The 72,089-nt window shown below is 47.1% G+C and overlaps 3 protein-coding genes across 3 annotated transcripts; all 3 read right to left on the bottom strand.

Moving 5' to 3' along the window:
- Positions 1-29,554: 29,554 nt before the first annotated feature.
- On the bottom strand, positions 29,555-30,493 carry LOC141073421 (taste receptor type 2 member 40-like). Its single transcript, XM_073560613.1, has one exon. It carries the CDS (start codon positions 30,491-30,493, stop codon positions 29,555-29,557), a length of 939 nt encoding a protein of 312 aa, XP_073416714.1.
- A 2,742-nt stretch (positions 30,494-33,235) lies between these two features.
- LOC141073420 (taste receptor type 2 member 8-like) lies at positions 33,236-34,168 on the bottom strand. The gene has a single exon (XM_073560612.1). It carries the CDS (start codon positions 34,166-34,168, stop codon positions 33,236-33,238), a length of 933 nt encoding a protein of 310 aa, XP_073416713.1.
- A 34,217-nt stretch (positions 34,169-68,385) lies between these two features.
- LOC141073419 (taste receptor type 2 member 40-like) lies at positions 68,386-69,288 on the bottom strand. Its single transcript, XM_073560611.1, has one exon. The coding sequence runs from the start codon at positions 69,286-69,288 to the stop codon at positions 68,386-68,388; it is 903 nt and encodes a 300-aa protein (XP_073416712.1).
- Positions 69,289-72,089: the final 2,801 nt, after the last annotated feature.

The following is a 72,089-nucleotide window of genomic DNA, read 5'->3' as shown; positions in this document are numbered from 1 at the left end:
GAAACTCCTAAACCCTTCATCCAATGTTAATGTGGATACCCTCAAATGAAAGCTGAAAGTCTGAACTTCAACTGCAGCTGAATTGTTTTGTTTAAAATTCATTGTGGTAATGTCTAGAACCAAAATTAGAAAGATGTCTCTGTTCAAATATATATGGACCTAACTGTATGTGTTTATGATTGAACACTAGTGTTGAGTGATACCACCTGATACTGAAAAATACTGAAAAATATCGTATCGGAATGGATCGGCCGATCTAAAAAAAGTATCAGGTAATGCCGATTTCGATCCCGGAAGTCCCATTCAAGTCAATGGAACATAAAATCATAGAATCATAGAATGGTAGAGTTGGAAGGGACCTCCTGGGCCATCTGGTCCAACCCCCTGCTCAAAGCAGGATTCGCTAAATCATCCCAGTCAGATGTCTGTCCAGCCTCTGTTTGAAGACTTCCATTGAAGGAGAACTCACCACCTCTCGTGGCAGCCTGTTCCACTCATTGATCACTCTAACTGTCAAAAAGTTGTTTCTAATATCTAATCTGTGTCTCCTCCCATTCAGTTTCATCCCATTGCTTCTAGTCTTTCCTTGTGCAAATGAGAATAAAGTTGATCCTTCTACAATGTGACAGCCCTTGAGATATTTGTAGACAGCTATATAGACAGAAATATCAGAATTAAAAAAAACCCTTTCTTTCCCTGTAGGTTAATTCTACATGAAGAAAAACAACTAATAATAATGTAGAATGTATTGTGGGAGGAGTAGGAGACATTAAAGCCATAGAGGTTTAGCCCAATCAAATGGAATAGCAGGATTTTTTTTTTTTTAAAGACGTTTGTAGTTACAAAGATATTGACTATGTTAAAGTCTTTAATATTTTGTCAGATATGTATGTTTCACTACTTCCATGCTCTTCACCTTCTTTTTTACTTCTCCCAGACTTTCTCCTCCATCATCCTCAGCAGCAGCAGCATCGTGTTCATCAACTTCTTCTTCTTCTTCTTCTTTTTCTTCTTTTTCTTCTTCTTTTTTTTCTTTTTTTTCTTCTTTTTTTTCTTCTTTTTTTTCTTCTTTTTCTTTTTTTTTTTTTACATTCTTCATATTCTTCTTATTCAACTATTATTCTTCTTCATATTTTACTTCTTCATCTTCTTCCTATTCTTCTTCATCATATTCTTATTTGTGTCAGGCCTTCCTGTAGTTGTTATCTATAAAAGTTTGAAGATTACACCTTCCGTTCAGCCTGTCACAAAAGATTTACAACAGGATTTGACCGCGTTCAGTTTGGCCTGCAGCAGCAGGCCTTTTCCAGGGGCACCACGAGGAGGAATGGACTCACCCCCATACACTGCTTAGTCTTCTTCTGCTTACAAATTTGATGATATCATTTGCTCAGATTTTTAGTCTTATGCTTAATGTTCTTCTGCTTTTGTTTTTTATGCTTCTTGGTCTTCTGTCTCTTGTTGTTCTGCATCTTGGTGGTTGTCTTCCTGTTCTTTGTCCTCTTGGTCATCTTCTTCAGGGTCATCTTTTAGGTATTCTTCTGTGTGGTCTTCAGGGTCGTCGTCTTCAGGGTCATTGTCATGGAGATCCAGAGTGAGAATCAAAAAACATTTCCACAAGCTTTGTGATGTACAATGTCTGCAAGATATGTTTTCTGTTGCAATGTGCTAACAAATCCTCCATCCTAGGACATTGTAAACTGTCAGTAGTAGGAATTCCTTCCCCCCCAGGTTTTATCAACCCTGCCACTTCCTCTGGAAGAGCAGGAATGTTAATTAGCTAGACCATCTTCCTCACACCATTTGGCTTCTCTCAGCTGAAAGAGAAAAATGCGGGAAAAAGGTCTTTGTTTGAAATAAAAACTTTAAGAGCCTGCCCTGCGAAAACCGTACCAAGTAGAGATATGAAAATCATATTTCTGCGATCCGAGCAGACCCAGCTCCGCTGTGGTGCCTGTTGCAAAACTCTCGGATGTCCAGAACCTGAGATATGATTTGCGCCCAAATGGACGGTCATATCGCATAGATGTTTGATGTTTTCTTGATAGGCTCATTACGCTGGGAAACATGAAACCACTGATGAGTCCATACCAGCTTCTCCCATAAAGTTATAGCTAATCTAAGTTTTGTAGCCAAAACATAACTCGGATGAGAGAGGAGGGATCAACCCAGAATGCATCTCTCCGTGATGTCACAAAGCAAAGCCTATAAGGCCTTCCCTGGGCAAACCAGCACAGAACAGCTGCAGAGTCCGTGCTGACAAGAACTCAGATGAGCGGAGAAGTGCAGCTCCGCCTCCACCCACCTTAGCCGCATGGTCTGCCTAAGGAACAATATGGAACTGTGAGTGTAATCTCTTTGTTTTCTCCACTTTTATTTTATACCTGTACTGTACATATTTTATGTCTCAATTTTATAGCAACTTTTATCTGTAATCACTGTCCTCTTTCGGAAAATAAATGAAATAATTATTTAGATCTGTCTCTATGCTCTAAGACTCGAACTATACGCCTTTGATAGATAATCGCTACTAATTCAAGGGGTTTGCCACGGACCCTCTTAATTTAACACTGTGAATTAAGTAACCGTGACTGGTGGCAGCGCGTTGTGTACGGCTATTACGGCTTGCTGGCAGTACAGAAGGGTCTTATATTGCTGAATAAGGGTCTGCGGCCACAGCATTGATAATTCCCTTACTGCAGAAGCCTAATTGCCGGTTCACAACAGGCAGCCCGTCCGGCGACCAATTATCCTAGGTGCAGTTCCCTGACTGACCTGAGGGTAAGGGGGGCGCCGGAGAGCTGCGAGTTTCAAGGTGGAACTGAGAAAGTGGGATATACACAAATCCCCGCAGTACTTGGAAGATTGATAGCAGTGGTGGGGCATCCAAATTAAACTCCCCCTGCGGCAAATTGTAGAGCGAGATTAGCTTGCTGGATATTTTTGTCACATGGTGCCAGTGGTGGGATAACTAAGATAAGCCCCACTGCGCCTGTGATAGCCGTGTGCCGGCATTGTGTCACGTCCCTCCGTCCGCTGATACACCGGTGTCAGTGGTGGGATTGTGACATAGTGGTGACACAGGGTCCGCTGTCCGTCGTCTTTTGGTGGCAGCGGGACCCCCGTTAGTCGTCGCCCGTAAGTGGACGAACGGCCGTGGGCTGTTCGTCACATATTGGTGGCAGAGCGGTGGGATAATCCTAGAGCATTAGTGATTTGGTTTGAGCAATCATTCCTCTCACTAAAGACCTGCACGGTTCCTGCGGGAATCCTGCATCATAGGTTTTGGAGAACAGACTCAGTGGTTACTAGTCCTGGGACATTAGTGTGTACTTGCAAGTATCCCCCTCCCGTTTCTTCGTTTTTCTTTTTCTACCTTTTATTTGGCAACCATGGCGGCAAAAGGAGAACCTTGGTACAACCGGCAGAAAAAGGACACCCTTGCTGGGTTATGCACGTACCGAGGCATAGACGCCGCAGGCGGAACCAAAGATCAAATGATCGCGGCTCTAGTGCAGCTGGACAACGACCAGAATCCAGCGAGCGCAGAAGTTGGCCCAAGTTGCCATGGGGCTGCAGCAGAGGCTCCACTCCTGAGCGCTGGCCCCACATTCAACCAGAACGGGGTGGACCCCTATCTGCAAATGGCCTTGGACGAACTCCCCGCCGAAGACAGGGATGGGCGGGTGAGGCTGATCCAGCAATATCGGCAGAAGGCCCAAGCCGAACGTGAGCGCCAAGCTGAGGCTGAGAGAGCCGAGCGCCAGGCGCAGAGGGCCCATGAACTGGAGGTACTCCAGCGGGGTGGGAATGCCCCCACAGCCCGAAGCAGTGAGCCCAGCAGCGTCCAGACTCCTAAACCCCGGCCAGAGCATTTTCCCGTGATGGAAAAGGATGGGGACTTGGACACGTTTCTGCGAGCCTTTGAGAAAGCCTGCAGACAGTACCAGCTGCCCAGAGACCAATGGGCAAGGTACTTGACCCCAGGGCTAAAAGGCAAAGCCCTGGAGGCATTTGCTTCTCTTCCGCCAGAAGCCGATGATGACTATGACGCCATAAAGCAGGCGCTGATCGCCAAATACCGGCTGACACCTGAGGTATACCGAAAGAAGTTCCGGCACCTCCAACGTGGCCCACATGATAGCTACAGTGATGTGGTGCAAGGACTCAGGACCCACTTTGACCAGTGGATCCATGGACTGTCCGTTGAAACCTTTGAGCAGCTATGGGACCTGATGATCAAAGACCAGTTCCTGCATCTCTGCCCAGCTGAGGTCCGACAGTTCATCCTGGACCGCGAACCAACGAACGCGGACAAAGCGGCGCAGATCGCCGACAACCACGAGGCCAACCGGAAGCCCGAGACGCGGAGGCCAGTCACCACCAGCTGGAAAGGGGGTAAGCCAGCAACCAACCCCAATGCCCCAGCTAGCCGTCCCTCCGGAGGCCCTGTCCCTGTTGCCAACAACAGGCCGGCTACTGACAGTCGCCTGTGTCACCACTGCAAGCAGCCTGGTCACTTCTCTTACACCTGTCCGGATAGGCCGAAGAACCCCCCAGCCAAGGCCCCCGGGCCCAACGCCTCTGTTCTTTTGGTGGGAGGTGTGGTTGGGAGGGCTGACGACAACGTTCAACCTGTTCGGGTGGGGGCCCGTCTTGCTACAGGCCTCAAGGACACCGGGGCTGAACGAACCCTCATCCGTCCTGGACTGGTGGCCCCTGAAGAGTTTGTTGAGGGGAAAACCTTGACTGTCACCGGGATTGGAGGCACCCGTTGTCCCTTGCCAGTGGCACAAGTTTTTCTTGATTGGGGTGCCGGGAGCGGGTTGAGGGAGGTGGGAGTGTCTGAAAATTTGCCCACTGATGTTTTATTGGGGACTGACTTGGGGAGGATGGTTGCATACTACGTCCCTGACACCCTTCCCCAATCTGATAATAAGGGTAACGTTAACCCTGATGATGATGTTGATGATGGGAAACTGAATGTGTTACCAGCTAATGCCTTGATGAGTAATGATGCAACTAACAACCATTCTTTCCCAAGGTATGATGCTGATGCTGATGTGAATGTACCAAAGCAAACTGATAACCATTCTTTTCCTAGGAATGATGATGTTGATGTATCTGTGCCGACTGAACCCGTTAACCCTTTCTTTGAAACGGTAGATGTGTCCACAGGTACCGAGGTGCTCAGCCCCGTCACTCTGCGGAGTGAGACGGCTGAGGAACCCCTGGCAGGAGCAAGCAACGGTGCTCAAGAGAATGGGGAGGTGCATGGGGACCATGAGGAAGGTAATGCCATGCAGCTGACCAGTGCCACCGAGGAAGGTAACTGGCCCATAAGTAGCACTGCTCCTAAAGTGTTGGGGGTGGATGGGGAGGGAGAGCCCAGGGCAGCACCGGCTGGTGGGTCTGTAGAAATCCCCAGGGAGACAGCATACATAGCAGCTGTCACACGCAGTCAGAGTGCCCAGATCGCAGGTAACGCACTGTCTTCTGGACCCTCTGCTGCTACAGGAGAGACTGAACCAGAGGTGAACCCAGAGCCAGTTCCAGAGGGTCCCAGTAAAGGAGGTACCCTGACGTCACTTCTGGCAGCCTCCAGCATGGAGTTCCAGGCTGCTCTGCACTCAGATGCCAGCCTGGAGAAATTGAGAGGTCTCGCCGAGACGCCCACCTCCAAGCCTGATAAGGAGAGGGTGTTCTGGGAACGAGGAAGGTTGTACCGGGAGACAGTACCCGGAGATCCTAAAAAGGAGTGGTTGAGGGAAAGACAGCTGGTCGTCCCCTATCAGTTCAGAACCGAGTTGTTGCGGATTGCCCATGAGATTCCACTCGCTGGACACTTGGGGATCAGCAAAACAAAGGCACGGCTGTCTCAACACTTCTATTGGCCCAAGATGGGGACAGATGTAACACACTACTGCCGCTCCTGCGCCACCTGTCAAAAAGTGAGTAAGGCGGGGCCTGCTCTTAAGGCTCCCCTTATTCCTTTGCCGGTGATAGAGGAGCCTTTCCAGAGAATCGCGGTGGACATTGTAGGACCGCTGTCCGTCCCCAGCAGCTCCGGAAAGCGATACATTCTCACCGTGGTAGACTACGCTACCCGGTACCCAGAGGCAGTAGCTCTGTCTTCAACCAGGGCAGATAAGGTGGCTGACGCACTGGTGACCATCTTTTCAAGGGTAGGATTTCCCAGGGAGATGCTTACCGATCAAGGGCCCCAATTCATGTCTCGCCTAATGGAGGCTCTCTGTGAGAAAATGCAGGTGACGCACCTGGTATCGAGTCCGTATCACCCACAGACTAATGGTTTGTGTGAACGCTTCAACGGTACCCTCAAACAGATGCTCCGCATACTGGTTGAGACCCAAGGGCGCGACTGGTAGCGGTACCTCCCACACCTGCTGTTCGCTTACAGAGAAGTTCCGCAGGCCTCGACCGGGTTCTCCCCCTTCGAGCTCCTGTATGGCAGGTGAGTCCGGGGACCCCTTGGGTTGATAAGAGAATCCTGGGAAGATGAGCCAAACCCCACAGAAGTGTCCATCGTGGATTATGTCATGCGCTTCCGTGACAAGATGCAGACCTTGACGCAGTTGGTGCATGACAACATGACGCAGGCTCAGGCTGACCAGAAGCACTGGTACGACCAGAACGCCCGGGAGCGGACCTACCAGGTGGGTCAAAAGGTGTGGGTGTTGGTCCCTGTACCAACGGATAAGCTTCAGGCAGCCTGGGAAGGCCCGTACGTCGTCCACCAACAGCTCAACCCGGTCACCTACGTGGTCACGCTTGACCATGCTCGGGGTAGGCGCAAGGCCTTTCACGTCAACATGCTGAAGGCGCACTACGAACGTGAAGCTTGCGTCCTACCGGTCTGCAATCTGCCAGAGGATGGGGAGGAAGATCCCCTCCTGGACATGCTGGCCCAGGCCAAGGCCGATGGGTCCATTGAGGACATGGAGATAAGTGGTTCGCTCACCGTGTCCCAGCGGTTGCAGTTGATGGCCACCCTGGAACTCTTCCGGCCCGTGTTCACCAACCGTCCTGGGAGGACGGAGTTAGCGGTTCATGAGGTGGACACCGGGAATCATGCCCCATTACGGCGAACACCTTATCGGATCTCTGAAACGGTGCAACAAGTCATGCGCCAAGAGGTCAATGAGATGTTAAGGCTGGGAGTGATTCGACGGTCAAAAGGTGCGTGGGCTTCACCTGTAGTCCTTGTGCCTAAAAAGGATCGAACCACCCGGTTCTGCGTGGACTACAGGGGGCTCAACGCCATCACAACCTCTGATGCCCACCCGATGCCGCGCATCGAGGATCTGCTCGAGCGGTTGACAAACGCCAACTACATATCCATCATGGATTTGAGTCGGGGATACTGGCAGATTCCCCTGAGCCCTGAGGCGCAGGAGAAATCCGCCTTTATCACCCCCTTTGGACTGTACGAGTCCACGGTCATGCCCTTCGGCATGAAGAATGCCCCTGCCACTTTCCAGCGGATGGTCAACCACCTGCTTCGGGGACTGGAGGAGTACGCAGTGGCGTACTTAGACGATATTGCCGTCTTCAGTTCCACCTGGGAGGAACACCTTCAGCACCTCCAGGAGGTGCTCAAGCGTCTTCATAAGGCAGGCCTGACCATCAAGCCGGGGAAGTGCCAGATAGGCATGCACAAGGTCCACTACCTGGGGCACCAGGTAGGCGGGGGTTCCATGAGTCCGGAGCCAGAAAAAGTGGACGCAATCGTGTCCTGGCCCACCCCCAGGACCAAGAAACAGGTGAAGTCCTTCTTGGGCACTGCAGGGTACTATAGGCGGTTTGTACAGGACTATAGCGCCCTTGCCAAACCCTTGACTGACCTCACCAAGCAGAGGCTACCCCAAACAGTCAACTGGACAGATGACTGTGAGGCGGCTTTCCAAGCTTTGAAAGCAGCCCTGTGCAACTCTCCAGTGTTGAGAGCAGTCGACAGCAGTCGCCCATTTCTGGTACAGACCGACGCCAGCGAGTTTGGCCTCGGTGCTGTGCTTAGCCAGGTCGACTCGGGAGACCAAGAACACCCCGTGCTGTACCTAAGCCGGAAACTTTTGCCGAGGGAAGTGGCATACTCGACCATCGAGAAGGAGTGTCTGGCCATGGTGTGGGCACTGCAACGTTTGCAGCCCTACCTGTACGGGTGCGCCTTCACGGTGGTAACTGACCACAACCCTCTGAGCTGGTTGCACACAGTGTCGGGAACCAATGGAAGATTGCTCCGCTGGAGCCTTGCCCTTCAGCAGTATGACTTCACTGTAAAACACAGGAAGGGCAGTGAAAACGGCAATGCCGATGGGTTGTCCCGCCGGGGCGAACCCGCTGAGGTGCGCATGGCCGATTACCGAGAGGTAATGCCTCCTTAGCGCCCTCTTAAGGGGGGAGGTGTGATGTACAATGTCTGCAAGATATGTTTTCTGTTGCAATGTGCTAACAAATCCTCCATCCTAGGACATTGTAAACTGTCAGTAGTAGGAATTCCTTCCCCCCCAGGTTTTATCAACCCTGCCACTTCCTCTGGAAGAGCAGGAATGTTAATTAGCTAGACCATCTTCCTCACACCATTTGGCTTCTCTCAGCTGAAAGAGAAAAATGCGGGAAAAAGGTCTTTGTTTGAAATAAAAACTTTAAGAGCCTGCCCTGCGAAAACCGTACCAAGTAGAGATATGAAAATCATATTTCTGCGATCCGAGCAGACCCAGCTTCGCTGTTGTGCCTGTTGCAAAACTCTCGGATGTCCAGAACCTGAGATATGATTTGCGCCCAAATGGACGGTCATATCGCATAGATGTTTGATGTTTTCTTGATAGGCTCATTACGCTGGGTAACATGATACCACTGATGAGTCCATACCAGCTTCTCCCATAAACTTATAGCTAATCTAAGTTTTGTAGCCAAAACATAACTCGGATGATAGAGGAGGGATCAACCCAGAATGCATCTCTCCGTGATGTCACAAAGCAAAGCCTATAAGGCCTTCCCTGGGCAAACCAGCACAGAACAGCTGCAGAGTCCGTGCTGACAAGAACTCAGATGAGCGGAGAAGTGCAGCTCCGCCTCCACCCACCTTAGCCGCATGGTCTGCCTAAGGAACAATATGGAACTGTGAGTGTAATCTCTTTGTTTTCTCCACTTTTATTTTATACCTGTACTGTACATATTTTATGTCTCAATTTTATAGCAACTTTTATCTGTAATCACTGTCCTCTTTCGGAAAATAAATGAAATAATTATTTAGATCTGTCTCTATGCTCTAAGACTCGAACTATACGCCTTTGATAGATAATCGCTACTAATTCAAGGGGTTTGCCACGGACCCTCTTAATTTAACACTGTGAATTAAGTAACCGTGACTGGTGGCAGCGCGTTGTGTACGGCTATTACGGCTTGCTGGCAGTACAGAAGGGTCTTATATTGCTGAATAAGGGTCTGCGGCCACAGCATTGATAATTCCCTTACTGCAGAAGCCTAATTGCCGGTTCACAACAGGCAGCCCGTCCGGCGACCAATTATCCTAGGTGCAGTTCCCTGACTGACCTGAGGGTAAGGGGGGCGCCGGAGAGCTGCGAGTTCCAAGGTGGAACTGAGAAAGTGGGATATACACAAATCCCCGCAGTACTTGGAAGATTGATAGCAGTGGTGGGGCATCCAAATTAAACTCCCCCTGCGGCAAATTGTAGAGCGAGATTAGCTTGCTGGATATTTTTGTCACATGGTGCCAGTGGTGGGATAACTAAGATAAGCCCCACTGCGCCTGTGATAGCCGTGTGCCGGCATTGTGTCACGTCCCTCCGTCCGCTGATACACCGGTGTCAGTGGTGGGATTGTGACATAGTGGTGACACAGGGTCCGCTGTCCGTCGTCTTTTGGTGGCAGCGGGACCCCCGTTAGTCGTCGCCCGTAAGTGGACGAACGGCCGTGGGCTGTTCGTCACAAGATTGAACTTGGAAAAGTAGCAGAAGTTACAAGAAGGCTGAGGAACTGGCAAGAACCAGCTGACGGTACTGGAACCCGGAGTGGCAGCAGAATGAACAAGAGCCAATGGCACAACCGTGGACCAGCTGACGGTGCTGGAACACGGTTACTAAGCAGGAGGTACCTGTGCTCCAAAGCACTACCAAGGACCAGCAGACGTTGCTGGAACTCGGATACCAAGAAGGAGGCACCTAGGCCAAAGGCACTGCCGAGAACCAGCTGACGGTGCTGGAACCCAGATGGGTAGCAGAAGCTACAATACTCAATGGAACTACCGAGAACCAGCTGACGGTGCTGGAACCCGGAGGGGGCAGCAGAAGGAACAAGAGCCAATGGGACAACCGTGGAACAGCTGACGGTGCTGGAACACGGTTACTAAGCAGGAGGTACCTGTGCTCCAAAGCACTACCAAGGACCAGCAGATGTTGCTGGAACTCGGATACCGACAAGGAGGCACCTAGGCCAAAGGCTCTGCTGGGAACCAGCTGACGTTGCTGGAACCTGGATGGATAGCAGAAGGTACCCATGATTAACAAAGTTTCGCGTCCACGAGCAGGACGCAGTTTCCGAAACCCACAGTCCAACAGGGGGTGCTTGTCCTATTGGCACTACAGAACCAGCCTTTATTACCAGAACCCGCAGCCCACATAGGTAGCACCAAAACTGCAGGCACCATAGACTCGGCAAACCCGACCGCAACATGACAGGACAACGTATCGGTGGCAAAGTGACGTTGACACTACCCGGAAACAGCAGGCGTGCTGGAACCAGGCTGGGCAGGAGGGAGTACCAGTGCCAAAGACACTGCCAAGAACAAGCTGACGGTGCTGGAACCCGGATGGGTAGCAGAAGCTACAAGAGTCAATGGAACTTCCGAGAACCAGCTGACGGTGCTGGAACCCAGAGGGGCAGCAGAAGGAACAAGAGCCAATGGCACAACCGTGGACCAGCTGACGGTGTGGATTGTGCACATGCCACTTCAGAGCAGCGACTGGCGGGGTTGGAGGCCGGAGAAATACTAGAGACAGTAGAGCCAGAGGCCTAAGTGGAGCATGGTGGAAAATCAGTAGTAGTGTGATTTTGGAGGCAGCAGGAGACTTTGCTATCCACACAGCAGGGGAACAGCAGGTGTTACTGAACCCCACAGACACAGGAGCGAGTGTTTGAATCTGTGCGGACAGCACTTCCAAGCTACAACTGGCTGTGTTGTAGCCCAGGATCAATGCTCCGAGCGGGCTGAGGCCTACTTGGAGCGAGGAGAAAATGCGTTGTAGTGTGAGTTTGGAGGCAGCAGCAGACTTTGCCATCCACACAGCAGGGGAACAGCTGGCATTACTGAACCCCACTAACACAGGAGCGAGTGTTTTAATCTGTGCGGACAGCACTTCCAAGCTACAACTAGGTGTGTTGTAGCCCAGGATCAATGCTCCGAGCAGGCTGAGGCCTACTTGGAGCGAGGAGAAAAAGCGTTGTAGTGTGAGTTTGGAGGTAGCTGGAGACTTTGCCGTCCACACAGCAGGGGAACAGCTGGCGTTACTGAACCCCACTAACACAGGAGCGAGTGTTTATGTCAGTGCGGACGGCACTTCCAGGCTACAACTGGCTGTGTTGTAGCCCAGGATCAATGCTCCGAGCAGGCTGAGGCCTACTTGGAGCGAGGAGGAGAAAATATGATGTAGTGTGATTTTGGAGGCAGCAGGAGACTTTGCCTTCCACACAGCAGGGGAACAGCTGGCATTACTGAACCCCACTAACACAGGAGCGAGTGTTTTAATCTGTGCGGACAGCACTTCCAAGCTTCAACTGGCTGTGTTGTAGCCCAGGATCAATGCTCCGAGCAGGCTGAGGCCTACTTGGAGCGAGGAGAAAATACGATGTAGAGTGATTTTGGAGGCAGCAGGAGACTTTGCCATCCGCACAGCAGGGGAACAGCTGGCGTTACTGAACCCCACAGACACAGGAGCGAGTTTTTGAATCTGTGCGGACAGCACTTCCAAGCTACAACTGGCTGTGTTGTAGCCCAGGATCAATGCTCCGAGCAGGCTGAGGCCTACTTGGAGCGAGGAGAAAATAGATGTAGTGTGAGTTTAGAGGCAGCACTAGACTTTGCCGTCTACACAGCAGGGGAACAGCTGGCATTACTGTACCCCACTAACACAGGAGCTAGTGTGTGTTTGTCTCTGCAAAGACGGCACTTCTGAACACCAACTGGCGTTGTTGGAGCCCAGGATGAAGCATGGAGCAGGCTGAGGCCTGATTGTTCTGGCATGTGGAGGCAGCAGGAGACATTGCCGTCTTCTCAGCAGGAGAACAGCTGGCATTACTGAACCCCACTAACACAGGAACTAGTGTGTTTTGCTCTGTGAAGACGGCACTTCTGAACACCAACTAGTGTTGTTGGAGCCCAGGTTGAGGCATGGAGCAGGCTGAGGTCTGATGTTGTTGGCATTTGGAAGCAGCACTAGACTTTGCAGTCTACACAGCAGTTGAACAGCTGGCATTACTGTACCCCACTAACACAGGAGCTAGTGTGTGTTTGTCTCTGCAAAGACGGCACTTCTGAACACCAACTGGCGTTGTTGGAGCCCAGGATGAAGCATGGAGCAGGCTGAGGCCTGATTGTTTTGGCATGTGGAGGCAGCAGGAGACATTTCCATCTACACAGCAGGGGAACAGCTGGCATTACTGAACCCCACTAACACAGGAGCTAGTGTGTGTTTGTCTCTGCGAAGATGGCACTTCTGAACACCAACTGGCGTTATTGGAGCCAGGTTGAGGCACGGAGCAGGCTGAGGTCTGATGTTGTTGGCATGTGGAGGCAGCACTAGACTTTGCCGTCTACACAGCAGGGGAACAGCTGGCATTACTGAACCCCACTAACACTAGAGCTAGTGTATTTTGCTCTGTGAAGACGGAACTTCTGAACACCAACTAGCGTTGTTGGAGCCCAGGTTGAGGCATGGAGCAGGCTGAGGTCTGATGTTGTTGGCATGTGGATGGAGCAGGAGACTTTGCCATCTACACAGCAGGGGAACAGCTGGCATTACTGTACCCCACTAACACATGAGCTAGTGTGTTTTGCTCTGTGAAGATGGCACTTCTGAACACCAACTGGCGTTGTTGGAGCCCAGGATGAAGCATGGAGCAGGCTGAGGCCAACTTGCAGCACATTTTATAGAGGTTGTAGACTACTACTGATTGTAACCGTGCTCCACTTAGGCCTCAGGCTCCACTGTCTCTAGTATTTCCCCTGGCCTCCAACCCGGCCAGTGACAGCTCTGAAGTGGCATCAGCACAATCCACACTTGTTCCTGTGCTACTTGAGCTCAGTCCCGTCAGTTGATCCCCTGATGTGTGTCCGGCAAGGTCTCCTGCTCTGTCCTCATTCACACTACTAGTAATGGGAATGTGGACAGACCAGGAGACCTTGCCGGACACACATCAGGGGATCAACTGACGTGACTGAGCCCCAGAAACTCAGGAACAAATGTGGATTGTGCAGACGCCACTTCAGAGCAGCAACTGGCGGGATTGGCGGCCAGGGGAAATACTAGAGACAGTGGAGCCAGAGGCCTAAGTGGAGCAAGGTTAAAAATCAGTAGTAGTTTGAATGTGGATGGAGCAGGAGACTTTGCAGTCCACACAGCAGGGGAGCAACTGGCATTACTGAACCCCAATAACACAGGAGCTAGTGTTTTTCTCTGTGCAGACGACACATCTGAGCGACAACTGGCTGTGTTGAAGCCTAGGGATTATAGTTCAGGTGGTAGAAACATGAACACAACAGGAGACCTGGATACAGTTGCCAACCAATTGTTTAGTCGGGAAGAGGACAGGCAAACTCTGGGGAGATCCAGGCCTTGTGCATTTTCAGAAAAGTAAGCCGGTCAACGTTATTGGAAGAAAGTCGCGTGCGACGGTCTGTTAGTACACCACCTGCGGCACTAAAGACGCGTTCCGATAATACACTGGCAGCAGGGCAAGCCAGCACCTCCAATGCATACTGGCTAAGCTCTGGCCATGTATCCAGCTTAGAGACCCAAAACTTGAAGGGGGAAGAGCCATCTGGGAGTACAGTCACAGGGCAAGACATGTAGTCTGTCACCATCTGACGGAAACGTTGCCTCCTGCTGACTGGAGCCGTCAGTGATGGTGTAGACAATTGTGGCGAACACACAAAACTTTGCCACATTTGGGCCATAGTGGTCTTGCCTTGTGCTGAAGCGCTGACTCTGCTCCCTCTTTGTGCCGAGTTTCCTCCACTGGCTCGACGCACAGAGGTGCTTTGTAAAGCACTAGCACCACTGCTGTCGGGTGGATGGAAAACATGATGGACTGCACCAGCGTGTCTTGGTACTCCCGCAGGTTACGCTCCCGGTTCAACGTTGGTATGAGGGTTTGCAAGTTGTCCCGGTAGCGAGGATCTAGGAGGGAGTACACCCAATAATCAGCCATATGGAGAATGTGGGCGATGCAGCGGTCTTTTCTCAGGCACTGCAGCATGAAGTCAACCATGTGCTGCAGACTCCCAACTGCCAAGGAACTGCTGTCCACTGCTTGAGGCGTGATCTCTGCCTGCTCTGCATCACCCCACCCTCGCTGTACATACTGACTAGAGCTTTGTGTACCTCCCTTCTCTGGAGAGATGTCTTCCTCCTCCATCGACTCCTCCTCATCCTCCTCACAAAGTGTCCCCTGCCTAGGCCTTTGTGAGGAAGCACATAGCGCAGACTGTCCAGAAGCAGATGGCATTTGGGACTCCTCATCCTCCATCTCTTCCAAAACCTCATCCCTTAGTGCTTGCAGTGTTTTTTTGAAGCAGGCAGATAAGGGGGACAGTCATGCTGACTAGTGCATCATCTGCACTCGCCATCCGCGTGGAATCATCGAAGGCACGCAAAACGAGGCAGATGTCCTTCATAGATGCCCACTCAGTGGTGCTGAAGTGTGACCGGCGCACAGTGCGACTTGTTTGCGCCTGATGCAGCTGGTACTCTATGACTGCTGCCTGCTGCTCACACAACCGCTCCAACATGTAACGTAGAATTCCACCTGGTGGGTAGGTCACATATGATGAAATGTTTTGGAAGGCGTAATCGGCGCTGCAGGGCAGCAAGGCGCGACCTTGCCGTGCTGGAACGCCGCAAGTGAGCGCACTCTATGCGGACCTTGTGCAGCAGTGCATCAAGATCCAGATTGTCCCTCAGAAAGCTCTGCACGACCAAGTTGAGCACATGTGCCAGACATGGGATGTGAGTGAGGTTGCAAAGGCCAAGAGCTGCCACCAGATTTCGGCCATTGTCACACACTACCAAGCCCGGCTGGAGATTCGCTGGCAGAAACCACACGTCGCTCTCCTGCTTGATGGCATTCCAGAGCTCCAGCGCTGTGTGGCTTCGATTCCCCAAAGAAATTAATTTGAGTACGGCCTGTTGAAGTTTGGCCACGGCTGTGCTCATATCGGTCATAACAGGCTCCTGCTGCGCTGTTTCAGAGGAACTTGAGTAGGAGGAGGAGTCAATGTGTACAGACTGGATTCCTGCAATCCGTGGAGTTGGCAGAACAGGTAGAGCGCCACTCTCCAGATCTGTACCCGGCTCCACAACATTGACCCAATGGGCAGTGAGGGAAAGGTATCGTCCCTGTCCATGGTTACTGGTCCGCGCATTGGTGGTCAGGTGGACCTTGCTACTGACGGCGTTTAGTAGCGCATGTTTTATGTTTGCCTCCACATGTTTCTGCAGGGCAGGGATGGCTCGCCTGCTGAAATAAAAGTGGCTGGGCATGGTGTATTGTGGGACTGCCAATGCCATGAAGTCCCGGAAGGTGTCAGTCTCCACCAGCCTGAATGACAGCAATTCAAGTGCCAGTAGTTTGGCAATGCCAGCATTCAGAGCCTGTGCTCAGGGATGGTTTGCCGAGTATGGCCGCCTTTTCTCCCATGCCTGTGCTACCGATGGCTGTCGAGTGGCCTGGGAGTGTGAGGATGACTTGGAACGTGGTGCTGTGGGTGGAATGTCACAGGGTCTCCGGACAACAGTGCCAGAGGTTCTTCCTTGGCGATCCTGTGAGGAAGCCAAACCAGCTGTGTGTGAGCTGGAGGAAGAGGCCCCAACACGAGCTGAAGAGGTGGTAGGTGGTGCTGTACGTTGGCCTACGTCTTCAGTGTGTCTGTGTAACACCACCTCGTGCTTGGTCCGCACATGTTTCCACATATTAGTGGTATTGAGGTTGCTGACATTTTTCCCTCTTTTGACTCTCTGATGACACAGCTTGCATTTGACAAAGCAAATGTCATCTGCAACTGTGTCAAAAAAGGACCACGCACTGCAAGTCTTGGGAGTGCCCGTTTTGCCTTTTGAAAGTGGAATGCTCCTAACGGGTGCCGAAGTGGAGGCTACAGGCAGCCAAGTCTGCCCCCTCCCTCTCCCTCCGGTTTTGGCCGTTCGGGGAATCTCTTCCTCAGAGCTGCTCCCACCACCTTCCTGTTCCTCACGCCATGATGAGTCAAGGACCTCATCATCTACACTCCCCTCTTCAAACACCTGCTTCTCCTGGGTTGTCTCGTCAGCACCGTACGCAACAGAAAGTGGCAATTGTGTCTCGTCATCATCTGATGCGTACTGAGGTATGCTGACCATAGGCACTGGCCCACCCGCCTCTTCAGATTCAGAGGGACAAAGAAGTTGCACATCACTGCATACTCCCTCTTCTTCACATTCTGGAATGCTGCTTGGCTGGCCCCCTCTTTCCAAACCAACAGATTCCGAGAACAGAAGTAGAGACTGTGATGGCTCCTGTCCAGTGCTCTCTGACTGCCTAGGCACTTTGGCAGGTGGTGAAGAGACAGATGGTTGCTCTTCGGTGCTGTGGCCCTGAGAGGATGTGGAAGTAATTGAAGTCGATGCGTTAGCTGCCATCCATCCCACAACGGCTTCAATTTGTTCCTCCCACAGCAGTGGGGTACGGTGAGGTCCTACAAAGCTGCACATAAAGGACTATTGCCTGCTAAAACTGGGGGATGCTGACTCACTGGTGCCAACAGCAGGCACAGAATCCCCACGTCCTCTCCCTGCAGAATCCCCACGTCCTCTCCCTGTAGAATCCCCACGTCCTCTCCCTGCTGAAAATCCACGCCCACGTGCCTTACTCCCTGCTTGGTGAACTTTGTTGTTTTTTTTTTGGGGAAAAATAACTAAAATGATGTGACCAAAGATTTGAAAGTGAGAGTATCACCAACTTTCTGGAGCTATTACAATGTAGGTAGGTAACCTACAATGCAAAAGATGAGGCTCCAAAAAAATTGGGTAATACTAATTTGGCTGCAGCTGAAGGGCACAAGCCAGAAAAAAGGCTCCTCTATCTACTCCTATATAGTGTTTGCAACCAACCAATGTAGATGGATATGGATGGATGCACACTTATAGGAGAAGAAAAAATGAGCTGCAATTAAAGAAAAATATGTGTGAGGCAGTGACGCACGCTGAGCAGCCTACAACCAGACGTAGCTGCAGGACACACTACTTAGCGTGAGCTACACTCACACACAGAAAAAATTAATTAATGGAGATTGGAAAAGACTTAGTGTACATAAAAATCCCCTTAAAACACAATTTTATTAATGATCATAAAAACACACCTTCCCAGTGACGTTGAAAAAATGTCAAAAAATAAACCTAGTATAAGGTGCTGCATAGCCCTACATTAAGGCCTAACTGATACCTTCCTAACCGTGGAGGTTGGCACCCTAATAGTACGATATTGGCGCCCCCACTCAACGAGGACTATCCCTCACTTCCCTAGTGATCCCTAGTATCACAGAGAGGAAAACAATTTCAAGATAGAACAGTAATGAAAAGATCAGAATGCCCTAGGACTTATGCAGACCAAACAAATAATACAACAATAAAACATAACCCACATCATGATATCATGTGACCCACAAAAATAGCAGCTATTCTCACTTGGAGAGATAAACATCCTCAGATACAATCAGCAATAAATGAAAAGGTCACTTATCATGTCTCATGGGGGACCCTCAACGCGTTTCCCCGCCGTAGCGGTTCATCAGGAGGAATAGTCCTATCAAAAATATTGTTGCTGCTTCATGCCTGATACCTTCAATAATAGTGGCACCAGAAGTCTAGGAAACCGGATTTAAATAACCGGTGTGATTGTTTTGCATACCACCCACTATCCGGCAGTCCAATCGGTGTGAAGATGCAAATAACTGAGAGCCAGGTGCGCAGCAAAAAGTATCATATACCTGAGAGCCCGCCGCTGCATTCAAAATTCAAAGCGGAAGAAGGGGTCATTAGCGTGCGTTCCACCGTGGGGCGTATCCAATATGGCGCCCATACTTCCGGTCGCGCAACCCCCTCAACGGGTTGTAGCCTCCGGAACCATCCTGTGCGGGCAGAGCGGAGGGGAATCAAAGATGGCGCCGGCACTTCCGGTCACATGTTTCCCCTTAGCTCCCGGACACGCCCATAGATACCAGCAATGGGCGCATCACCAATGTGGGCCGGACCTTTCGATCACATGCTTCCTCCCTGCTCAATAATGTAAACAAACAGAGCGCATCATATGAAATCGCCAGGAGATCAAGAGTCTGCCCGTAATACAGTGTCCCACAGATTTATCGCAGTAAGGATGACCCCAATAAATCTAGTAGTACCAATGTCCTCATATTCGGCATAATGCTGCACATCAGAAATTCAAGAAATGTAGAAAAATAAAAGTGCATATTGCTATGCGATAAATCAAATCAACCATCCAATGTGGTCCATGCCATACAGGCATCATCCAATATGCCATACATATAGAACCCCTTATCATAACCCCCATAACAGAAAAAGGGGGCAAGTTCAACCAACCAGAGACTCAAAAGATCATAAAAAACAGGCATATGAGATGCATTCATTCATCCCATTAGGGAAAACCGATTGCAGTCTGAACATCCATTCACACTCCCGTCTCAAAATTAGATTGTCCAGATTACCTCCCCTAGCCCTTGGTTTGATTAATTCTATCATATTAAAGGTGATGTCACCCATTCGACCCTGATGTATACCATTGATGTGTCTGGCGACAGGAGTATCACGTTTATTTCTGATATCCCCCAGGTGTTCACCCACCCTCACCCTTAATTCTCTAGTGGTTTTTTCAACGTCACTGGGAAGGTGTGTTTTTATGATCATTAATAAAATTGTGTTTTAAGGGGATTTTTATGTACACTAAGTCTTTTCCAATCTCCATTAATTAATTTTTTCTGGTTTAAGTTTGTTCTGATATGGCCAGCTTCTTATCAACCCCAATTAATACTGAACTGTGGGCACAGGATGCCAACCAGGTGTTTTCTACAAATCCATTACTTGATAATTCTGATAGCCCCTCTCTTAAAACTTTATTTAAAGACCTCTATCATGCCTACAAGGAAAATATAAAATCCTGGTGGGAGATAAGGGGGTTGGAAAGTTACATTAAAAATAAAATTGTACCCAAGGGCTTACGTATTAATATACAGCCCTCTCCCCGAACGGCCAATCCTGAGTTTCTTGCTAATTGGACTAAAGAGTCTGTTGAGTCCTCTACTCGTTTTATGTTACTTCTCCTAACTGAGGAGAAAAGGTTGTTTGAGGAATCTACCAAAAAGCTAAATGATCTAATTGAAAAGGCAAAAAAATTTAAAACTGATCCAGATTTTGTACGAAGGGAGGATATTCTTCAAACATCAGTCGAGAAGTTTCAGACCAATCTTAAGGATCGTAAACACTTACAATTTACACGTGATCTGACTGATTTTAAAGAGAACAGGGCTTACGGATATCAAGTGGTAAATCAAACTGAGGTATCTTCCTCAGATATTGATACATCTGACACTGAACGAGTAGATAACTCAAACAATCTCCGGGGAAGAAGTGGACACAATAGGCCGAGATGGCGTCCACCAAGAAATCAGCACAGACAAAGGGATATGGGGGGAGGGAGGGGGGTACAACATTCCTCCTCGGGATCATCATCCTCTATATCACAATCTTTTTTGGACAGAGGTCCAACAGTAGGATACGACCTGAGGAGAAAAATGTAATTGACCAGGGGCAAATTATCAATCTGTCATCATATGAATTGTCTAAAGATGAATATTGTGTGTTGCAGAAGGGTCTTAATTTTGTACCAACTAATACATTTAACTGCTTTAATTGGGTCAAAGATCTGAACTTATTTTGTCGCAATCTGAAATGGAAACTTTTCTTTAAGCAGCATGATCGTGAACAGTGTCTCCAACTGGGTTTAGCTGATGAAGACCTAGAGGGCCTGGAAGCTCTGACTAGTCTCCTAAGGGAAAACGAGCAACCACGGGGTTTGGGCCCCTTCACTACTCTGAAAAATAGGAGCACCAGGATGCCACCTAATAATGAGGCTTTGAGCATTGATATTTTTACCAAGATGGTGGAGGAGGATCTCCGTAAAATTGCAAGTATAAATCAGAGTCATCCATCTAATCTTTCTCGTTCTGAAGAGTTGGCTCTTGAGGGCCTTGAAAAAAATGCCAGAATAATTATTAAAGCCTCGGATAAGGGGGGCAACCTGGTGCTTCTGGATCATAATAAATATAGGGCAATGTGCTATGCGCTCCTGAATCATGAGGACACATATGAGGTCCTACGGGATAATCCAACATCTGGATATAAAAATGAGTTATTATCTATTCTGAGTGAAGCTAAAGAGAATAGGGTGATTTCGGATAATGAATTTCGATTTTTATTTCCGAATTCCCCCACAATAGCAACCTTTTATGCATTACCAAAGGTTCATAAGGGGTTTGAACCACTTAAAGGTCGCCCTATAGTTTCTGGAATAGACTCGCTCACTCAGAATAGTGGTGTATATTTGGATAGAGTCCTAAGACCATTTGTGACCACATTACCGTCCTATATACGTGACACATCACATTTGTTGAATCTGTTGGAGGGTGTTGTTCTGGAGGAAAACACCCTGCTGGCGTCTATTGATGTGGAGGCACTGTATAGTTGTATTCCACATGAGTGGGGCTTGAAGGCGGTTACCCATTTTCTACAAATGAGAGCAGTTGAGTGTCAAACACATAATTGTTTCATTAAAAAATTGTTGGGATTTGTTCTCACCAGGAATTACTTCCTCTTCGATGGTAAGTACTTCCACCAGCTCAGGGGGACTGCGATGGGGAGCCCCTGTGCCCCCACGTATGCTAATATCTTCCTGGGCTGGTGGGAGGAAACCCATATTTTTGGGGGGGAAGAGGAGTGGTGGACTCCGTTTATCAATCTATGGGCCAGATATATCGATGATATTCTGATATTTTGGTCTGGCCCTGAGTCAGATTTTCTTCGTTTCATTGAATATATCAATGGGAATATAGTGGGACTTAGATTTACTTCAGAGTGTCACACCACAAGTATTAACTTCCTGGATTTGACGATTTCAAAGAATGGTGATGGAAGGATTAGTACGTGTACCTATCGGAAGCCTACTGCAACAAATAGTCTGTTGAGATGGACAAGCCATCACCCGGAACCTTTGAGGAGGGGGATACCCAAAGGACAGTTCCTTAGGGTTCGAAGGAACTGCACGGAGTTGAGTGTCTATAGAAAACAAGCCAATGACCTATATAATAGATTTAGAAACAGGGGTTATCCCCCACGTTTCCTGAATGGGCCATGGCATGAAGCATTCATAGCGGATAGGCCCTCTCTCCTCCAGTCAAAAAAAGAAGATACTGTCAGGGACACTGTTGTCAGACTTATTGGCACGTATGATGGTCAGTCAGACAGGGTGTACCATGTTCTTAAAAAGCACTGGGGGATACTCTTAGCTGACCCGAACTTGAAGGGGCTGATACCACCTAAACCCTCTATTACATATAGAAAAGGGAGATCTATAGGGGATCGGCTTGTGCACAGCCTCTACCAAAGACCCAAGGGAACGGGTACATGGTTAGATAGAAAACCTTTGGGCTTCTTCAAGTGTGGGGACTGTACTAAATGCAAATATATGCTTCAATGTAAGACCTTTATGAGTTCACACAATGGTAAGACCTTTTATCTGAGGGATTTTGGAAACTGTAAATCAACAGGTCTGGTCTATAAGGCCACGTGTACCTGCCCATTGGATTATGTGGGAAAAACCACTAGAGAATTAAGGGTGAGGGTGGGTGAACACCTGGGGGATATCAGAAATAAACGTGATACTCCTGTCGCCAGACACATCAATGGTATACATCAGGGTCGAATGGGTGACATCACCTTTAATATGATAGAATTAATCAAACCAAGGGCTAGGGGAGGTAATCTGGACAATCTAATTTTGAGACGGGAGTGTGAATGGATGTTCAGACTGCAATCGGTTTTCCCTAATGGGATGAATGAATGCATCTCATATGCCTGTTTTTTATGATCTTTTGAGTCTCTGGTTGGTTGAACTTGCCCCCTTTTTCTGTTATGGGGGTTATGATAAGGGGTTCTATATGTCTGGCATATTGGATGATGCCTGTATGGCATGGACCACATTGGATGGTTGATCTGATTTATCGCATAGCAATATGCACTTTTATTTTTCTACATTTCTTGAATTTCTGATGTGCAGCATTATGCCGAATATGAGGACATTGGTACTGCTAGATTTATTGGGGTCATCCTTACTGCGATAAATCTGTGGGACACTGTATTACGGGCAGACTCTTGATCTCCTGGCGATTTCATATGATGCGCTCTGTTTGTTTACATTATTGAGCAGGGAGGAAGCATGTGATCGAAAGGTCCGGCCCACATTGGTGATGCGCCCATTGCTGGTATCTATGGGCGTGTCCGGGAGCTAAGGGGAAACATGTGACCGGAAGTGCCGGCGCCATCTTTGATTCCCCTCCGCTCTGCCCGCACAGGATGGTTCCGGAGGCTACAACCCGTTGAGGGGGTTGCGCGACCGGAAGTATGGGCGCCATATTGGATACGCCCCACGGTGGAACGCACGCTAATGACCCCTTCTTCCGCTTTGAATTTTGAATGCAGCGGCGGGCTCTCAGGTATATGATACTTTTTGCTGCACACCTGGCTCTCAGTTATTTGCATCTTCACACCGATTGGACTGCCGGATAGTGGGTGGTATGCAAAACAATCACACCGGTTATTTAAATCCGGTTTCCTAGACTTCTGGTGCCACTATTATTGAAGGTATCAGGCATGAAGCAGCAACAATATTTTTGATAGGACTATTCCTCCTGATGAACCGCTACGGCGGGGAAACGCGTTGAGGGTCCCCCATGAGACATGATAAGTGACCTTTTCATTTATTGCTGATTGTATCTGAGGATGTTTATCTCTCCAAGTGAGAATAGCTGCTATTTTTGTGGGTCACATGATATCATGATGTGGGTTATGTTTTATTGTTGTATTATTTGTTTGGTCTGCATAAGTCCTAGGGCATTCTGATCTTTTCATTACTGTTCTATCTTGAAATTGTTTTCCTCTCTGTGATACTAGGGATCACTAGGGAAGTGAGGGATAGTCCTCGTTGAGTGGGGGCGCCAATATCGTACTATTAGGGTGCCAACCTCCACGGATAGGAAGGTATCAGTTAGGCCTTAATGTAGGGCTATGCAGCACCTTATACTAGGTTTATTTTTTGACATTTTTTCAACGTCACTGGGAAGGTGTGTTTTTATGATCATTAATAAAATTGTGTTTTAAGGGGATTTTTATGTACACTACACTCACACACAGTCAGAGACCTCTCAGACAGCCGTGAACAGTGCAGCTAAGTGGGCACTAGCACTGACTGGCTGCAGAAAGGCTCCGCTGTGTACTCCTATATAGTGTTTGCAACCACCGTAGATGGAGACGGATGGATGCACACTAATAGAAGAAAAAATGAGCTGCAATAAAAGAAAAATGTGTGAGGCAGTGACACGCTGAGCGGCCTACAACCAGACGTAGCTGCAGGACACACTACTCAGCGTGAGCTGCACTCACACACAGTCAGAGACCTCTCAGACAGCCGTGAACAGTGCAGAGAAGTGGGCACTAGCACTGAAAGGCTGCAGAAAGGCTCCGCTGTCTACTACTAGTGTTTGCAACCAACGTATATGGATACGGATGGAAGCACACTAGATAGAATTTTTTAAAAATAAGCAGCTCAAAAATAAAAATATGTATGAGGCAGCAGTGAGGCACACTGGACGGCCTACAACCAGACGTGGCTGAAGGACCCACTCCACATCGTGAGCTGCACTCACACAGCCCTTGCAGACAGCTGTGAACACTGCTGCTAGGGAAAAGCAAGCTCCAGTGGTGGTTTATGTAGCCTGGGTAAAGCACAATATTGTTTTGAGAATCGCTATTTCTAACTGTCCCTCACAGTCTTCAACAGCAGCCTGTCCCTAACTGAATTCACAGCAGATTGACCAGAAATGGCGGTGGCAGTGCCTTTTATAGTGCATCATGACATCATTTCAGCAGCCAATCACAGCCATGCCAATAGTTAACATGCCTATATGCCTAACAGGATGTGCCCACACTTCTGAGGATTCCCATTGGCTGAATCAAAGCGAGCGGGCTGATAGCATTATGGGAACTTCCGATTCCGGTATCCGATATGAAAAAAGTATCGGAAGTCAGTATCGGAATTCCGATACAGCTAATATCGGCCGATACTTGCGGTATCGGAAAGCTCAACACTATTGAACACTACTTAGTGCCAGTTCTAAAGACCTTCTTTCACCCAATACATCCATTAATGACTACCTTTATCTGGGAAATAAAGAGAAGGCTGGTAGTGCAATAAGAGACTGCGCTGCTGTGGTAGAATTTAAGGTATCTTTATTGCCAACGCATTTCCTGAGCCAGTCCCAGCTCACTTCATCACTTGCCCTGATGAAGTGAGCTGGGACTGGCTCAGGAAATGCGTTGGCAATAAAGATACCTTGAATTCTACCACAGCAGCGCAGTCTCTTATTGCACTACCAGTTTTCTCTTTGTACCAAGTTCTTGGACCTCGTGCAGACTGCTGCAGCTGTTTTATGCGATTATAGGTGTTGTGACTCTCACAACCCTATCAGGTGAGCATAACACTTGCTGTGCACTCATCTAATTTCCATACAGACCTACGCATTGGAAGCGCCCTGTCTCCTCCTTTTCTTTATCTGGGAAATGGCAGACCTAAACTACAGAGACTCCAAGACCATGCGATTTATGCTTTAGCCCACATGTATCTTTATTATTCCACCGGCCATCTACAATATCCAAGCTCTTGGATTCTGGTGAAAGATAAACCCATCTGAGAAGCACAGTTGACGCATTACCTCAACATTAAATCATTATGGGCCTTACAAGAAGGTACATATATTATTACCCCTATATAAAGAAGCATTACAAGAGAAGAACTGAAAAACTCTCTGAATTTGTTGGCCCTCACGGAAACCTGGATTCAGGATTCTGACACTGTCTCTCCTGCTGCCATTTCCCATGGTGGCTTACAATTCTCCCATTCCCCGAGACCGACAAATAGACCTGGTGGTGGAGTCGGCATACTCCTGTCCCCACAATGCACTTTCCAGGTCATCCCCTCAGTTCCATCACTCTCATTCCCTTCTTTTGAAGTCCACACCATCAGGCTCTTTCGTCCCCTCTCCCTCAGAGTAGCGGTCATATACCGGCCCCCAGGCTCACCCACCCACTTCCTGGACCATTTCTCTGCCTGGCTGCCGCACTTCATGTCCTCAGAACTACCAACCCTTATCCTGGGAGACTTCAACATCCCCATTAACAGCCCCACTTCCACATCTGCATCCCAGCTTCTATCACTAACCACTTCTCTAGGCTTCTCTCAGCTCTCAACCTCTGAAACACACAAAGACGGTAACACCCTGGACCTGGTTTTCGCCCGGCTCTGCTCAATCTCCTACCTAGATAACTCACCGCTTCCCCTCTCTGACCACAACATTCTCTCCTTTACACTCACAAATCCTCGCTCACCCCAGCACCCTCCTACCTACCATTCAGTCAGAAATCTACAAGCCATTAACCCTCATACACTTTCAGACTCCCTACACTCATCATTGTCCCCAATCTCTTCTTTGTCCTGTCCTGATCTGGCTGTACATCACTTCAATGACACTCTTAGAAGCACCCTTGACCAAGTAGCTCCCCTCACCCTCAGAACCTCCAAACACAGAGTGAAACAGCCCTGGCTCACATCGCAAACCCGATTTCTCCAGCGATGCTCTAGGTGTGCTGAACGCTTATGGAGGAAAACACACACACCAGAAGACTTCATACACTTCAAATTTATGTTAAGGACATATAACTCTGCCCTTCACCTCGCCAAACAGACCTACTTCACCACCCTGATCTCCTCACTATCCAACAACCCCAAGAAACTTTTTGACACCTTTCACTCCCTCCTCAGGCCAAAAGCACAAGCCCCTATCACAGACATTTGCGCTGATGACCTGGCCTCCCACTTTATAGAGAAAATAGACAATATCCGTCAGGAAATCCGCTCCCAATCACCAAGTTCAGTGACTCCCATCCCTCCCTGCATTTCCCCTGGCTCACTCTCCACATTTGCTCCCATCACAGAAGAAGAAGTCTCCAGGCTCCTCTCCTCTTCTCGTCCAACTACATGCACAACCGACCCCATTCCCTCACATCTCCTCCAGTCTCTCTCCCCAGTCGTCACAACTCACCTAACTACAATCTTTAATCTCTCCCTCTCCTCTGGCATTTTCCCCTCCTCCTTCAAACACTCTATCATTACTCCATTACTAAAGAAACCCACCCTTGACCCATCCTGCACAAACAACTACAGACCAGTCTCCAATCTCCCCTTCATCTCTAAACTCTTGGAGCGCCTGATATACTCACGCCTTACCCGTTACCTCTCCACTCACTCCCTCCTAGACCCTTCACAGTCCGGTTTCCGCCCCCTACATTCGACAGAAACTGCACTCATCAAAGTGACCAACGACCTTCTGACAGCAAAACGTAATGGTGACCATTCTCTGCTCATTCTTCTCGACCTTTCTGCAGCTTTCGACACTGTTGACCATCCTCTCCTACTCTCTAGGCTCCAGTCACTAGGCATTAAGGACACTGCTCTTTCCTGGTTCTCCTCCTATCTTTCCGACCGCTCCTTCAGTGTTCTGTTTTCTGGCTCCACTTCATCTCCTCTTCCTCTCACTGTTGGGGTACCTCAGGGCTCAGTCCTTGGCCCCCTTCTCTTCTCTCTCTATACAGCCCCAATTGGACAGACCATCAGCAGATTTGGCTTTCAGTACCATCTTTATGCTGATGACACACAACTGTACACATCATCCCCTGACCTTACCTCCGCTGTACTACAGAACGCCACTGACTGTCTGTCTGCAGTCTCCAACATCATGTCTGCTCTCTATCTGAAACTCAACCTCTCCAAAACTGAACTTCTTCTGCTCCCACCATCTACTAACCTCCCTAAATCTGACATTTCCCTCTCTGTGGGTGGCACCATAATAACACCCCGACAGCAGGTGCGCTGTCTGGGTGTTATGTTCGACTCCGATCTCTCCTTCACCTCCCATATACAATCTCTTGCCCGCTCATGCCGCTTACACCTAAAGAACATCTCTAGAATCCGCCCTTTTCTCACCATGGAAACAACAAAAACTCTCACTGTCGCCCTGATCCACTCCCGCCTAGACTACTGTAATGCTCTATTAATTGGCCTCCCTCTCACTCGACTCTCCCCTCTCCAGTCTATCCTTAATGCAGCAGCCAGGGTTGTCCATCTGGCTAATCGTTTCTCAGACGCGTCCGCTCTTCGCCAGTCGTTACACTGGCTGCCAATTCATTACAGGGTACAATTCAAAGTACTTGTTCTCACCCACAAAGCTCTCCACAGTGCGGCACCCCCTTACATCTCCTCCCTCATTTCTGTCTATCGGCCTAACCGACCGCTGCGCTCTGCAAATGACTTTCGACTAACCTCTGCCCTAATCCGTACCTCCCACTCCCGACTCCAAGACTTCTCCCGTGCTGCGCCAATCCTCTGGAATGCTCTACCCCAAAATATTAGGACCATCCACAATTTGCATAGTTTTAGGCGCTCGCTCAAAACACATTTGTTCAGAGCGGCCTATCACATTCAGTAATCAAAGTCATGTTTGTGTGTGTGTAGCCCATTCACTATCTCCATCTAACCCCCACCCCCTGAAGATGGCTGGACCGTCATTGTAAATACATCATTGTAAATACAAACCTGTGCTTTGTATCCCCCCCACCTCATTGTAGATTGTAAGCTCCACGAGCAGGGTCGTCTTATTTCGCTTTAATTATTGTATTGTTAACGTTGTTACTTATGACTGTTGTGTTTGAAACTGTTCAACTGTAAAGCGCTGCGGAATATGTTGGCGCTATATAAATAAAGATTATTATTATTATTATTATTAGAAGGCATGTAAGTCACTCGAGAAATGTAATGCTTGAGGAGGCTGGATGAGGGTGGAGTTCTGGACACAGCTTGCGGTAACTATAACTATTTTAGATTACAATTTTTTTGGTTGAGCTGCTCCTTTCGTTTGACCAAATGCAAATCCAATTTTATATCCATGTTCAATTTTTTCATGGGTACCTGCAATTAAGACAAATAATAATTAGTCAATTACTTCATCTAAGTCAAAGAATATCAGTATACCCTCTGATTTTGGTGTACAAAACCCAAGACCCTATGCGTATGGTGTCAGCACTTTACATTCACTTAGTGTTCGCATTTCCTTGACTCAATTGCCTGCCAAAGGGAAATGGTAAAACCTATTAACTGAAGAAACTGACCGGCTTTGGTGGAAAGCGCTTGATAATTAATTCATTAAACTGTAAATTGTGCATAAGAATTATCTAACTCCTCCTACACTGCACAAAATGGGCAGACTGCTCCATGATTGCCGCCACTGTTTCGAGATTCGATGGTTCTGGTCAAAAGTGGTCAACATTGTATCAGCTGTAGTGGAAATCCCTATAGATTATCCAGGTGAGATACGTTTTTTGGGAATCCTAGATGAAGACTTTTGCTCTCATTATGACAGGATTCTTCTCAGACAGGCATTGTTTATAGCAAGAAAAGGTATCAATTTATGCGGGATGGGAGGGATCCCTCTTCAACATCTCAATGGAAAAAATAGTTGACTGTGTATTATCTTATGTGAATATCATAAACAAAAATAGAGGTTGTCCACAGAAATGTACTAACTAGGGGATCCAGAAAATAGTGTAGCTTACACTTCACTTAGTCCTCGGGGGCAGACCTCGCCAAGCATTGTCCAATTACTATGCTAGGTTGCAACACGTGTCTATGTGGTGGATTGTGCGCAGCATCACATGAGCAGTAAGTGTAATGCTCTACATTTTTTCATGTTACTTTACTCTTTAATAGAAATGTGTTAAAATATATTCGAAAAATGATGTTGAGTCATAGTAACCTATGGAATATCTGTTTGCATACCCTGTATGTAACTTTTATATATAATAATTACCTAGTTGACACAGCCTTGTATTATCCAGCCTACCATCCTCATCCAGCTCCTCCTCAGGTCTTGGTTATCAAGAATATGCAGAACAGATTGTGTCGGTGTGATGAAGAACATCAGCATCAGGTTTATATAGTAACCTGGACTGTGAGGAGAAAAAGCTGAGAAATAATAAAGAAGGGTGACCAGATAAAATACAAAGTATAGCAGTAAGAAACGCATCATCCTGTAGATGACGCTATTATACAGCGCCAGGCTGGCTTCTCCAGAAATCTGTGTGTTCTTGACCTTACGACTATGAAGCTTCAGGAAGCCGACAGTTAGGAGGGTGCTTAGTGCTGTACAGAAGAGTGGTAAAAAAGTCATAAACGAGAGGATTTTTGCAATGTTATAATTATATCCTACATAAGGTTGCTCTGAAGTCTCAGAGGTGGACACGATCAGCGAGTTATTCGTAGAAGACAACTGTTTGGGTGCAAAAAGCAACAAACCAAGCAAACTATTGGCAAAGGAAAACAACTTCACCAGTGTGATCTGCCAGGGGACAATAGAACTTATCTTCTTCTTGACCCAACCGAGATAGCCTCTTTGGACATTGACAACCTTAATGAAATAGTAGAAGCAGAGGACGGCTGTGAGTAACGAGCCGGAGCACATGCAGTATATGAAGAGCAAGGTGAAGATGACATTGTAGTAGGATGATCTGGAGAAATTGGGCATCTGGATGTTACAGAAGACATTAAAGGAGGACACAACGACGAAGAAGAAGCTGGAAATATTCAGAGCTGCCAGGATTTTCTGGGTAGGAGTTAAGCTTCTCTTTGTGTAGTAATCACGCAGAACGACAAACTCAATGAAAACATTGATGACCATTGAAACCAATGCTTCGAATGAAAGCAATAGCATACACAGTACAGTGACCGGGCTGCCGGCGGCAACACTCATGATGATGGGTGTCCTGGTGATGCTTCTACTGATCAACTGTCATAGCAGAAGATGCTGCATGGATGATGGATGTCCTGGTAATGCTTCTACCGATCAACTGTCAGAGCAGAAGATGCTGGATGGATGATGATGGATGTCCTGGTAATGCTTCTACTGATCAACCTTCAGAGCAGAAGATGCTGGATGGATGATGATGGATGTCCTGGTAATGCTTTTACTGATCAACCTTCAGAGCAGAAGATGCTGGATGGATGATGATGGATGTCCTGGTAATGCTTCTGCTGATCAACCTTCAGAGCAGAAGATGCTGCATGGATGATGATGGATGTCCTAGTAATGCTTCTGCTGATCAACCTTCAGAGCAGAAGATGCTGCATGGATGATGATGGATGTCCTGGTAATGCTTCTACCAATCAACTGTCAGAGCAGAAGATGCTGGATGGATGATGATGGATGTCCTAGTAATGCTTCTGCTGATCAACCTACAGAGCAGAAGATGCTGCATGGATGATGATGGGTGTCCTGGTAATGCTTCTGCTGATCAACCTTCAGAGCAGAAGATGCTGGATGGATGATGATGGATGTCCTGGTAATGCTTCTACCAATCAACTGTCAGAGCAGAAGATGCTGGATGGATGATGGATGTCCTAGTAATGCTTCTGCTGATCAACCTTCAGAGCAGAAGATGCTGCATGGATGCATTTAGGTTCCATCCAAAGGGAGAAGAAGCTGAGATTCTGCTGTGCTGGGTTCCTTAGATTCTGCCATTAAGGGAATAAGCTTCTACTTTGAATATATGCAAACCTCAATGGGGAGAAGGAACATTCTCAATCATTTGCTTTAATGTAAATGAGTTTTCAGAGAAGATTGACAGCAAATAATTCAAAGATTGGAAACAGAATTTACAATTTACACAATTGTACATTTACCCAAATTTTTCAAGATTATTTTTTTTTATGGAAATGGCTTGTGATACTTTGTAACTTGTGTTGTCTTGTTCCCTTGTTGAGGAGGCATCTCAGATGATGATGGTTGACAGTTCTAACCGCAGAAGATGACAGATCTCAACACCGTTTTATTATCCTAAGCTAAATACCACCTGGACACAGCATAATGAAGAATGACTTAAGAGTCTCAGCCATCATCAATGGTTATCGCCTCAAATCTAAAGGACAGAAATGAACAATTTATCATCTCTTTATTTAAATACTCAACTTTTTTTTACTTATTTCAGGTTTTCTATTTTTGTCATTGCTTTCAACCTCTTACTGCCATCGGACGGTATAGTACATCCGATGTCGGTCTCCCTCTCTTTGACGAGGGCTCCGGCGATGAGCCCACCTCAAAGCCGAGACATGTCAGTTGTTTTGAATTGCGATTCGCCCGCAGCTATCAACTAGTTAAATGCCGATGTCAAACTCTGACAGCGGCATTTAAGAAGCGCTTCTGGCCATAGGGCTGGAAATACGCACACCGGTGACCCGCGTCACGTGATCACAGGTCACCGGTGTGTCGACATGACAACCAGAGACCTCTATAGATGTTAATGCCGCTTCCTGTGAGCGCCACACTGTGGTCGGCGCTCATAGCAAGTCAGTAAATCTGCTACATAGAGGCGATCTGAGCATTGCCTCTATGTAGCAGAGCCGATCGGGCTATGGCAGTTTCTAGTCTCCTGTGGAGACTAATGAAGCATGCCAAAAGTTAAAGAAAAATAGTTTAAAAAATATAAAAAAAACCTAAAAGTTCAAATCACCAACCTTTCGCCCCATTCAAAATAAAACAATAAATAAAAAATCAAGCATATACATATTTGGTATCGCCGTGTTCAAAATCACCCGATCCATGAATGGAAAAAGGATTAACCTGATCACTAAACGGCGTAGCGAGAAAAAAATAAAAACGCCAGAATTACGTTTTTTTGGTTGCCCTGACATTGCATTAAAATGCAATAACGGGCGATGAAAAGAATGTATCTACACCAAAATGGTATCATTAAAAACGTCGGCTCGACACACAAAAAATAAGCCCTCACCCAACCCAAGATCATGAACAGTGGAGACGCTACGGGTCTTGGAAAATGGCACAATTATTTTTTTTAGCAATATTTGGAATTTTTTTCACCACTTAGATAAAAAAGAACCTAGACATGTTTGGTGTCTGTGAACTCGGAATGACCTGGAGAATCACAATGGCTGGTCAGTTTTAGCATTTAGTGAACCTAGAAAAAAGCCAATCAAAAAACAAGTGTGGGATTGCACTTTTTTGCAATTTCACCGCACTTGGAATTTTTTTCCCCTTTTTTCTACAGTAGTACACGACATGGTAAAACCAATGATGTCTTTCAACAGTACAACTCGTCCCCCAAAAACAAGCCCTCACATGGCCATATTGACAGAAAAATAAAAAAGTTATTTCTCTGGGAAGAAGGGGAGCGAAAAACAAAACCGCAAAACCGAAAGAAGCTCCGGTCATGATATAGTCTACAACTATTTCTAGAATCTTCCATACGTCTGGATAAACAGAATGAAGAAATGTTATCATTGAGTTAAAACTTTTGGAAGGAGGGAAATACTTGAAGATAAATCTGTTTTTTTTTGCTTTGTGTTGAGTGATGGTGAGTCCATAATCCATTCCACGAACACACGTCCGTACACCGATTTACGATTATGCCAGGGATACGTTATGACGGACATTTATTCCTATACTTGTATTATTTCTGGAAAAGTATTCACCGAATCCTCATGGTTTCTGGATCTTGACAGTTTTAAAGATAACACAACCTGACATCTCTTTCCATGAGCTCCTAAGTTTGGGATTATCCCAAATGTGCAGAAAAGCTTGAGCTGGGTTAAACAGGAAAATCAATATTAGAGTTATCCAGTATCCAGGGCTGTAAGGAGCGAAAATGGAGTAATGGTAAAAAAACATGGCCAAGTAAAATACAGAATAGAGAACTAGGAAGCGCGCCATTTTATGGACAACACTTTTATACAATGTCAAGTTAATATCACCTGAAGTCATTGTGTCCTTCATCTTCTTGATATGAAGTTTCAAGAATCCAACAGTTAGGATGGTAGCAATAAAAGAAAGCAAAAATGGAACACAGATCAACGCGAAAATAGAAACCCCTACAACTGAGTTGTACGGAGTTTCCTCTGGAGAATGGATGAATGGATGGGTAGTTGAGTTATTCATGGGAAGGACTTGTGGAGGCGTGTAAAAAAACAAGCTTAGAATGCAAGTCATCAAAGACATCAACTTCCCCACCAAAATCTGCCATGGGATGATGGAACCGACGTTCATCTTCATCCAGATAAGAAAGCCCTGTTGGACATGGACAACCTTAATGAAATAGAAGAAGCAGAGGACGGCAGTGAGCCAGGAGCTGGAGCACATGTAGTAGATGGAGAATAAGTTGCCTATGTTTTTGGAATACCAGGTATTGAATAGAGCAGTCTGTAGGATGTCAGGGAACAAGTTGGAAGCTGTCACTATGGTAAGAATGGTCCCAGAGACATTTAAGGCCACCTGGATTTTATCTCTGGATTTTAGGTGTTTCTTTCTCTTCCAATCACATAGGACCACAAAAAGGATGTAGAGATTGATGGTTATCGACACAAACACTTCAGCGGAGAGAACCAGTACGCCCACTATGAATATGGGGCTTCTCATATCAACACCCATGAAGAAGAACGTTTCTCAAACTCCTCTCTTAAGCCAAGATACCTGGAAGGAAACAGGAAAATTGAGAAATTGATGAAGCGGGACAGCCTGCTATAGTATGCAGCTATGAGAAGAGATTGGCTTTGAATATGCAAACACACAACCTGCGGAATATACCACAGACCTTTCCATAACAAAACTCTCATTCTCTGACGTCTCTCCGTTGCCCAAAGCATAATTAAGAAGGAAACTTCATTATCTCTCATATTGGTTTATATATGAGGTGCCATTAATGAGAGCTAAATAGATTAGAATGAGTAACATCTGGATCTCACCTACTCGCTTTACAAACACACAAAAAATATTAATTTCTTAATATCAGTCAGTAAATTATGAGAAATTGCTGAGTGACTGCATTTATATTTATGGTTGATTTTAATTTCCATTTGTTTACTAAGCTTCTTTCTGTTGAGTACAAAAAACATACAAGCAAGATTTAGAATTATTGAGGAGAATGTCTTCCAAAATTCAAATTTGGCCAGGAAATTTGATTTGCATCAATTTTTTTCAGTACAAACATATATACATTGTTATGCTGTGAAGTCTCTCCAGACCTGGAGCGTAATAAACACATTTATAAATAAATAAGTATACTCAACTAGCCCAAACCTGTCCCGCCTCGCAGTCCCCCTCCGATCTAGTTATTGTCTTCAGTTCAGTAAACAATGCAGCCATCACTCTGCCATCGTCATCTTTTTCTGTCACCCAGTATGGTTGGCATCTTCCAGCTCCATGCGTCTTCGGTATTTCCTGTTCTTTCTAGGTTACAATGCCATCATTGTATCTCAAAATATCATGAAAGTGTAAGAAAAGAAACCGGGCTGGGGACACATTTCCTGTGATGGGTCCGGAACCGTCGGGGCTGTCTCCTCGGATGACTGGGGAAATGTCTAAGCAACCGGACTGATCTTTGCATGGGCTGACAGGGGGTGTGGTTAAGTGGTACCATGAGCAGTACAGCATGCTTGTACAGACAGGGGGCGTGGCTAAGCATGACAAGGTACAGCCCAGTGCACGGAGACAGGAGAGTTTGGCGGGTAGACACAGCACGCAGCTGAGGGGAAAAAAGGGTCCTGCGTCAATGACAGGATGAGGGGATCGCGCCCGGCCATGTCAGAAACTCACCGCAAGGTCTCTGTCCAGAAGCCCGCCATGTGCAGGTTGGCTCTCACTCAACCTGGTGCGAGCCGTTCCTCTACAGTTGGGGTTGTTTTTTAGACGACTGACAGAGACTCTAACCAGAAGCCCGTTGTGTACAAGGCGATACCTGAGCATTTATCCGCCAATGGGTCTGTAATGTTCAGGGCTGTGTGTGAGCTGCTGGATAGCAACTGGGATGGTGACCGGGGACTTCTTCTGAAACCCTCGGTATATAATCGTCGAGCTTCACTGAACTTTGCCATGACCGTGGCTCATACTTTGTCATCCACAGGAGTCTCCGTACTGAGGGCCCCACAGGACACTTCAAAGACTCATCATTGTCAGCCAGGAACGGATCGTCACCTTCTTCAGGACCCCACTGGAACTGTCGCGCCATCGGCTGTTGTTTTCTGATTGATAAGTGACTAATTTGGGAATTCCCTCAGTTATTTCCCTTTACCAAACCCCAAATTTCCTGGACTGTCTATTTATTATCTCATGTTTACCATTAATTTCCCCAATTGAGCCCCTATATTATCTGTGTTGCCCTATTTTACCCTATGTTATTCCTGTCTCCCTGCGTGGAGTGTCATGAACTCATTTTCTGCTCCACCAGTTGAGAGTTCCCCTTCCGTTCTCCCTCTGGTGGTGACAGGAGGTAGTGCGGTTGGTTTAAGTGGTAGTGATCTGCCACCTGATGAGGAAGATAACGATTGGATCTCTGGAGTATCAGACTGGATATAAGACAGCCGACGCCCTATCCGGGTGCTGGTGATTCAGTCTGCTTCTCAGGTCCTGGACTTCAGCTCTCTTCCAGTCTTCTCAAGTTAAGTTTGTTTTTTGCTAATGTTCACACTTCCGCTTGTTGGTCAATTCAGCTTGTTGTGTAATCAGCCTGCCCCTGCTGGGGCTAAGCTGATGCTGAAATTCCACTCCTATTGATCAGTATTTGCCAATCTGCTTTTTGTCCCTTATTAGATTGGCCTCTTTTTTGCTCTGTCTCAGAATATTTCAGAGTGCTGATATAGGTTTAGAAGGCTAGTGACTTCAGGGTTAATTTTGCTATCAGAAGTGTTGGACAATATTTTTGTAGGTTGTTTTTGGCAGATTGCAGACAGTGTCTTTCCTTTTCTGTCCTTTTTAGTTAGCCGGGCCCCATCGTTTGCTCAGCCTATTTTCCTGCCTTTGTTTGTATTTTCATCTTGTTTCACCGTCCATACATGTGGGGGGCTGTCTCTCCTTTGGGGTCTGCTCTGGGGCAGTTAGTTTTCCTCTTTTCCTGCTTTAGGCTTATGTAGTTCTCCGGTTGTGATGAGGCGTCTAGGATCAACGTAGGAACGCTCCACGACTGATTCTAGTTGTGCGGTTAAGATCAGGGATCTGCAATCTGCATAGTTACCAACTGTTACAGAACCACTCAGCACCCAGAATATGTTGTGCAGTTATATGTATATATAATAGGTTCCATGTGAGATGCATGTCCCTAATGTATCAGCAGTGTCCGCCCTCCCCCCACCTTTGTAATTCCCACAGTAAACATCCGCAGGCTCCGGCCACCTGCGGCTTTTGTAATGCATGTCTGGCCTATTGGCTGGCCCTATGTATCTGTGTGATATATTCTGTGTCCTGTGAGTAAAGTGTTGTCAGACTGGAAATACATGGAGAAGCAGTGATCTTTTATATGCGCCCATACACTCAGAGGAATTCCAGCCAGCGTCATTCATTCAGACTCCAGCCAACGCAGAGCGGACCTCCGAAAATACGGGGTGGTACTGAAAGAGGTACCCCAGCTTGGTAGACCACGTTACACTGGTGGCAGACAGCGGGATTTGATACCCCTTGTACAGGAGGAAAGGAATGAATTTAAAATAACTATCAGAAGTTAAAGAGGACTACATTAAAAGATCTGGTGGAAGCCCAAGGGTTGATCGCCAGCAACAAAACAAAAGCGGATTTGATAGCAGACATCATGGAACACGACAGTGCAGCGCCCCCCAATGTGAACATGGAGGAGACCGAATTCCAGAGGGAGGTAAAAAACAGACTGGCATTCTATGGCCCAAACCCTGCAGTAGAGATCATACGAGAGGTGATGGCTGATGTGCGTACTGATCTGAAGGAAAAGATAGCCGAGCGGACCAGGATAGAGCTAGCCAAGATGGAGATGACAGAGCGGACCAAAGTGGAGCTGGCCAAGATGGAGATGGCAGAGCGGAGAGAGGAGAGTCAGCGAGCAGGGGGAGCTCTGGCCTTCGACCAGGTACCTTCAACAGTCAGCCACAAAAAGATCCAGTATAATGCCTTCCGACAGTTGGGGGAGGCAGAGGAAGACATTGATGGCTTTCTGCAGGACTTTGAGCAGCAGTGTGCCCTTCATCAAGTGAAGCCGGAGGAATGGGTTCAGATTCTGGCCAGCAAGCTGACAAGCCGGGCAGCGGACGCCTATCGCATGGTACCTGATGAGGACTGTATGGACTATCAGCGGATCAAAGAAGTGATCTTGGCCCGGTATGCGCTGACACCAGAGGCCTATCGACAAAAGTTCCGCGGACTTATAAAACGCGTAACCGATACCCGCGCTGAATGGGCCTGTAAATTACGGTGGCCACTGCTACAGTGGGTACAAGGAAGCCAAGCAACCACTAAGGAGGACGTCCTCCAGCTCTTCCTGTTAGAAAGATTCTTTAATGGACTAAACCCCGAGACACAGGCATGGCTTCAGGACAGGCGGCCAACGACTCTTGAGGAAGCCGCTCTGTTGTGAGTTCATTTTCCCCTTCGTCACTGAGGTCTGGTGAACTCCCTATTCTGGTAAGGGAAGGTAATGAGCCTGATTATCAGGCACCTGAGCCTAATGAGGATGACTGGCTGAGTGGAGTCACGGACTGGATATAAGGCTGCCGACGCCCTTCTGCCCTGCGGGTGATTTCTCTGTGGACTTCTAGGACTCCAGTCTGATTCCTGCTCCTCTAAAGCTAAGTTTTCTGCTTTGCCTGTTAGCATTTGTGTTTTGTTTTTGTTTTCCTTGCTTTTCTGGATTCTGCCATTCCCTGCTGGGGTGAGCTGAATCTACTTTGGCCGTTTGCTCTGTCTTCAGAATATTCCTGAGAACTGACATAGCTTTTTGAAGCCTAGCATCTTCAGGGCCTTTTTCACTGTCAGTCTGTTGGCTCTTATTTTCATAGGGTTTTTCATTGCAGACAGCAGCCTTCCTGTCCTTTCCTATCTAGTTAGCTTGGGCCCCGTCTTTGCTCAGTCTATCTTTCTGTCTGTGTTAGTGTTTTCATCTTGCTTCACCGTCATTATATGTTGGGGGCTGCCTATTGCTTTGGGGTCTGCTCTGGGGCAGTTGGCAGTTTAGATTTCCCCTTTCTTTCTTTAGGCCTATTTAATTCTCCGGCTGTGATCGAGGGGTCTAGGGCATTGTAGGAACCCCCCACGGCTACTGCTAGTTGTGTTGATAGGTTCAGGGGTCTGCAATCCAATAGCTGCCAACCTTTCTGGTTTTCTGGACTTAGCTAGCATTTCTGTTTTTGCCTCCTACGGTGACTCAATCATAACAGAATCACCCGCCATACCGCAGATCCTAGGGTACTCAATAGCAGGAAAGAATTGTGTTTAAAAAAAAAAAAAAAGTGTGTGTATATTCTTTCCTCTATATCTCTGAGGCCGTAGGAGGAATTTTTTTTTTTTTCTCTCAATGGAGATAAAGCAATTGTCTGATCGTGTGGAGCAGCTCGCTGCGGAAGTGCGGGGAATTTCCGCCTACCTTGCTCGTTCGCATGCTGTTGAACCAAAGATCCCTACACCTGATGTATTTTTTGGGGATCGATCTAAATTTTTGAGTTTCAAAAATAATTGTAAATTATTTTTTGCCTTGAAGCCTAACTCGTCAGGGAGCTCCGCGCAGCAGGTTAAAATTGTCATCTCTTTGCTGCGTGGCGATCCCCAGGATTGGGCATTTTCTTTGAAACCAGATGATCCTATTCTGACTAATGTGAACGCATTCTTTCAAGCTTTGGGGTTGTTGTATGATGAACCTAATGCTATTGATCAGGCTGAAAAGACCCTGTTGGCATTGAACCAGGGTCGAGATTCTGCAGAGTTGTACTTTCAAAAGTTCTGAAAGTGGGCAGTCCTTACTACCTGGAATGATAATGCCTTGGCTGCTCTCTTTCGGAAGGGTTTGTCAGAAGCCATAAAAGATACTATGGTGGGATTTCCTGTTCCCTCTGGTCTGGACGATTCTATGTCATTAGCCATTCAGGTTGATCGGCGTTTACGTGAAAGCAGGATTGCACGAGAGGTGTTGCCACCGGTTGAACAGATGTCTGAACCTATGCAATGTGATAGAGTTTTGTCTAAGGCGCAACGTCAGGAGTTCAGAAGGCGTAATAAGCTGTGTTTTTTCTGTGGAGATGCCTCGCATATTATTTCTGTTTGTCCTAAACGAGAGAAACGTGCACACACGTTTTCTGTTGGTGGTGTTCAACCTAAGTTTCTTCTGGCAATTACTCTGATCTGCTCCCTGTCCACATTTTCCGCCAAGGCTTTTGTGGATTCAGGAGCAGCGCTAAACCTAATGGACTTGGATTTTGCTAAACGTTGTGGATTTCCGATGACACCTCTGCAGACGCCTATCCCTTTGAGGGGGATTGATGCTACTCCTTTGGCTAAAAATAAATCTCAGTTTTGGACCCAGGTGGTCATGCTTGTCGCCCCAGACCATCAAGAAAATGGCAGATTTTTGGTGTTGCATGGTCTGCATGATGCCGTTGTTCTGGGGTTTCCCTGGTTGCAAATTCATAATCCAGTTTTGGACTGGAAATCTGTGTCTGTGGTGAGTTGGGGTTGTCGGTGTGCCTTTAGTGAGGCTCCGGTTTTTTCCACCTCTCCTCAGTCGCATGATGTTCCTGACTATTTGGCGGACTTTTATGATGTATTTAGTGAGAATGAGTCTGCGTCCTTGCCTCCTCATAGGAGTTATGACTGTGCAATTGAACTAAGCCCGGGGTGTAAATTTCCCAAGGGTCGGCTCTTCAATTTATCTGTACCCGAGCACGAGGCTATGCGGTCCTATATTAAGGAGGCGTTGGAGAAGGGTCATATTAGACCATCCTCTTCACCCTTAGGTGCCGTTTTTTTTTTGTGGCCAAAAAGGATGGTTCTTTAAGGCCTTGTATTGATTATCGTGCCTTCAATAAAATTACTATTAAATATGAGTATCTGTTACCCCTGATTTCGGATCTATTCTCTAGAGTTAGAGGTGCTTGCTGGTTTACCAAGCTTGACCTCAGGGGGGCGTATAATCTTATCCGCATTAAGCAGGGGGATGAATGGAAGACGGCGTTTAATACTCCGGAGGGACATTTTGAGTACCTGGTGATGCCTTTTGGGCTCACTAATGCCCCTTCTGTCTTCCAGTGCTTCATGAACGATATTTTCCGAGACTTTGTCGATAAATTTTTGATTATCTATCTGGATAATATTTTGATCTTCTCCAAGGATTGGGATTCTTATGTGGAACATATTTGGACTGTGTTCCGGATCTTGAGGGAGAATTCCCTGTATGTCAAAGGATCGAAATGCCTTTTTGGAGTACAGAGGATTTCATTTTGGGGATTTATTTTGTCTCCGTCAACTGTTGAAATGGACCCGGCCAAGGTACAGGCCATTTATGATTGGGTTCAGCCCACTTCTTTGAAGGCCCTCCAGAAGTTTTTGGGTTTTGCTAATTTTTATCGGTAATTTAAAGCAAAATTTTCTAGTATTGCCAAGCCATTGACTGATCTGACTAAGAAGGGTGCTGATGTGTTGAATTGGTCTCCGGAGGCTGTTGCTTCCTTTCAGGAGCTGAAGCGAAGATTTACCTCCGCCCCGGTTTTGCGGCAACCTGATGTTTCACTCCCGTTCCAGGTAGAGGTGGATGCTTCTGAGATTGGTGCAGGAGCTGTTTTGTCCCAAAAGGATCCTGTAACATCTAAAATGAATCCCTGTGCTTTCTTTTCCCGAAAGTTCTCTCCATCTGAACCTAACTATGATGTGGGGAATCGGGAACTGTTGGCCATGAAATGGGCATTTGAGGAGTGGAGGCATTGGTTGGAGGGAGCTAAACATCAAGTTGTGGTCCTCACTGACCACAAGAATTTGATTTACCTAGAGTCGGCTAAACGCTTGAACCCTAGACAGGCTAGGTGGGCCTTGTTTTTTACACGTTTTGATTTTGTGGTCTCTTTTCTTCCTGGAACTAAGAATGTCAAGGCAGACGCCCTCTCTAGGAGCTTCTTTGCTGATTCTCCTGTGGTGACCAAGCCTGCTACCATCTTAGGCGAAGGGGTAGTTCTTTCTGCCATCTCGCCCGATTTGAGACTTGCTCTGCAAGAGTTCCAGGAGGACAAACCTGAGCGTTGTCCCAGTGGAAAGTTGTATGTTCCTGACCAGTGGAAGAAGAGAGTGATGTCTGAAGTTCATTGCTCTGCATTGGCTGGTCATCCAGGTATTTTTGGTACTAGAGATCTGGTGAGTCGCTCTTTTTCGTGGCCCACCTTGTCTCAGGATGTCAGGAATTTTGTGCAGTCCTGTGGGACTTGCTCCCGGTCTAAATCTTGTTCTCGCTCTAGTGGGTTGTTGATGCCTTTGCCTGTCCCCAGGAGGCCATGGACCCATATTTCAATGGATTTCATCTCTGATATGCCGGTCTCTCAAAGAATGACTGTTATTTGGGTGATTTGTGATAGGTTCTCTAAGATGGTTCATCTTGTACCACTCCCTAAGTTGCCATCTTCCTCTGAGTTGGTGCCCCTGTTTTTGCAACAGGTGGTTCGCTTACACGGAATTCCTGAGAACATTGTATCTGACAGAGGAGTTCAGTTTGTGTCTAGATTTTGGAGGACCTTCTGTTCCAAGCTGGGAATTCAGTTGTCCTTCTCCTCTGCTTTTCACCCTCAGACCAATGGGCAGACAGAGAGAACAAACCAGACCTTGGAGTCATATTTGAGATGTTTTATTTCCGCTGATCAGGATGATTGGGTTTCATTTTTGCCCTTGGCTGAATTTGCTTTAAATAATAGAGCTAGGTCTGCCACTTTGATGTCACCTTTTTTTTGTAACTTTGGGTTTCATCCTCGATTTTCTTCAGGGCAGGTGGAGCCTTCTGCCTTCCCAGGTGTTGACACTGTGGTGGAGGGAATGCACCAGATCTGGGACCAAGTGGTGGATAAGTTATCTCTCTCCCAGGAAAAGGCCCAGCGGTTTTCCAATCGACATAGGACCATTGGTCCCCAGTTTAAGATTGGTGATATGGTGTGGTTATCATCAAAAAATATTGCTATGAAGGTGGCTTCTCCTAAGTTTAAGCCTAGATTTATTGGACCTTACAAGATTTTTTAGATTATTAATCCGGTCTCTTTTCGTTTGGCTCTTCTTGTCACATTTAAAATCCATAATGTGTTCCATAAGTCCTTGTTGAAGAGGTTTGTTGAACCAGTTGTTCCTGGGGTGGCACCTCCAGACCCTGTATTGGTTGAAGGTAACATGGAATATGAGGTAGAGAAAATATTGGATTCCCGTCTGGCTAGACGGAGACTCCATTATTTGGTTAAGTGGAAGGGTTATGGTCAGGAGGATAATTCCTGGGTCTCTGCCTCTGATATTCATGCCAAAAGATGGGTGCGTGCCTTTCATCGGGCTCACCCTGATCGCCCTGGTGGCGTGGTTGAGGGTTCGGTGACCCCTCCTCAAGGGGGAGGTACTGTTGTGAGTTCATTTTCCCCTTCGTCACTGAGGTCTGGTGAACTCCCTATTCTGGTAAGGGAAGGTAATGAGCCTGATTATCAGGCACCTGAGCCTAATGAGGATGACTGGCTGAGTGGAGTCACGGACTGGATATAAGGCTGCCGATGCCCTTCTGCCCTGCGGGTGATTTCTCTGTGGACTTCTAGGACTCCAGTCTGATTCCTGCTCCTCTAAAGCTAAGTTTTCTGCTTTGCCTGTTAGCATTTGTGCTTTGTTTTTGTTTTCCTTGCTTTTCTGGATTCTGCCATTCCCTGCTGGGGTGAGCTGAATCTCCTTTGGCCGGTTGCTCTGTCTTCAGAATATTCCTGAGTACTGACATAGCTTTTTGAAGCCTAGCGTCTTCAGGGCCTTTTTCACTGTCAGTCTGTTGGCTCTTATTTTCATAGGGTTTTTTACGGATTGCAGACAGCAGCCTTCCTGTCCTTTCCTATTTAGTTAGCTTGGGCCCCGTCTTTGCTCAGTCTATCTTTCTGTCTGTGTAAGTGTTTTCATCTTGCTTCACCATCATTATATGTTGGGGGCTGCCTATTGCTTTGGGGTCTGCTCTGGGGCAGTTTAGATTTCCCCTTTCTTTTTTTAGGCCTATTTAATTCTCCGGCTGTGATCGAGGGGTCTAGGGCATCGTAGGAACCCCCCACGGCTACTGCTAGTTGTGTTGATAGGTTCAGGGGTCTGCAATCCGATAGCTGCCAACCTCTCTGGTTTTCTGGAATTAGCTAGCATTTCTGTTTTTGCCTCCTACGGTGACTCAATCATAACACTGCTCGTCTGGCCGATGAACATCATGATGCCAGGAGGCCGCAGTTCTCCGGATCAAAGGTGGTCACTAGGGGCCCGCCCATGGACCTGGAGGGCCCCAAACCACCGAAGATTGTAGGGGGATCAGCTAGAAACCCGGCCTACCACAGTCCCCCTGGGGTGCGATGCCACAGCTGCCGTCAGCTGGGCCACCTGCAAAGACAATGCCCCAACCTGACTCAGCATACCCAGTGGCCAAAGGCGGGAACAGCTACCTTCAGCCGGGCTGCTGTACACTGCTACCAAGGCGAAGCTGACCCGGCATTGGGGGCTACGACTAACCAAGGGGTGGAAGAGATGGAGGAAGTGCCGCATGAAGTAGACCCCCTGCAGGCAGCCCGGGCAGATAATCGACAACAGCATCGACAAGTTGTGTGGGTTAATGGGAAATGTATGCAGGGACTAAGAGATTCCGGAGCAACTTTGACCCTTGTGAAGCCTCATCTCGTCCGGGACCAAGAGAAGACGGACCGGACAGTGGCAGTCCGTGTAGCAGGGGGAGCCATACATCGACTACCCACTGCCAGGATTCACCTGAACTGGGGAGTCGGGGATGGCCTTGTTGAGGTCGGCTTGATGGAGGATTTGCCTGCAGACATCTTGCTGGGAAATGACTTGGGGCCCATGTTGTCTGCATTCTCGGTGTCCCCTCTGGCTGAGACCTATCCTGTGACCACCCGGAGACAAGCTAGAGCTGCGGAGGCGGAATCACACTCAGACATCCCAGCCCTGCACGTATTCCCATAGCCAGACACATTTCTTGGGCAACCCCAGATGAATTTAAGAGGGAATTACTTGAGGATCCTTCATTGGAGGGATATCGTGGGAAGGCACAGGAGGGGAGAGGAGTACTAGAAGGGGAACAGTTTGTATGGAAGCAGGGACTCCTCTACCGGATCACAGAGCAGCACCACACAGGGACGAGCCCCACTATAAAACAACAGCTGGTAGTTCCCAAGAAGTATAGGCAGGAGCTACTGCGAATCTCTCATGATATACTCTTGGCCGGGCACTTCGGCGTCAGTCGCACCAGGCATCGTCTGACACAAAACTTCTTTTGGCCGGGGGTAACCTATGATGTTCGTCAGTACTGCCAGACCTGTGACAGTTGTCAGCACATTGGCAAGAGGGGGGATCGATGCAAGGCCAAATTACGCCCCCTCCCCATTGTGGAGGAACCATTTAGCCGAGTAGCGGTTGATTTGATAGGGCCGTTAGCCAAACCCAGTCCGTCCGGGAAAAAGTATATATTGACAGTGGTAGATTATGCCACACGGTATCCAGAGGCAGTTGCGTTACCTAACATACTGGCAGAGATGGTGGCGGCCGCCCTGCTCCAGGTTTTCTCACGGGTTGGATTTCCCCGGGAGATTATCTCGGACCAGGGTACCCAGTTTACAGCAGAGGTGACCAACCAACTGTGGAAGCTGTGCGGCGTAAAGTCCATTAGAAGCGCCCCGTACCACCCGCAAACCAATGGGTTGTGTGAACGCTTTAACGGGACATTAAAACAGCTCATTGGGACTTTTACCAGGACCTACAGGGACTGGGAGAAATTCTGGCCACACCTCCTGTTTGCCTATGGGGAGGTGCCCCAAGAATCCACGGGGAGCTGGTATACGGGAGACGGGTAAGGGGACCCCTAAACTTAGTGCTGGAACACTGGGAAGGGGAGGGCCTCATAGAAGGGGTACCTATTGTACCCTATGTGCTGGAATTCCAGGACCGCCTACAGGAGCTGACTCAGTCTGTACGTGAGAACATGCAGGCGACTCAGTGGCGCCAGCGCATATGGTACGATCGGAGGGCCAGAGAGCGCCCTACCAGGTAGTGGGGAAAATAGCCGACACAACCTATAATGTCGCCGATTGTGACGACCCCAAGGTTATCCGCATGTTCCACGTGAATATGCTGAAGCCCTACCGGGAGCGCCCTGAAGAGGTAGTGGCCATCTGTGCACCTGAAGCAGAGGATTTAGCCGGACTTCCCTTGCCGGATGTCTTAGGGGAAAGGACTCAGTCTAAAACATGGGACCAGGTACACTTGGGTGAACACCTAGGTCCCCGGGAGAGACAGCAGGCGGAGGCATTGTGGAGGCTGCGACAGAGGATGTTTTCAGAGAGACCGGGGTACACTCGCCTGGCACAACACAAGGTTGAGACCCAGGATCAGACCCCCCTGCGACAAAACCCCTTCCGCGTCCCTGAGTCTGTACGAGAGGGGATGTGACAAGAGATACAAGAGATGTTGCGTTTAGGGGTCATTGAAGAGTCAGATAGTCCCTGGGCATCCCCCGTAGTGTTAGTGCCCAAGAAGGATGGGACTACACGGTTTTGTGTAGACTATCGTAAGCTCAATGAGAAAACAGTGACGGATGCATACCCCATGACGCGTGTGAATGAGTTGTTAGATCGGCTGGCGGGGGCAAAGTATTTGACCACCATCTATCTATGCAAAGGCTACTGGCAGATTCCCCTTAGTCCTGATGCTATTCCCAAGTCGGCATTTGTCACCCCGTTGGGCTTATTCCAGTTTCGAGTTATGCCATTCGGGATGAAGAATGCCTCGGCGACCTTCCAAAGGCTGGCTGACCGGCTTCTGGATGGTCTCCAGGACTATGCTTGTGCCTACCTGGATGACATCGCCATGCCAGTGCGACATGGGAAGAGGATCTAAATCACCTAGAAACAGTATTGGACAGGATCCACCAGGCCGGAATCACCCTGAACCCAAACAAGTGTCACGCGGGCAAAGCAGAGGTTCAGTATTTAGGGCATTGGGTGAGAAGTGGGAAACAGCGACCAGAACCAGCCAAGATCGAGGCCATAGCCAAATGGCCCATGCCACGCACTAAAACCCAGGTCATTGCGTTTCTAGGGACAGCGGGGTATTACAGGAAATTCATTCCCAATTACAGCAGCGTAGCTAAGCCCCTCACTGATTTGACCAGTAAGAACCAACCCCGCCAGGTAACCTGGACCTCAGAGTGTGAGGAAGCCTTCCGCCAACTAAAGGACGCCCTCACCAATACCCCTGTATTGGCCGCACCCGATCCAACTACACGTTTCCTTGTTCATACAGACGCTTCTATGTTTGGATTGGGGGCAGTACTGAGCCAAGTCGGGCCGGACGGCCAAGAACAACCCATAGCTTACCTGAGTCGGAAACTACTGCCCCGTGAAGTAAGCTATGCGGCCATCGAGAAGGAGTGCCTGGCGGTAGTATGGGCACTCAAGAAGTTGCAACCATATTTGTATGGACGACAGTTTTCCCTCCTAACGGACCATAATCCCCTAGTCTGGCTTAATCGGGTCTCTGGAGACAACGCCAGATTGCTGCAGTGGAGTTTAGCCCTCCAACCTCTGGACTTCACCATCCACTACAGATCCGGCAAACAAAATGGTAACTCCGATTGACTAAGTCGACAAACGGAACTTGTACCAACCCCATAAACTTCGGTCATCCCCAAACCGATCCGTTGAGGATCAGACTGTGTATGCCGATCGCGTCGCTGAAAAGGGGAGCCGTGTTACAGAACCACTCAGCACCCAGAATATGTTGTGCAGTTATATGTATATATAATAGGTTCCATGTGAGATGCATGTCCCTAATGTATCAGCAGTGTCCGCCCTCCCCCCACCTTTGTAATTCCCACAGTAAACATCCGCAGGCTCCGGCCACCTGCGGCTTTTGTAATGCATGTCTGGCCTGACGCTTGTCTATTGGCCGGCCCTATGTATCTGTGTGATATATTCTGTGTCCTGTGAGTAAAGTGTTGTCAGACTGGAAATACATGGAGAAGCAGTGATCTTTTACAGTATATGCGCCCATGCACTCAGAGGAATTCCAGCCAGCGTCATTCATTCAGACTCCAGCCAACGCAGAGCGGACCTCCGAAAATACGGGGTGGTACTGAAAGAGGTACCCCAGCTTGGTAGACCCCTTTACACCAACTTCTCTGGTTTTCTGAGACTTAACTTGTTGTCTTGTTTTTCCTCCTCGGTTTCCCATTCATAACAGTGGAGTAAGCCCCTGTTTAGTAAAGCGCTGTTAACTGAAAGCATTTGGCAAATACACTTATTTTGCTGAACTTTGAGGTGAATCAAAGTTATTCACTCATTAATAATAGGGTATGATTACTTTTTCCAAGCTTCAAAGACTTAATAAGTGTATACATGCCTTCCTGTAGGATATTGAAGAAGTCATTTGTTTTTAAGCATTTCCAACTGCTCCTTTTCTTAATTAAAGGGATTGTCTGGGCATCTAATATTTATGACCTAGCCACCAGATCTAAGTATGGCTAAGGATATCTGTTAAAGGGATTTGCAGGATCCAAGATTTACTGAGACAAATACACTATAAGGGATTCAATACATTAAGTTAAAAAATAGTTTTCAAAATTATTTTTTTTCTATGATTTACAGAATAAAGCAAAAGTTGTTTTAGACTTTTTCTATGAATAGAACAACTAATGTAGCAGAAATCCCATCCTGGACTGATATGGAAACTCAGAGCTCTCGCATTACCCTCCGCTGGTGTCTATGACATGGGCTAACAATCACAAAGTATTACATTGCTGTCCTCTACGATGACAATGATTAGCAATGGAAAATTTGAGTTTGTTTTGAATGTTCCAGAGTTTCACTGTGATTAATTGATGTCATGCTCATTTCTTGGAGAACATTTGAATCTATTTCTCAAAATTGAATTCTGTAATTTGTGAATCATATTGTCTGATTTACGTCCCTGGGGAAGTTCCAACCTGACAACTCGTGCCCTCGTATTAGACTTCCAATTCATCAAGGTTCTACCTAATCATCAGTCACAAAAACTTTATATAAAGGCCTCCATACCCAATAGGTGAAAGTTGTCAAGCCCTTAGATTACAATGGGACGGACCAAACACTTTCTGGGACTTCCTGACCCTTCAACAGGGCAGAGAAGGATCAGACTGTTGGAATGTCAATAATTCATCCATTTGTTCTCAAGGGAGATAACCGAAAGCCAAAAGTAGAACTGAGAGAATCTCCCGAAATTCAATTCGGGTCAATTTGTTCATTTCAAGAAGGGAGAGGCTTTCAATTCACATTACATAAGTTCAATGTCAATTTCGTCAGTCGGGAAGTGACTAAAAAACTTTTACACTCTCGTCTTCTTGACTTTCCCTGAACCTGTCAAACTGCCATTGGTCATACAATCAGCCTTTTAATTACATCTTCTATTTTCTATTTTCCTTACATATGAGTCTTCTATTAGGCCCCATATGACATTGTGAGGCTTATTTAATTGGAAGACACAAGAAGAAAGATTGAAAAAGAAGAGTCCATCAAAGGACCGCCAGCAGCAAGACATATATATGGAGAGAGCCATTGCTTCACATCGATTAGCTCATTTCTACTATCCGGCAGCAAGTATTTCCCCTCTCCCAGTATAAAATGCATGATTGCTTGACCAGCAGGGCATTCATGTGTATGTGGGGAGATGCGAGAGATAACTGTCTGCCGATCATGTGACTATCCATCAACAATCCCATGTGTATGAACAGAGTCAGTCATCAATATCAGTTTTCTCAAATAATACAGGAATATCAATGCTTTTTCATAGTCAGATTTTTCATTGGTACACGTTGTGCCAGAGCTTCAAACCTCATAAAAAGGCCAATATGGAAAATATATATATACGGTATATCAGTAGTTAAATGCTAACTTCACAAACATTAATTGGAGCGAATTGGTGGAAGCCAAGTGCCATTGATCTTCATTCTTGCAAATGAGTGACTACTCTTTTATTTTTTTTAAATGACCTTCTGCTCAGTCTCGAGCCATGGTGACATGATAGATAAAGATTTGTAGGAAGATCAATCTTGCGTAAGCCTATATAGATCTGCCAAATTATCTGATGATCAACACAGTTGAAGGCTTTACTATAGTCAATGAAGCAAATATAGATCTTGTTGTAATCTGTGGCCTTTCCCATTATCCATCTAATGTTAGCAATCACATCTCTTGTTCCTCTGACTTTCCTGAAACCTGCTTGTTCCTCTGGTAGATCTTTGTCAAAGTAAGGCTTTAAAGGGAATCTGTCACTCATATTTAGCGATATCATGTAAAGATATCCCTAAATAGTGCGTCCCATAAGGATTCTATGAGGGCTTTTGACTCCCCCGACCCCGCACCTTTGAGGCATAAATAGCTTTTTCAGCTTGGTGGGGATGCATGCAAATTGCCGCAGTTCGGCCTGATGTGCGTGACTTACTAGTCTTCTCCCCCCCACCTCCTCGGCTTACTTCACGTAATCTTCGTCTGTGAATACCACAGACGCTGTTGGTTTCCGAGCTTGCGCAATGTAAAGGCCCCCGGTACCTGAGCAGTATGCTTTGCCTAACTGTGAGCGAAGCATATAATCGCTACTGCGCAAGCGCCGGTATTTTCCAGCGCGGTCTATGCCCCGGAAGTGTGTCCTGCATGTGAACCCGATATTTGCGGTATCGGAATGCTCAACACTAGTCCTCAGTGGTTGATACCTTTTAATGGCTAACTGAAAAGATGGTAACTAGAGTTGAGCGACTTTTGGTTTTTTAGGGTCGCGTTTCGTTTCGTGAAACCCGACATTTCCAAAAGTCGGGTCGAGCAAGATCGTCCGATTATAGGGAAAAGTCGGGGTCGTCCCGAAACACGAAACCCAATGTAAGTCAATGGGCAATAAAAGTCGGCAGTGAGAGGAGGACAGGAAACACACCTACAGTGCCCATTTGAATGCCAAAAGCATCAATTCTTCTTTCTTAAGCTTGTCAACCTTAATTAACTTCATAATACAAGTTCCGCACTGAAAAATGGGGGTTATTTGGCTAAAGTTGTGGGGGGATAGGGCTAGCTCCAGGTTTTCATGTGCCCTGGGCGAAAGAGCGCCCCTTTAACACATACCACAACTCATCATGCTCCGATACGGCAGAGAAATAGCGGTATAGTACAATGAAAAATACCTCACTTTTTACATCTCATGACGAGGCCCATCTATTTCTCCATACAGAATCATTGGTCCCATATAATGTTTGAAACAGTATATGATGAGCTCCACATAATGCTACAGTATATGTTGGTCCCCATGGATGAAGCTCCACTGTCTTATGGGCCCAAATAATGCTCCAAACATAATGGGCCCCATTTCTAATGCTCTAGTGTATAATGGGCCCTGTAAATGCTGCTCCAGTGTCTGATGTCCACCTTTGGAATGTTCCAGTGTATGGTGGGCCCCATCTATCATTCTCAAGAGTATAGTGCTCCCCAAAAATTGCTGTCCCAACATTGAAAACAATCAAATAAGTCTCCTCGCTAGGGAATCCCTGTACTTGTCTGGACAGGTGCTGTAGCTTGCTTAACAGCTCGCCAGCCGTTCTCACGCCCAGTATGGATTACACGTGATTGCACAAAGGTGAGAAAGGGTACCGTATCCCCAGATAACATGTATGGATAGCGTACACATTCAAAATATATGTATATACAGCATGAGGCAGGCTCAGACGGTGTTAGGCCCAGTATGGATTGCACGTGATTGCACAAAGGTTAGAAAGGGTACCGTATCCCCAGATAACATGTATGGATAGCGTACACATTCAAAATATATGTCTCAGGAGGCAGGCTCAGACAGTGTTAGGCCCAGTATGGATTGCACGTGATTGCACAAAGGTTAGAAAGGGTACCGTATCCCTGGATAACATGTATGGATAGCGTACACATTCAAAATATTTGTCTATACAGCATGAGGCAGGCTCAGACGGTGTTAGGCCCAGTATGGATTGCACGTGATTGCACAAAGGTTAGAAAGGGTACCGTATCCCTGGATAACATGTATGGATAGCGTACACATTCAAAATATATGTCTCAGGAGGCAGGCTCAGACGGTGTTAGGCCCAGTATGGATTGCACGTGATTGCACAAAGGTTAGAAAGGGTACCGTATCCCCGGATAACATGTATGGATAGCGTACACATTCAAAATATATGTCTCAGGAGGCAGGCTCAGACGGTGTTAGGCCCAGTATGGATTGCACGAGATTGCACAAAGGTTAGAAAGGGTACCGTATCCCTGGATAACATGTATGGATAGCGTACACATTCAAAATATATGTCTATACAGCATGAGGCAGGCTCAGACGGTGTTAGGCCCAGTATGGATTGCACGTGATTGCACAAAGGTTAGAAAGGGTACCGTATCCCTGGATAACATGTATGGATAGCGTACACATTCAAAATATATGTCTATACAGCAGGAGGCAGGCTCAGACGGTGTCAGGCACAGTATGGATTTGACGGCCCAGATTACACAGCAGAGGAGCAGGGAGAGGTAAAGATTGCAAATGCTGGGGCCCTGCCCAAGCAAGGGGGGCCCACTCGTGGGCGTCGGTACTGGCACTGGGCCCCTCATAGTACAGCGGTGTGTCTGACGGCGGGTGTGCACCACCACCGTCAGAGACACTTGATTGCACTATGAGGGACCCTGTGCCAGTGCCCAACGCCCAAGAGTCGGCCTACCCACCTGTCCAGGGCAACGGCACTCGCACGGTGTCGTGCGGTAGGTGGTGACCCCGGCCATGGGGGGGAGGCAGCACAGTTAGGGAGTTTTAGAAAGTGGCATATGTTGATGTTGGACATTCAGCTGATGCAAAAGGCGAAATAGGTGAAGTACCAGGAAGAGGTGGACCAAAGCAAGCCATTTTTCTGTCACCCTATGTGTCATCAGGGGAAGGTGGGACAAAATCCTTGGAAACCCATGCGTGGTTCATTTTACTGAAGGTTAGATCATCCACATTTTGGGTTGACAGACGGGTCCTTTTTTCTGTCAGGATTGATCCAGCTGCACTGAAGACTCTTTCCGATAGCACACTTGCAGCTGGGCAAGCGAGCTCCTGTAAGGCATATTGGGCCAATTCAGGCCAGGTGTCCAGTTTAGCGGCCCAATAGTCAAAGGGGAATGACCTGTGTGGGAGAACATCGATATGGGAGGAAAAGTAGTTTGTTACCATAGTTGACAACTGCTGTCTCCTGTCACTTTCCATCGATGCAGTATTACCAGTTGTGTGAGCGGTATTTGAAAAATCAGTCCACAACATTGTCATGAAACCCCTGTCTCCAACGCCACTTCTGCTGTGTGCACCACGAACACCTCTGCCAAGCTGCCTCCGGCCCGTACGGCTCGTGTGAGAACCATCACCGCTGCTGTGTGCTGGGAATGCCTCAAGCAACCGATTTACCAGAGTTGCTTGTTTATTAGCCAATATTAGGTCAAGGTTCTCCTGTGGCATGATGTTTTGTAATTTGCCTTTATAGCGTGGATCCAGGATGCTGGCCAACCAGTAGTCATCATCGTTCATCATTTTGGCAATGCGGGGGTCCCTTTTTAGGATCCGCAAGGCATAATCTGACATGTGGGCCAATGTTCCCGGTGTCAATGATGCACTGCGAGTGCTGGGTGGAGGAGCACTTTCAGGCAAATCCACATCCCTCCAGTCACGCACAAACCCTGTACCAGACCTTGCCACGCCAACATTTTCACTTGCCCCACAAGATGCATCCTCCTCCCCTAAGTAATCATCCCCATCATCCTCCTCCTCCTCCTCTTCTTCCTCCACCTCGTCCAGGAGAGGTCCCTGAGCAGACAATGGCTGAATGTCATCAAGGATTCCCTCCTCCTCTTTCTCCTCATCAACATTGGCTGCAGAAGCCTGCTCCTTAAGGTGCGTCAAAGTTTGCATGAGCAGACGCATAAGTGGGATGCTCATGCTTAGGATGGCATCGTCTGCGCTTACCAGCCGTGTGCATTCCTCAAAACACTGAAGGACTTTACAAAGGTCTTTCAGCTTCGACCACTGCACACCTGTCAACTCCATGTCTGCTCTCAAAGTGCCTGGCCGTGTATCCTCCCACAAATGCATTATGGCCTGCCTCTGCTCGCACAGCCGCTCCACCATGTGCAGGGTGGAGTTCCACCTTGTTGCAATGTCGATAATGAGGCGGTGGTTGGGAAGGTGGAGCAATCGCTGCAGCTTCTGCATACGAACGGAGTGTACAGGCGACCGGCGGATGTGCGCGCACAGTCTTCGCACCTTCTGGAGCAGGGCTGTTAACTCCGGATAATTTTTGAGGAAGCACTGCACCACCAGGTTCAAGGTGTGAGCCAAGCAAGGTATGTGGCTCAGTTTTGAAAGGGCTACGGCTGCCACAAAATTACGGCCGTTATCACTAACTACCTTGCCTGCCTCAAGATGTACACTGCCCAGCCATGACTCAGTTTGTCGCTTCAAGTATTCGGCCAGCACCTCGGCGGTGTGTCTGTCGCCCAAACACATCATCTGCAACACAGCCTGCTGACGCTTTCCACTAGCTGCTCGATAGGGGGACACATCGTGTGCAACAGTGGCAGCTGCAGATGGAGTGCTCGTTCGACTGCGCTCTGTGGACGAGCTTTCGCTTCTGGAGGAGGTGGAGGAGGAGGAGGGTCGAACGCCTACAGCCAACTGTTTCCTATACCGTGGGCTAGGCAGCACTGTCCCACCACCGCTGTCCCCTGTGGACCCTGCATCCACCACATTAACCCAGTGCGCAGTGATGGACACGTAACGGCCCTGGCCATGCCGACTGGACCATGCATCAGTTGTGAGGTGCACCTTTCCGCTCACTGACTGCTTGAGTGCATGGACAATGCGGTCTTTCACATGATGGTGGAGGGCTGGGATGGCTTTGCGAGAGAAGAAGTGGCGACTGGGTAGGTCATAGCATGGTACTGCATAGGCCATGAGTTCGCGGAAAGCTGTGCTTTCCACCAACCGAAAGGGCATCATCTCAAACGAGATTAGTTTGGCAATGTGGGCGTTCAAACCCAGTGTACGCGGATGAGAGACTGAGTACTTTCTTGACCTACTCATAGTGTCTGGGAGGGTGAGCTGGACTTGAGAGCTGCATATGGTGGAAGTAGCGGTGGACAGGGCGGATTGAGAGAGGGTTGATGATGGTGATGGAGTTGGTGTTCTTTCTGATGGCCTAGAATCAGTCTTTCGTTGATATAACAGTGGGATTCCCTGACTGCTGTGGTCTTGCAACGACACCTCAACATTTGCTGCTGTGCTAACTGGTGGGCTTACAGTGGGGGAAACAATGTAGCGTTGCTGACTACCTTCGTTGTGATCAGTTGCACATGTGGCACTTGAGGTTTGGTGTTGTGTCCACGCTTGCAAGTGCATGCTGGTTAAATGTCTAAGCATGCAACTGGTATTCAAATTTTTCAGATTTTTCCCTCGGGTAAAGGTCTTTGCGCACTTCTTACAGATAACCTTGGCCTGATCATGAGGATTTTGTTCAAAAAAGTGCCACACTGCACTCTTCCTACTTTGGCAGACATTTTGCGGCCTAGCACGCTGTGATCTTTTGACCCTCTGGACAAGCTGTCCAGCAACTATTTTGATGTTTGGAACCTGTCTTTGGAGTGCTCCGGGCCTGCCAGATAACAGCTGTTGCGATGTCGATGTCTGCTGTGGATGCTCCTCATCTGAGCTATTGGAAGCAGCACCCTCTTCCCCCAATGGATGCCAATCTGGGTCAACAACTGGGTCATCCATCACCTCCTCTTCTATGTCATGTGCACCTTCCTCTGTGTCACCGTGTATGGTGGTATAGTGTGCGGGAAGGGGCACCTGAGTCTCATCAGGGTCAGAATCTGGCTCTGTACACTGCGAGGACAATGTAGTGCTCTGAGTGAATGTACCAGCAGAATCATCCATCAGTGGCTGTGCATCAGTGCACTCCATGTCAGATTCATCTTGGCCTGGGTAATTCACCATTTCACTTGATAATCCAGGCATGGTATGTGAAAACAGCTCCATGGAGTAATCAGTAGTATGGCCTGCGTCATCCTTCAATCTTGGTTGGGGTGAAGGACACAAGAAAAGGTGTGGTTCATGAACATGAGCCTCCAATGACGACTCAGTGCTTTTACTTTTTACAACTGAAGAAGAGGAGGCGATAGAGCTGGAGGCTGAGTCAGCAATGTAAGACAAAACTTTTTTCCTGATGCTCTGGCTTTAAAAGCGGTTTGCCAACTCCTAGAAAACTAAGCGTTCGAGGCCTTATGTAGCCAGACGATGACGCAGGGTCAGCACCTCCTGCATTCGGTCCTATTTTGCTCTTGCCACTACCATCAGATCCACCACCAACACCATCATTACCAGCTGCCAACCCCCGCCCAATTCCACGGCCTCTTCCACCAGCCTTCCTCATTTTTGGTAGAAATGTAGACAAAATCCAACAAACTATATAGTAATGTAAAACAAGGTACAAGGTGTCTATAGGACAGGGGAGATTTTGAATTTCTGCACACACTTGTGGACAGTGGACACTTTTGGATTGTGTGAGGCCCACTGAATATCTGAGCGCTATGTGACAGGCTCGATGGCACTGCTGTGACAAAAGTGACTAGAGGATAAGGGAGATTTTGAATATCTGCACACACTTTTGGACACTGGACACTTTTGGATTGTGTGAGGCCCACTGATATCTGAGCGCTATGTGACAGGCTCGATGGCACTGCTGTGACAAAAGTGACTAGAGGATAAGGGAGATTTTGAATATCTGCACACACTTGTGGACAGTTGACACTTTTGGATTGTGTGAGGCCCATTGATATCTGAGCGCTATGTGACAGGCTCGATGGCACTGCTGTGACAAAAGTGACTAGAGGATAAGGGAGATTTTGAATTTCTGCACACACTTGTGGACAGTGGACACTTTTGGATTGTGTGAGGCCCACTGATATCTGAGCGCTATGTGACAGGCTCGATGGCACTGCTGTGACAAAAGTGACTAGAGGATAAGGGAGATTTTGAATATCTGCACTCACTTTTGGACACTGGACACTTTTGGATTGTGTGAGGCCCGCTGATATCTGAGCGCTATGTGACAGGCTCGATGGCACTGCTGTGACAAAAGTGACTAGAGGATAAGGGAGATTTTGAATTTCTGCACACACTTGTGGACAGTGGACACTTTTGGATTGTGTGAGGCCCACTGATATCTGAGCGCTATGTGACAGGCTCGATGGCACTGCTGTGACAAAAGTGACTAGAGGATAAGGGAGATTTTGAATCTCTGCACACACTTTTGGACACTGGACACTTTTGGATTGTGTGAGGCCCACTGATATCTGAGCGCTATGTGACAGGCTCGATGGCACAGCTGTGACAAAAGTGACTAGAGGATAAGGGAGATTTTGAATTTCTGCACACACTTGTGGACAGTGGACACTTTTGGATTGTGTGAAGCCCACTGATATCTGAGCGCTATGTGACAGGCTCGATGGCACTGCTGTGACAAAAGTGACTAGAGGATAAGGGAGATTTTGAATATCTGCACACACTTTTGGACACTGGACACTTTTGGATTGTGTGAGGCCCACTGATATCTGAGCGCTATGTGACAGGCTCTATGGCACTGCTGTGACAAAAGTGACTAGAGGATAAGGGAGATTTTGAATCTCTGCACACACTTTTGGACACTGGACACTTTTGGATTGTGTGAGGCCCAATGAATATCTGAGCGCTATGTGACAGGCTCGATGGCACAGCTGTGACAAAAGTGACTAGAGGATAAGGGAGATTGGATTGCTTTTAAAAAAGCAGTTTGCGGAGCAGTGGGTAAACAGCAATGCCAGCCTGTCAGGAAGCCTTAGAAGGCAGCCCAACAACCAACACCACTGATACACCACTATATAGCCTCCCCTTGCACTGCACACACAGTGACTGGTGTGTTGTGCAGGCCAAATTGCTAGCAGCAGAAGCAGTTTTTTTTTCTTCTCAGCAGGACAAAAAAAAAAAATTGGGATTGCTTTTAAAAAAGCAGTTTGCGGAGCAGTGGGTAAACAGCAATGCCAGCCTGTCAGGAAGCCTTAAAAGGCAGCCCAACAACCAACACCACTGATACACCACTATATAGCCTCCCCTTGCACTGCACACACAGTGACTGGTGTGTTGTGCAGGCCAAATCGCTAGCAGCAGAAGCAGTTTTTTTGTCTTCTTCCCTGCCTAACGCTCTCCCTACAGAATCAGCAGCAACCTCTCCCTATACTAAGATCGGCAGAAGTAAGATGGCGGTCGGCGTGCACGCCCTTTTATACCCCCTGTGACGCCCACCAAAGCAAGCCAATCACTTGCATGCCCTTCTGAAAGATGGTGGTGACCCGTGCCTATGTCATCACGTTGCCCACAGTGTCCGTGGATCCTGATTGGCTGAAAAAGAGCGCAAAACAAACTTTTGAAACGCGACTTTGGCGCGTAAGTCGCCGACCTCGTGGCCGACCTCATCCTAGGGTCGGGTTTCGTTTCATGAAACCCGACTTTGCCAAAAGTCGGCGACTTTTGAATTTTTTCGACCCGTTTCGCTCAACTCTAATGGTAACACATTGCAGCTTTCGAGACTACTCAGGTCTCTTCATCAGGCTAGACTAATACAACATCTGAAGAGTCACATATTTATACACAACACAGCACAGAAATAACGCAATAGCTAATTAAAATAAACCCTTTCTTTCCTTGTAGGTTAATTCTACATGAAGAAAAACAACTAAGAATAATGTAGAATTTATTTTGGGAGGTGGAGGAGACATTAAAGCCATAGAAGTTTAGCCCAATCAAATGGAATAGCAGAAATAAATTTTTTTTTTAAGACGTTCGGAGTTACAAAGATATTGACTATGTTAACCTCTTTTATATTTTGTCAGATGTGTATGTTTCACTAATTCCATGCTCTTCACCTTCTTTTTTACTTCTCCCACACTTTCTCCTTCATGATCCTCAGCAGCAGCAGCAGCAGCATCTTTTTCATCAACTTCTTCTTCACCTTATTCATCTTCTTCTTCTTCACCTTCTTCCTATTATTCTTTTTTTTACATTCTTCATATTCTTCTTATTCAACTATTATTCTTCTTCATATTCTACTTCTTCATCTTCTTCCTATTCTTCTTCATCATATTCTTATTTGTGTCAGACATTCCTGTAGTTGTTATCTATAAAAGTTTGAAGATTACACCTTCCATTCTGCCTGTCACAAAAGATTTACAACAGGATTTGTCCGCGTTCAGTTTGGCCTGCAGCAGCAGGCATTTTCCAGGGGCACCACGAGGAGGAATGGACTCACCCCCATACACTGCTTAGTCATCTTCTGCTTATAATTTAGATAATATCTTTTGCTCTGATTTTTAGTCTTATGCTTAATGTTCTTCTGCTTTGTGTTCTTCTGCTTCTTGGTCTTATGCTTCTTGGTCTTCTGTCTCTTGTTCTGTATCTTGGTGGTTGTCTTCATGTTCTTTTTCCTCTTGGTCATCTTCTTCAGGGTCATCTTTTTGGTCATCTTCGGGATGGTCTTCCGGGTCGTCGTCTTCAGGGTCATCGTTTTCGTGGTCGTCGTCTTCTTCGGGGTGGTCTTCAGGGTCGTCGTCTTCAGGGTCGTCATCAGGGAGATCCAGAGTGATAACCAAAAACCATTTCCAAAAGCTTGAACTTGGAAATGTAGCAGAAGGTACAAGAAGGCTGAGGAACTGCCGAGAACCAGCTGACAGTACTGGAACCCGGATGGGTAGCAGAAGGAACAAGAGCAAAAGGCACTACCTAGGACCAGCTGATGGTACTGGAACCCGGTTACTAAGCAGGAGGTACCTGTGCTAGAAAGCACTACCAAGGACCAGCAGATGTTGCTGGAACTCAGATACTGAGAAGGAGGCACCTAAGCCAAAGGCACTGCCGAGAACCAGCTGACGGTGCTGGAACCCGGATGGGTAGCGGAAGCTGCAAGAGCCAATGGAACTAGCGAGGACCAGCTGAATGTGCTGGAACCCGGAGGGGCAGCAGAAGGAACAAGAGCCAATGGCACTACTGAGAACCAGCTGACGGTGCAGGAACCCAGTTACTAAGCAGGAGGTACCTGTGCTAGAAAGCACTACCAAGGACCAGCAGACGTTGCTGGAACTCGGATACCGAGAAGGAGGCACCTAAGCCAAAGGTACTGCCGAGAACCAGCTGACGGTGCTGGAACCCAGATGGGTAGCAGAAGCTGCAAGAGCCAATGGAACTAGCGAGGACTAGCTGAATGTGCTGGAACCCGGATGGGCAGCAGAAGGAACAAGAGCCAATGGCACTACCGAGGACCAGTTGACGGTGCTGGAACCCGGTAACTAAGCAGGAGGTACCTGTGCTAGAAAGCACTACCAAGGACCAGCAGACGTTGCTGGAACTCGGATACCGAGAAGGAGGCACCTAAGCCAAAGGCACTGCCGAGAACCAGCTGACGGTGCTGGAACCCAGATGGTTAGCAGAAGCTGCAAGAGCCAATGGAACTAGCGAGGACCAGCTGAATGTGCTGGAACCCGGAAGGGCAGCAGAAGGAACAAGAGCCAAAGGCGCTGCCGAGAACCAGCTGACGGTGCTGGAACCCGGATGGGTAGCAGAAGCTGCAAGAGCCAATGGAACTAGCGAGGACCAGCTGAATGTGCTGGAACCCAGTAGGGGCAGCAGAAGGAACAAGAGCCAATGGCACTACTGAGGACCAGCTGACGGTGCTGGAACCCAGTTACTAAGCAGGAGGTACTTGTGCTAGAAAGCACTACCAAGGACCAGCAGACGTTGCTGGAACTCGGATACCGAGAAGGAGGCACCTAAGCCAAAGGCACTGCCGAGAACGAGCTGACGGTGCTGGAACCCAGATGGGTAGCAGAAGCTGCAAGAGCCAATGGAACTAGCGAGGACCAGCTGAATGTGCTGGAACCCGGATGGGCAGCAGAAGGAACAAGAGCCAATGGCACTACCGAGGACCAGTTGACGGTGCTGGAACCCGGTAACTAAGCAGGAGGTACCTGTGCTAGAAAGCACTACCAAGGACCAGCAGACATTGCTGGAACTCGGATACCGAGAAAGAGGCACCTAAGCCAAAGGCACTGCTGAGAGCCAGCTGACGGTACTGGAACCCAGATGGGTAGCAGAAAGTGCCCATGAAAAACAAAGTTGTAAAGCCGCGAGCCGGCCGCAGTTACCGAAACCCACAGTCCTACAGGGGGTGCTTGTCCTATTGGCACTACGGAACCAGCCTTTGTTGCCAGATCCCGCAGCCCACATAGGAAGCCCATAAACTGCAGGCACCATAGACTCGGCTAACCCGACCGCAACATGACAGGACAACGTATTGGTGACAAAGTGATGTTGACACTACCCGGAAACAGCAGGCGTGCTGGAACCAGGCTGGGCAGGAGGGAGTACCCATGCCAAAGACACTGCCGAGAACCAGCTGACGGTGCTGGAACCCGGATGGGTAGCAGAAGCTACAAGAGTCAATGGAACTACTGAGGACCAGCTGACGGAGCTGGAACCCGGAGGGGCAGCAGAAGGAACAAGAGCCAATGGCACTACTGAGGACCAGCTGACGGTGCTGGAACCCGGTTACTAAGCAGGAGGTACCTGTGCTAGAAAGCACTACCAATGACCAGCAGACGTTGTTGGAACTCGGATACCGAGAAGGAGGCACCTAAGCCAAAGGTACTGCCGAGAACCAGCTGACGGTGCTGGAACCCGGATGGGTAGCAGAAGCTGCAAGAGCCAATTGAACTAGTGAGGACCAGCTGACGGTGCTGGAACCCAGAGGGGCAGTAGAAGCAACAAGAGCTAATGGCACTACCAAGGACCAGCTGACCGTGCTGGAACCCGGTTACTAAGCAGGAGGTACCTGTGCTAGAAAGCACTACCAAGGACCAGAAGACGTTGCTGGAACTTGGATACTAAGAAGGAGGCACCTAAGCCAAAGGCACTGCCAAGAACCAGCTGACGGTGCTGAAACCCGGATGGGTAGCAGAAGCTGCAAGAGCCAATGGAACTAGCAAGGACAAGCTGACGGTGCTGGAACCCGGATGGGTAGCAGATGGTACCCATGAAAAACAAAGCTGCAAGGCCGCGAGCCGGCCGCAGTTACCGAAACCCAAAGTCCTACAGGGGGGTGCTTGTCCTACTGGCACTACGGAACCAGCCTTTGTTGCCAGATCCCGCAGCTCACATAGGAAGCCCATAAACTGCAGGCACCACAGACTCAGCTAACCCGACCGCAACACGACAGGACAACGTATTGGTGGCAAAGTGACATTGACACTACCCGGAAACAGCAGGTGTGCTGGAACCAGGCTGGGCAGGAGGGAGTACCTGTGCCAAAGACACTGCCAGGAAACAGCTGGCGATGCTGGAACCCAGGGAAAATACTACAAACAGAGTGGAGACAGAGGCCTGATTGGAGCAAGTTTAAAATCTGTAGTTGTGTGAGTTTGGACAGAGCAGGAGAAATTGCCAGACACACAGCTGGGGATCAGATGACATTTCTGAACCCCAATAACACTGGAGCATATGTTGACTGTGCAGACGGCACTTCTGAGCAGCAACTGGTGATGTTGGAGCCCAGGGTCAATCAGGGTGTAGGCTGAGGCCTAATTTCATCAAGTTTAATATCTGTTGTAGACTACTACTGATTTTAAACGTGCTCCAATTAGGCCTCTAGCTCCAATCTGTCTCTAGAATTTACCCTGGCCTCCAACACCGCCAGTTGCTGCTCAGAAGTGCCGTCTGCACAGTCAACATATGCTCCAGTGTTATTGGGGTTCAGAAATGTCATCTTATACCCAGCTGCGTGTTTGGCAATTTCTCCTGCTCTGTCCACATGTCCGCAGCAGGCACAGAATCCCCACGTCCTCTCCCTGCTGAAACTCCATGCCCACGACCACGTGCCTTACTCCCTGCCTTCTTCATCTTGGTAGACTGATAAAGATAGGCAGAAAAGTACAAAGGGGGGGCTAAGTGTGCTTATTCCTGAACAGCTGCTAACAGGTATAAGAATCACTAATTTTATAAAGTGTGTGGACTACACTTTAATATGAGCTAATGTGGCCTACACAACTGTCAAGTGGAGTGTTTGGTGAACTTTATTTACGTGGGTTTATTTTCAAAAAAACAAAAATGATGTGACCAAAGATGTGAAAGCGATAGTATCACAAACTTTTTGGAGCTATTACAATGCAGGAAGGTAACCTACAATGCAATAGATGAGGCTCCAAAAAATAGGCTAATACTAATCTGGCTGCGGCTGCAGGGCACAAGCCAGAAAAAAGGCTCCTCTATCTACTCCTATATAGTGTTTGTAACCAACCAATGTAGATGGATACGGATGGATGCGCACTAATAGGAGAAAAAAAATCGGGAAAAATGAGCTGCAATAAAACAAAAAAAGGACTATGTATGAAGCAGTGACGCACGCTGAGCGGACTACAACCAGAGGTGGTTGCAGAACACACTACAGCGTGAGCTACACACAGAGACCTCACAGACAGCCGTGAACAGTGCAGATAACTGGGCACTAGCACTGAAAGGCTGCAGAAAGGCTCCGCTGTCTACTCCTATAGTGTTTGCAACCAATGTAGATGGATACGGATGGATGTACACTAATAGGAGAAATAATGAAAAATGAGCAGCAATAAAACAAAAATAAATATGTATGAGGCAGTGATGCACGCTGAGCGGCCTACAACCAGAGGTGGTGCAGGACACACTACAGCGTGAGCTGCACTCACACAGACCTTGCAGACAGCTGTGAACAGCGCTGCAAGGCAAAAGAAAGCTACAGTGATTGATAATGTAGCCTGGGTAAAGCACAATATTATATAGCAAATCGCTATCTCTAACTGTCCCTCAGAGTCTTGAACAGCAGCCTGTCCCTAACTGAATTCACAGCAGAGTGAATCCTAAATGGCGGCGGCGGCGGCTTTTATAGTGCATCATGACATCATTTCAGCAGCCAATCACAGCCATGCCATTAGTTAACATGCCTACATGCCTAACAGGATGTGCCCACACTTCTGAGCATTCCTCATTGGCTGAATCAAATCAAACTGGCTCATAGCATTATGAGAACTTCCGATTCCGGTATTCGATATGCAAAAAGTATCGGAACTCAGTATCGGAATTCCGATACCGCGAATATCGGCCGATACCCGATATTTGGGGTATCGGAATGCTCAACACTAGTCCTCAGTGGTTGATACCTTTTAATGGCTAACTGAAAAGATGGTAACACATTGCAGCTTTCGAGACTACTCAGGTCTCTTCATCAGGCTAGACTAATACAACATCTGAAGAATCACATATTTATACACAACACAGCACAGAAATAATGCAATAGCTAAGATGTGAAGCGGAATTGTCATTATGGGAGAGGGAGAAACATAACTATTGGAACAGTTCATAGATAAGGAGTCTGGATGTTTTATTGTCCTCTGATTGGGGTCTCCTAATGTGTTGTGATGCCCCCACAAGGTCTTAGGAGCAAATTCCTTAATTGATGTAAAAAGACATAAATCCATTCGACACATTCATTCCAGCATTGAGAGTGTCAAAGGTCATCATGAGTTTGTACTCACAGACTCTTCTCTCTCTCTGTGAGATGTGAAGTTACCTTTCAATACCAGTAATTTCATGTGTATGGTGCTGTGATAAGGCATACAAACATGTTTTGCCACAGGTAGATCCCGCATCCCACTTACCAGCCCGCATCTCAGGTCACCAGAGGAGGTAGGTGGGAGCGGTTGGTACCTGACAAAAGCAGGTTCTAACATAGAACGCATGTTCCCTGCTTGGAAATACAGAGTGCTGCAAGGACTGCGCCATTTCCTAATCAGAGCACTCCCCACTGCAAGATCTGCACCGTTCCTATGAAAACAGATATAGTAACTTTCTTTAGTTTATCACTTTTATTTTTATGGGACTGTATATACTGTATTGACTTGTTCCCTTTGTAACATCTCTTGTTTATTATTATAAGCACGGCCTAAATATGGACTAAACATCAAACATTTAATAGCTTTGTTCCTATTGATCTATAAACCGCACCCCTGAGACCTCATGAGGTCCCATGTTACCAGTAACAGGCATCCAATTGGCCTAGAATAAAGGATTGATGGTGGCAGCTAGTTTTTCTTTAGTTATTATTTTGGAGCTTGGCGGTGACCATTCCAAAATATAGACACTATATTGTGGTAGGTTGACTCAGCCAGATGCTTTCAGAGGTAGACACAGGAACGCTTCTTGGGTCAATTGCCTTCTGGTGCCAAAAATTATAAGATCCCAATCTTAAGAATATCTGCCCCACTGGAGGTCCTAGGTAGAAGATATTAGAGTAATATTTCCTAGCATAATTTAACTTTCAATATACATGAGACATGGCAAGTGAATGCGTTGTTTTCAACACTGTGCCACAATGCCGAAAATATGTCTCCCATAATTATAGGACCTACACCAGTCACTAAAGACCCAGTATTCATTCATGTCTTTTAAAATGGCAGTGAAAAGTCTGCGACTTTGGCCATGTGGCTCTATTGTTGTTTTAAAGTCAAGAAGCCTTTAGGAACAGAAATATGTCACCACACAAACCTGTTGTTACATATTCGTATTGACCACATCACAGGAGACGGCTGTACTGCATATTGTCTACTCAGCGGGGTTGTTGAATAAATGGGAGGAAGAGATTGTCAGCTCTCCTTCCTATGGACTCGATTCACAATTCATAGTGAAGCTGTGCTCCCATGCTTGATATGAGTGTAACATATAACAATATTCATGCTAAAGTGAAGTTAATAAATTAATGTAAATCAAACCAAACGCAGTAAGTTTTGCATTTTATTTCTTTTTTTATTAATTTTTATTGCGTTTTCACTACAGTTCATGAAATAAGCAAAAATCTAAGTTTTCTAGGTTAAACAATGAAATATACCTGACATGTGACATTTGTTTGGGATCCCCACCGGAAGAGGGAAGCGCCTCGGAATATTCTTTTATCACATTTCCCTTTGGAGTTGTGAATAGAACAGGACTAACTTAACACGAATCGGAAGGACAGCACGCCGCGAGGTTGGTTCCCAACTTTTCACTAAGATTTAATAAAGCGTTGTGCCTATCTCACACAACCTCCACAGGTGAGCACATATATATGTATATATATATATATATATATATACACTCACTGGCCACTTTATTAGGTACACCTGTCCAACTGTGTGTTAAGACTTAATTTCTAATCAGCCAATCACATGGCGGCAACTCAGTGCATTTAGGCATGTAGACATGGTCAAGACAATCTCCTGCAGTTCAAACCGAGCATCAGTATGGGGAAGAAAGGTGATTTGAGTGCCTTTGAACGTGGCATGATTGTTGGTGCCAGAAGGGCTGGTCTGAGAATTTCAGAAACTGCTGATCTACTGGGATTTTCACGCACAACCATCTCTAGGGTTTACAGAGAATGGTCCGAAAAAGAAAAAAAATCCAGTGAGCGGCAGTTCTGTGGCCGGAAATGCCATGTTGATGCCAGAGGTCAGAGGAGAATGGGCAGACTGGTTCGAGCTGATAGAAAGGCAACAGTGACTCAAATTGCCACCCGTTACAACCAAGGTAGGCAGAAGAGCATCTCTGAACGCACAGTGCGTCGAACTTTGAGGCAGATGGGCTACAGCAGCAGAAGACCACACTGGGTACCACTCCTCTCAGCTAAGAACAGGAAACTGAGGCTACAATTTGCACAAGCTCATCGAAATTGGACAGTAGAAGATTGGAAAAACGTTGCCTGGTCTGATGAGTCTCGATTTCTGCTGCGACATTCGGATGGTAGGGTCAGAATTTGGCGTAAACAACATGAAAGCATGGATCCATCCTGCCTTGTATCAACGGTTCAGGCTGGTGGTGGTGGTGTCATGGTGTGGGGAATTTTTTCTGGGCACTCTTTGGGCCCCTTGGTACCAATTGAGCATCGTTGCAACGCCACAGCCTACCTGAGTATTGTTGCTGACCATGTCCATCCCTTTATGACCACAATGTACCCAACATCTGATGGCTACTTTCAGCAGGATAATGCGCCATGTCATAAAGCTCGAATCATCTCAGATTGGTTTCTTGAACATGACAATGAGTTTACTGTACTCAAATGGCCTCCTCACTCACCAGATCTCAATCCAATAGAGCATCTTTGGGATGTGGTGGAACGGGAGATTCGCATCAGGGATGTGCAGCCGACAAATCTGCGCCAACTGTGTGATGCCATCATGTCAATATGGTCCAAAATCTCTGAGGAATGCTTCCAGCACCTTGTTGAATCTCTGCCACGAAGAATTGAGGCAGTTCTGAAGGCAAAAGGGGGTCCAACCCCTTACTAGCATGGTGTACCTAATAAAGTGGCCAGTGAGTGTATATATATATGTATCAATCCTACTATTTATATGTCACTTCAGCCTCCTACCAAAATCCCTTTACAACTTACAGATCTGTAGGGGGTCTGTCCGCTGGGACCTACACTGATCAGCAGAAGAGGGCACTTGTATCCCTATTACAATGGCCATCGCGCTGCATCTTCACTGTAGACCAGGTCTTGGAGGTCACTGCTCGTCATAAAGTAGGTAGAAATATGTGTCATAATGCTGTAATGTCACAACACGCGCCTTGTCAGCATGGTCACAGAGATGTCCAAGGCCTGTTCTCGGCCACAAGTCACATTATAAAGGAAACACACTGGAGCTGCGACGTGCAATGGTCAGAAGAAGAGACACGAAGGAGCGGATGGCTGCCAGTGTGCAGCAAGGGCGGCCAGAATGGTGACCGGTGAGTATTACGTATTTTCTGTTTTTTCATCTTATATTGATAACATACTAAAGTCTGATCAGACCCCAGTGCAATATAAGGGACATTCAATTCACAGTGAATAACTTTGCTGCAAATCAAATCTACAAGCAAAAATTTGTATAATTTGGTCAGTTCAAATTTCGTCAGATGCGCTCATCTCTATTATTAAAGAGGTGAACCAGTAAGGGTTAAAACCAATAAAATACTTTACTCTTGCCACTCACTTGCGCTTGCCTTCACAGAACCCTTTCTGCTAACTTCTTCAAGCAGCGGCTTGGCTCCAGCACAGGTCTCCATTTCACTCTTCGCCGGTGCTTCTGATGAAAATGCACGTTGAGACATCATAATGTCATAACATCTGTCGCCCCATCCAGTCACAGGAGGTGGTGGAGGTCATGACGTCATAACATCAAAGCCCCGAGAAGAGGAGACACGATGCCTAAGAATTCTAGTAAATGGCTGAACGGGCACCGTGGTGGCAGAGACTAGTTAGTGGCTACGTGAGCATGACATTTTATTGTATTTTAACCCATCTTCAGGCCAAGCAAATCGAGCAAAATGGTGGCCGACTGAGTTAATTCACACATATTGATTTCCCTAAAATTTAGATTCACTAGAATCTGCAAATTTTTGAAAATTCTAAATGAATTTTAATAATTTAGAAACAAGTTTCTCATCCTTGGAAGATGACTTGTAAGTTTTGGACAATGTCATTCTTCAGAGTCTGTACAAGTGAGGAAGATGATGAGCTTATTCAAAATTTGCCTTAATTTTGGATTACTATAGATAAGAAGAGCGGACTGCCCTGTGGGAAATGACAGCAGTGCCATTGCACATATCCAAAATTCTTCACTTCCATCAGCAAATATTTCTAGTGCAAAACAGATTGCAGAAATAATAACCAACAGATATAAGATGAGAAGACCGGTCATCGTCTGGACTGCCGTTTGGTAGTCCTTCACATTGGTGTTGGCTAAGGTCCCGCTATTTTTCCTTATCTGGCAGTTGTACCATCTGAGGAACCAAGCACTGGTAGAAGTCATCGCTATGATTAGAACAAAGGGCAGACAATTGAGAATCAGGATGATACTTGTAAATTTCAGTCTTCGGCTTCTCTTTTCTACCATTGATTCAAAGTTCATAGTTGTGTTTTTTCCATTCAGGTTTGGAGGAGATAAAAGTGTTGATAGAAAACTTCCAAAAACAGACACAATCTCCGCCATCAATATCAACCTCCAGACAATGGCGCTAATTCTACTCTTTATCTTTGTGAGAACTCCAGGTTGGGAAGGTATGATCTTCATGAAGTAGAAGAAGCAGAGAGTGCCAGTGAGCCATGCAGCGGATGTAATGGTGTACAAGCTCATGGTGGAGATGAAGTAAAACACAAAACCATTGCTGTAGAAATACGGCCATAAGTTGCTGATGAGGAGGTATGCCGACATGAAAATGGTGTACAACAGATTGTTGGTATTCAGAGAAATCAAGATCCTGTTCAGGGTAGCAAAATTTGGCTTTTGAAATCCAGTAAAAGAAAGACAAGTGATTATGAAGATAGTGGAGGACAAGCCGGTAATGGTCTCCAGAAGAAGTATGATAGGAAAAATCTCCATGTTAGAAATATAGATATAAGGAATTGTATACCGTACGTTATAAACCTTAGAACGTTCAGACTTCTAAGGATGTATCTTCACAAGTTGTCCTGTTGTAGGCTATAATGACTTTTCAGACCATACCTCCTCCGTGCAGATTTCTTGCTTATGTAGAAGATTCTGATCTTCAACTCCAAACCTCAAAACAATCTACCTAAAAAGCTAAGTATAAAGATGAAGATCTCTAGATGATGCTCCTGTTCCAGATAGGAGGAAAACACAATTCTGGGTTAGAGGTTGATGTGTCCTCCAACCAAATTAATGTCAAATGCTAACAATTCATGATGTATGACTGGTATTAGCTTTCTAATATATTTTCGTAAATGCAAACTCTGCAGATACAGTGTTAGGTAACCATCTCATTGCTGTGCATTGAACTAATGTTCTCTTTCCAATGTTTAGCCATTATTTCCTCTGTGTTTTCCATAATTTCAGAGCAAAGTGCGGATTTCATTCTTTGGAAGACTTATGTTTATTTTTCTACACTAATACATTTTTCTGCTTTTAGACATAATCAAATCAATTGAATGATAATCACTTTGTATTTCAATTTCATGCAGTTTGCAAGTCCCTAGGAATGTGAACACTTTTCAAATCAAGCTGTTCAAATCACCAAAAGAATGCTTGCTGCCTTACACTTTGTAGAAGATTGCATGAACCTCGGAAGGCTGTCTTGACCTCAGGCGCGACCAGGTTAGTTTTCCCACTGTGATTGATCAGTGATATGATGTAGCTTGAATTACAACTACACGTTGTAATTTCTATTTTTATGCACTAGAAAGCAAAAGCAAGGCCTCACAATAGTTATCAAAGAAAAAAAATCTGAAATTAGCATCCCAAGGTTTGTTGGTTTGTCATAAGCAACTGTACCAAGTTTTTGCATTTTTTGTGAAGAAGGAAATGCTTATTTTTTTCCCCTAAAATCCAGACATTTATATTTGCCTACTTCACAAAGTGCATGTCATCAGACCAAGACAGTTCCTGGTTGCAGCTACTGGCAGTTTAGGTGTGTACCTACCTAGAATATCTTTTTTTTGTCATATTTAGGAAGATAGTTGAATTTTGTTTAAAAAAATAAACATGCTACTGTACATCACTGTTTTTGAACACCTGTTTTACTAATCCAATGTAATAGCCACACATGCCATATCTATATTGTGGCCTGCTGTCACATTGTGATCTCTGTGCATAGTCCTAATTACACAGTATTTTTGGTACGTTGTTTTTAGCAGGGGATGAAAAATTGGGATTTAAAGATTGTCAAAAGATAATCATATTGAAATGTCAGTGTGTTAGGCAGTGGGATTTTCCCACTGAAGGGGAAAGATCCCAGGTCTTGTCTGGTGCTGTGGTCTCCCATTCTGTCCCGGCTTTTGGGACTGCTGCTCTGCACAGACGTCGGCCCAGCTTCTTACTCCGGATCGTGCCACATGTTTAGTTACTGCTGGCTCTCCAATCAAGTCTGTGATAAGCAGTGTATTGCACGTGCATTGCGTACTGGAGTCTAAGTCCAGAAATCACCGTACTGAGCATGTCTGGGAGGTGGCGCCTTCTCATTGGTGCTCGGAGGTTAGTTGTTCTGGTGATGTGGCCGCTCCGGATTGGCCCACGATCAATTTCACGGCCGGCTGGGCATGAGTGTTTGGGGTGGAGCCTAGCGCATAAAAGGCTCTCAGCGGCACACGCCGGTGCGCTAGTATCATTCATGTTCGGTGTGTGTGTGTATACACTGCATCAGCTGTGATCTATGTCAGTGTGTGTTCAGGCCATTAGAATTCCGGCTCCTCCGGAGAGAATTGCTCCGAGTACTTCCTGACTGAGAGATCGCTAGCTGTTTCGTCCTGTGTTTGGGCAATACTTCCCTGTGAGGTTAGCAGGGTATTGGAGCTAGCGTCATATGAGTTTTTCCCTTTTCGCAGTACTGCTCCATGTTGTAACTGTGCTTGGTACGCAGGTATTCATTCACACTGTGTGGCGTTAACACAGCGTGTTTTAAGTGAACGCTCACTATTTTGTTCTGCCATTTGTTCACTAGCAGCATTTATACAGCTCGGCACGGTGGACCCCGGGTTGCGATCACACTTTATTATTTATTTTTATTTAGTGCGATCCGCCAACCCAAGCACAATCGATTTCAATGGATGTGGTTGGGTAAAAGAAAAAAACAACATATCACATCTAAGAATATGATATCTACCAATAGAAGAAGCATTGCCGCTACCACTGTTACTAGCCATCCAGGCGGAAGTTTAACCAAGTGCAGGTCAAGCTTAGGCTCCCTCAGCATTATTGGGGAGGGAGTGGAGGGGATTATTGTATACATATCACAGTCACTGTAAAATGATGTTACCTCTGACAGTGACACCTTCAGTGTGAGTGTTCGCTTCAGAATGGTCTCTCTGATCACAGAGAACTAAGAGGCATACATTTTTGACCATTTTTCAATTAAAAAGAAAACTTGAAAATTCTGCCACTGTTCTGTGCTATTAAACGGCATGTTGCTTACTACCAGTTATGATCTTCTTCTATGGTGACAATCATCACCTGTGATTGTCCTGAGGAAGGAGTCGGAGTGACTCTGAAACGCGTTGACATTAAACCACCAATCCTTCATTTTTTATCTGTGATTGTCCTGAGGAAGGAGTTGGAGTGACTCTGAAACGCGTTGACATTAAACCATGATTCCTTCATTTTGACTGGGACTATCTTTCAGCAGCACAGGATACTTCCATCTCCACTGGAAATTCGTTCACAATTCTGTG

Source organism: Dendrobates tinctorius, unplaced genomic scaffold, assembly GCF_039654945.1.
Source record: "Dendrobates tinctorius isolate UK_male_01 unplaced genomic scaffold, ASM3965494v1 ptg000301l, whole genome shotgun sequence".
Lineage (NCBI taxonomy): Eukaryota > Metazoa > Chordata > Amphibia > Anura > Dendrobatidae > Dendrobates > Dendrobates tinctorius.
Note: the sequence above shows the minus strand (reverse complement) of the source record. Positions and strands in the feature narration are given on the sequence as shown.

Bases quoted from the DNA above. Each gene is read 5' to 3' on its own strand.
- LOC141073419 (XM_073560611.1), bottom strand. From the start codon at position 69,288: ATGGAGATTTTTCCTATCATACTTCTTCTGGAGACCATTACCGGCTTG.
- LOC141073420 (XM_073560612.1), bottom strand. From the start codon at position 34,168: ATGAGAAGCCCCATATTCATAGTGGGCGTACTGGTTCTCTCCGCTGAA.
- LOC141073421 (XM_073560613.1), bottom strand. From the start codon at position 30,493: ATGAGTGTTGCCGCCGGCAGCCCGGTCACTGTACTGTGTATGCTATTG.